Source organism: Aegilops tauschii, chromosome 2 (genome assembly GCF_002575655.3).
Source record: "Aegilops tauschii subsp. strangulata cultivar AL8/78 chromosome 2, Aet v6.0, whole genome shotgun sequence".
Classification (NCBI taxonomy): Eukaryota; Viridiplantae; Streptophyta; class Magnoliopsida; order Poales; family Poaceae; genus Aegilops; species Aegilops tauschii.
In genome coordinates, this window is record NC_053036.3 from 547,335,879 (window position 1) to 547,407,967 (window position 72,089).

General features: G+C 47.8%; 1 long non-coding RNA gene across 1 annotated transcript; it reads right to left on the minus strand.

Annotated features, from left to right (window-relative positions):
* Positions 1-43,388: 43,388 nt before the first annotated feature.
* On the minus strand, positions 43,389-45,218 carry LOC120973700 (uncharacterized). Its single transcript, XR_005769025.3, has 2 exons — positions 43,575-45,218; positions 43,389-43,492 (listed from the first exon to the last, which is right to left on the minus strand). It is a non-coding gene; the product is annotated as an uncharacterized lncRNA (long non-coding RNA).
* Positions 45,219-72,089: the final 26,871 nt, after the last annotated feature.

Sequence of the window (72,089 nt, forward strand, 5' to 3'; positions counted from 1 at the left end):
AAGTTAAACAGGTAGAGCAATCAGTCAATGACTTCACAAAGACAAACTGTAAGTAAGAAGTGTAAGAGATAGAACCAGTGTGTTGCGAAGACAAGGATTTGTTCAACCAGTTCCAGTTGCTGTGACAACTGTACGTCTGGTTAGGGAGGCCGAGATTGAACTCAGAAGACCGTGTCTTCACCTTATTCCCCTTGAGCTAAGGACACACAGTCCCCACCCAATCACTCTGGTAAGTCTTCAAGGTAGACTTCCAAACCTTCACAGACTTCGTTCACCGGCGATCCACAATTACTCTTGGATGCTCAGAACGCGACGCCTAACTGGCTGGAGGATTCACAGTCCTCAAGTGTAACAAGTCTTCAGATCACGCGGACAGGAAGACTTCAGTGATGCCAAACACTCTTTGGGCACTGGGTGTTTTGGGCTTTGTCCTCACAAGGATTTCTCTCTCAAACTCTTTGGAGGTGGGTTGCTCTCAACGACAAAAGCCGTGCACTAACTCTGAGCAGCCACCAATTTATGGTGTAGGGGGTGGGCTATTTATAGCCACTAGGCAACCTGACCTGATTTGTCCGAAATGACCCTGGGTCACTAAGGAACTAACACGTGTCACAACGGTCAGATTTCAAACACACACGACAGCATTACTTGGGCTACAAGTAAGGCTGACTCATCCGACTCTGGATAAGATTTGCTCTTATTGTCTTCGCTCGAAGACATAGGATTTGGTTGAGCATCACTTCAGTCACTCTGACTTTGTTCACTTGGACCCCACTTAACAGTGCGGTGATTCCTATGACTCAACAAAGAAGAAAGAAACAATGAAACCGCTAAGTCTTCGCGCTCCATAGTCTTCACGCAATGTCTTCTCTTATCATAGTCTTCAACGTGAATATCTTCACGTACCACCATTGTCTTCAATGTCTTCATACATTTTTAGGGGTCATCTCCGGTAGGTAAACCGAATCAAGGAGGGACTACTACCTGTGTTATCCTGCAATTCTCACAAACACATTAGTCCCTCAACCACGTTTGTCGTCAATACTCCAAAACCAAACTAGGGGTGGCACTAGATGCACTTACAGCACCCCTGTTTGCACAAATACAAAAAAGTGATTAGTATAAAGCAAACTGTACTATGAATTGACAGTTTCAACAGGCACATACATGGTCCATGTAGAGCACACTTTTAGAAAAATGGAACTCACCAGAAAGAATCCTAGTACAACATTGTACTCGCGCATCACAGCAAAAAAATGGAGATTTGTCAGTCCTTCTGAGCTGAAGTTAGTTTGGTCTTGTGGGGAGTAGTGTAACCATCCTTCAACTGCTCCTTCTGATGAGAACATAGACAGGGCTTCTTCATTCTGGCATAATCGGAACTAGTCACTTCACGTACTCCATATTCTTCTTCAGAGGAAGATGATCCTGTTGTGCAAAGACAAGAGGACTACTAAATGCTAGCATCCCTGTTTGCTCAAAAAAAGGAAAGGAAATATTTAAAACAGCACAGATGAAGCACTTCTCAAGGACAATACCACTTTTTCATGACAGTATCTAAACAGTAGCACAACACCAATAGAGATAACAAAGCTCAATCATATGGATGAAATCAGTGGGTGAGTACCAACATTTGTCAGGAGGCTGATTGTGTAGAGCATACAGATGAAGCACTTCTCCGGAACCATCTGTTGCTATCTACGGGGGTGGGCATGCTTACTATATACTCCTCGATTAGTTTAATGTTTCCAACATCTTCTTGTGCAGTTCCACTAAAATATATGGTATCTTCAAAGAAGATCCCTGTTTGCACAAGTAGAGATAATTACGTATGGCATCAAATCAGTGGCAAAACAATTGCTCGTTCCAGCCATAGCAATAAATTAAGATGCAAAACTATATCATTACTTGTGTCATCACAGTTCAAGTGCTTCATTACAGCACCGGGAGTTGATTTTTGTTTTTCTTCCGCTTGTTCTTCCCCTTCATCACTATGTTCAATAACAGACAAGCTTTGCCTTCAATGTAAGATTTGGCATGTCAATTAGGGAGCACAAGTATAGTACTAAACTTAATTTTCTGATGAAAGTGGCAAAATACAGGCCCGCAATTGTGAAATATCTTTATCTTACCTCAATGGGATATTACGGTGCACATACAGGTCGGAAGTCTTGTCTCCATTTGTGCAGTTCACTAAAATCAAGCAACATTATCGTACAAGTAGCACAACATATGAAAGCACACTACAGAATCATGTGAAAGAAGGCTAGTACTGACCTCTCATGATGCGGAATTCAAACAACTCACAAGAAGAAGATCTGAACCAAATTCACCTTAACGAATAGGAAGTAAGATCTCCTCTTGTGCAGTTCCACTAAGATCAAGCAATCAAGCAACATTGTCGGTGTGACATTTTGGTTGAACTGCACAAAACACTCTTAAACCAAAAGTGTTTTGTGCATTGCAACAAAAGGTCACAATGGCAACGAGGTGAAGTAGATAACCCTGTTTACACAGAGGTGCAAAGGAAACAATTAGTGGTCAATAACGGTGGATGACACAGAAGCCAACAAAAAGAAGCATCTACCTTATCTAAATGGGAAAGAAAGCAAGATAGTAGCATTTCTCAAACGGTGGCATTGATTAATATTAACATAGAGATTATATTAACAATAAAATTCGTTAAACATGTAATTTGCTTTTAACTGTGGCATTGCATCAATTTTCCAGCGGCATTATTAGAGGGTGTTTGTTTACAGGGACATTTTGGTGTAGGGACTAAAAAAACTCCGTGTCAGTCACATCTAAACCAAATAGGAGGGACTTTTAGGGACTAAAAGTGGGCATTTGGGACTAAAGAAAGAAGACCCCGAGGGAGTCTTTTTGGGACTTTTTCCAATAGTTGGCCCTGCCACGCATCGCACCTTGTTTCTATTAGTTCATTACTAGGGGTAACATGCTCTTTTAGCATGTCATTTAATAACCTCTAGTCCATGTTTAGTCCCTGGAACCAAGCAGGTAGGGACTAGGGAGTTTTTAACCAAATAGGGCCTTAGATTAACAACAGCTAATGAGTTGCACGGGACAGTGGACGCACCAGCACCATGTGCATCTACCGATGTACTGTGGTCATGCACAGTCTGTTGCAACAAAGAACAAACAACCAAGGAGCATATTTGTGTTGATCCCAGTTTTGTTATCTTTAGACACCTTTCCCTATGTGAGCGCAGCAAATCTAGTCCTGCTCAAACTCTACAGCCTTGTCCCTTCCTTTCCTTTTTGAACTAGTACTTTCGCCCCTTCCTTTCCTCTTTGAACCACGTCCTAGATTTATGCGATACAACTTTCCCCACTACTTTCCCCCATTCCTTTCCTCTTTGAACCACGTCCTAGATTCATGCTATACAACTTTCCCCCTTCATTTCCTCTTTGAACCACGTCCTAGATTCATGCTATATACAACTTTTCCCACTACTTTCCCCCACTCCTTTCCTCTTTAAACCACGTCCTAGATTCATGGTATACATGCAGCTAGAGCAATGCATGTGGAGTAAGTAAAATATACCTTAAGGTTCTTGGGGCGTGGTTCGGTGGGCGACGGGACGGCGGCGAAGAAGAAGGGGTCGGAGGCCCTCCCGCGCCGCCGCTGGGTGGAAAGTGAACAGCTGCGCTGGTAGTGGATTCCCTCCCTCGCCGACAGCGACAGCGTTAAGCCTCCTTCCCTTCCTGATGGACGGATCCTGCCGGCTCTGAGCAGCAGTGAAGGGAGAGAGAGAGGCCAACGAAGTCTTGTTTAGATCTGGAGAGGGCGAGAGAGTGTGAAGAGAGCAACTACAAGCGCTGAGGCTCCAGCGGGAGAGGGCGAGAGAGTGTGAAGAGAGCAACTACAAGCGCTGAGGCTCCAGCGTGTATATATATACTGGAGAGAGAGTGTGAAGCGTGCAAACCCTAGAAAACATTTTGACCAGTCAAAGAACCCTCCTGGCAAAAATTATGCTCAAGTGTAGTTATCGAACCCGAGACCTCAAGTTTCATGAGCGAACAGGCTAACCAGCTACACAACCCTCCCGTTATGTTCAACGAGAGGAAAATAACCTTTTATACATTCCTGCATTCGTGTGACAGGCATGCCGTGTTTTTTTGTGTGTGTGTGGGAGTCATTAGGATTTCAATCATAATCGTGTCATGTGGCTTTGGTGGTAAGACTATCCACAGTGGTGCAGAAATAATGCAGCCTTAGTCACCTTACCTCTCTCCACGTAGTACGTTGGGTCCCACCAGTCAGAGGGTGAAACAAACAAATTAATAAGAAAAATTAAAAGCGCCAGCGGTGTATCTTACTACCTCACACATCTCGCTACTGCTCGGGAACACTGTCCAATTGATCCCTCTGTTCGCTCACGTACTATTTTAAGTGAATCCTTATTATAACATGCACACAAATTTTGGGCACTTGTATTCGACTTAAGTCAGTGTGCCACCGTATCTCGTATACTTACTACTCCTCCGTCTAGGTGTAATAAGTCACGTTAGAAGGTGCAACGGGACCAAGGTGCGTGCGTGTGCGTGTGTGTGTTTAACAGCATCACTACAGGAATCAACTATTTTGCCGTCTGCCATGGCGGACGGCAAAGGCATGAATGGCAGACGGCAAAGGCCTTTGCCGTCAGCCACGGACGGCAAAAGGCTCCGGCAAAGTAGGCTACGGTAAACAGCTACTTTGTCGTCTGCTTCCTGGCGGCTGACGGCAAAGGCCCTTTGCCGTCTGCAGCGGACGACAAAGAGAGCGGACGGCAATAATTGTGCTCTCAGTCCGTTAAGTGGCTAATAGCAGGCCTTTGCCGTCCGCCGCGGACGGCAAACTTTCTAGTTCCTTTGCCGTCTGCCAGCGGACGGCAAACTTTCTAGTGTCTTTGCCGTCCGCCGTATGATGTCATCTACACGTCACTACATGGCAGGCCTTTGCCGTCCGCCGCTGACGGCAAACTCGTTTACTCTTTGCCGTCTGCCACTGTAGGCAAACTGACCAAATGGGTCAGCTCCCAGGAAGCACAGCTGGCTGCCACGTGGCTTGTTTGCTGTCTGCGGCTGACGGCAAAGAGCCCGTTGCCGTCGGTGGCAGACGGCAAAGAGCCTGCATATTGGCTCTTTTTTCTGTTTTTTATTAAATCCAACAATTTTCATCACAAATATATATGACATATATAGATATATTTCAAAAGGCCATTACAGAGCAAACATATAAGATATCCAACACATAACTTCATCATCCAACCATATATATTACATGCATAGTTCCATCATACATAACAAGTTCAACATAGAGGCATCCAACCATATATATTACAATAGTTTCATCCAACGATACATGCATAGTTCAACGATACAAAAGAAACAGAGAAAGGGATAAGGAGCACTCCATCTATGCAAGCTTTCGTCAAGTGAATGAAATCTGCAAAATGAAAAATAAGAAAGTTAGAACAAGAAGAAGAGTAGAACAAGAAGAAGACTAGAACAAGAAGAGTAGAACAAGAAGAAGACTAGAACAAGAAGAGTATGTCATTTATGAGCTAACTTACATGAAATGGATCATATATGAGCTAACTAAGTTGAAATGGGTCGTTTATGAGCTAGCTAAGGTGAAATGGATCGTTTATGAGCTAAATTAGTTGAAATGGATCGTTTATGAGATAACCTAGGTAAGATGTGTCATTTTGGAGTTAACCTACGTGAAATGGGTCATTTTAAAGCTAACGTGGGTAAAATGGATCATTTAGGAGCTAATCTAGGTAAAATGGGTCATTTTTGAGCTAACTTGGATGAACTGGATCATTTATAAGCTAACCTAGGTAAAATGGGTCATTTTAGAGCTAACTTAGGTAAAATGGATCGTTTATGAGCTAACTAAGCTAATTATGCAATTTTTGACATAAGTAAGCTAAGTACAGATCGTTTTAGAGCTAACTTAGGTAAAATGGATGGTTTTGGAGGTCAGTAAGCTTATTAAGTCATTTTGGAGGAGAAGAAGCTAAGTCTAGGTCATTATGGTAAGCATTGGAGGAAATAAAGCTAAGTCTAGGTCTTTATGCATGTGTTAAGCAAAACACTAGATAAATTTACCAAGATCCAGGAGGTGTAGGAGCGGGGTGGCTCGTGTCGGTAGCTGGAGAAGGATCGTGCGATGCTTGTCTGGAGTTACGCTGCACCAAAGATCATTTCCAATGTCTTGTTAGCATGATGACACTCAAATGTTTAGACTAGCAAGTAATGTCCATTCAAATAAAACTCACCGTGGTCCCAGGAGCAATCACTGGCATCGGCAGAGCGGTCTGACCTGTCTTCTCGCACACAGACTGCACATTTGGTTTTGACGACTCAGCCATACTAGTTAGTAATGAGACAAACACTACATGAATGTTTTGGCTAATCTGCAGAAGAAACTTACCACAAGGAGCTCATACATGGCCCTTGCCTGCATGTCATTCCGTGCCCTCTCCTCCTCCATCATCTTTGTCGTCCTCTCCTCCAACTCCCGCTGCCTCTCCGCCGCCTCCGCCAGAAGTTTCTCCGTTCTATCTCTCTCACTCTGTATAGCAGCCTGCAACACCACTCACATGACCATTTGTAATCATTGATGGAAGCGCACACAATGTAATGGAGAAAGATAACTGAGTACGTATCACTAACCTTGATGGCGAGTTGCACTGGCCGTTCACGAGGCCTTATCTCAGGAGCGGAGCTCGACTGGCGCGCCTTGATCTCCGGGAGAGTGCTAGGACAACGGATAAGTCCATCTCCAATGGCTATGGAGCCATGGGACCTCCCGCCACCAGATATCATCACCAGCTCTAGATCAATGGGACCCTGGATCGGGTTAAAGTCCTCCCCTTTCCTCGCCTTCCCCTCATCTCTATATCTCACGAGCTTGTTGTGGGAGGAGATGTTGGTTAAGTTGTTTGCATCATCGAGGTCAGACTGAGAGAAAGCCTTGACTTTCTTGAAAGAGGCAGTGTGGGCCATGGCATACAGGTCGTACACCTCTGACACCTTATCCACCTTATTGTGGCGTGCCTGAAAGAGAGAAACAATGAAAATTAGTAATTAAAGGGCTCAAGCTAGCATGATGAATGAATTGCATGAATCATGAAGCAAACCACATACCCAGTTGCGCCCGAACTGATATAAGTTGGAGCTGCCTTGATGGTGTGGCACACCTTCCATTTGGGCACGTTTGTCCTTGGCCTCGTTGTGGAGGGCTAGCCATTCTTTTGAGCACCACTCATCGACCAACACCTCCCAACAATCCATCCGATCCGCACACCATCTCGGAGGCGCCTAAGTTAGCAAATAGAAACTTGAGCGCTACGGCTAAGAATTACTAAATGAAGGAACTTAAGTAGAAGGCCTTAAGAATAACCTTCATGTACTGCTCCTTACTCAGGAACTTATCGCGGCACGCCGGCTTGGTCTTCTTGATACCACGCAAGGCGTAGTAGTCTCGAACAGCCTGCACCCGAGCCTCGTGCCGTAAGTTCTGGAGTAGGCGCTTGCAGACGTTCTCGATAACATGTGCCGCGTCCTCCTCGTATCCCTCCTCACACCTGTAGAATGTCTGCAATCAAATGAGACAATATGGATTAGTACAATTAATAACTAGCTAGTTGAAGATTTTTAAATGTGTAAAGGAGAAATTACCCAGAACTTTCTGATCACCATGTCTGCCCTCGTGTCGCACACGACACCGTTGATAATCTCATCCGGCGGGGCCGGGGCAGCCACGTAGTGCTCCCAGCTCAATCCAAGCTCTGGAAGCCGACCCTCACCAGGCAACGTGACAAACCCCGGGAAGTTTTGCCGGCAAAGAACTCCAAGGACGGAGTTGGGCCGGCGTACACTATGATGGTGGTCCCAACCCCTGCAGCATGACAAGGCCAACGCATTAGTTATTTGAAGAAACGTGAATGCACAAGGTACAAAAATATTAAATGCACTTACGTACCTCTCCCCATCAGGGAAAATCAACCACCTCTGCTCGCGGGTCGCCGGCACGGACGGGAGCCGTGTAGCACCACGCTGGTAGACGGTGCCCCCCTCCTCCTCAAGATCAGTCGGCTCACCGCCATCATCAGCATGGCCACTCGGCTCCTCGGGCTGATCCGGCCAGGTACCCCATCCGGACGTGTGCTCCTCCGGGGTCTCGTGGGCCGAACTCTCGTGGGCCGAAGGCCAGTCGACCCGGGGCGGTGGGGCGACGGGGCGGCGGGGGCGACGGGTGGTGGGGCGACGGCGGGCGACGGGCGGTGGGGCGGCGGGGGCGACGGGCGGTGGAGCGGCGGGGGCGACGGGTGGTGGGGAGGCGGGGCCCCGGGGCGGCGGCGAGTGGTGGGGGCGGCGGCGCGCGGCGGCGGCGCCGGCGGGGTGGGAGGAGAGAACGGCGAGGAGAGAACAGAGTAACGGGCGGGGGGGGGGGGGGGTACGGGCCGTTAGGTAGTGCCCTCTTTGCCGTCCGCCTCTCTTTGTCGTCCGCCCTTTTGCCTCTTTGCCGTCTGCTGGCAGACGGCAAAGAGGTGGGCCGTTAAGTTTTTTCCAAACGGGCGGGGGGTGGGGGCCACCTCTCTCTTTGCCGTCAGCCAGCAGACGGCAAAGATTCTTTGCCGTCCGCTGGCTGACGGCAAAGAGCTCGCAGATGGCAAAGAGCTTCTTCGCCGTCTGCCATTTCTTTGCCGTCTGCTTTTGGGTAGCTGATGGCAAAGAGCTTCTTTGCCGTCAGCTAGCAGACGGCAAAGAGTTGGCAGATGGCAAATTAGCTGATTCCAGTAGTGCATGTGTGTGTTAGAGAGTGCGACAGATCGACCTACTCCTACAGAGAGATGGTGTGTAGTGTACGATTTTAGCCGTGAGAGTCGGTGCATCCTCTCGTTTCCGGGCGTGTTAGGTAGGGACATGCGGACAGCTGCCACGCCCGCTCCTGACCAGCCTGACCCACCCAAAGCCCCTCCATCGCCCGCGCGCGCTTCCCGCCCGAAACGGTCAGCGCCGCTCCAAAGAATCGGTGCCGCATTCATGCCCGGGCAGAGCGGACGCGACCTCTCACTGGTGGAAGAGTGATGGTTGCTTCGTCTGTCCAACTTACTGCTGGGTCTATGTGATTTGACGGCTCATTGGTCTTTATTACTGAGGTGGTAGGACTGCTGGATGTCCCACGCTTTCGGTGAAAGGAGGTAGTAGATTACAATTTTCTCCATTCTTACAACGGAGGAGTGCAAGAGCAGTGAAAACACGCAGGCTCAGTGATTACATGGCCCACCTCACACTATCACCGTGCGACACCTAACTCTTTACATAGTACTCCCTCCGTTCCTAAATATTACTAGATGAGTCCCCGCGCGTTGCCGCATAACAGCGGTATATCTCTCTGCGCAAAATTAACGATTTCATAGAACTAAAAAAAATCTATAACTGCATGACAAACGTGGTAGCCAAACTAAATAAACTCCCATCATCATTTAGATCATCCCACGTAAGGAAAAAAGATCAGCCAACTCCTACTGCATAATGGGATTATATATTTTCTTTTTGACATGTTAATGGGACTTAAAAGCTCACTTACATGCATGCTACCGGTGCATGCTTGCATGCAGACATGTTGATGTGATTTAAAACCCACTCACATGCATGTGCCATGGTATTTCTGCATGCTTGCATGTGGCTTAGTGCGGAGCCTCTCAACGTCTAGATCAGACGGCTATTATGACTGATTTACTTCATCTACAGCTACATCAATTTTGATGATGTGGCTCAAGGAGAGGATAGAGAATTCCTAGTAGTGGGGGCTAGCTATTACTAGTAGATAAGTCTTTGTAGAGATTCCACTAGGTGAACTACATACGGAACAAAATGAATGAATCTCCACTTAAAATGCATCTATATACATCCGCATGTGGTTCATGGTGAAATCTCTACAAAGACTTATATTTAGGAACGGAGGAAGTACTAGTACATACTGTAATTTATCAATGAGATAAATTTGTACAATGCAATGAAGCTTCCAGCTCCTGTTACATGTATCTTGCGTCCAAGGTTGCCCGTTGCAACATTTCATCAAATACAAAGGAGACTAACATGCATGCTATTGCATCTCAATGATTGACAGATCATAGCAAATATGTACTCCCTCCATTCCAAAATAAGTGTCTCAACTTTGTGCAAACTTTAGTACAAAGTTGTACTACTACTAAAGTTGACACTTATTTAGGAACAGAGGCAGCTAAAGAAAAAAATGATCCATGCAGTCCCTAGCCCTTGAACCGTGAACCCTGACCAGGCTTCAATTTGCTGGCAACGTTCGAGCTTCCTAATAAATGAAGTTTGCAACCTTTTGACCATCGGATCATTTTGTGCAGTTTCACCAAAATCGAGATGAGCATCCCTGTGGCAAAGAAATTGAAGAAGCGTGATTAGAATAAGATTACTGGGACTAGTTGATGAGACATAAACTCATCACAAATACAGTACGTAGAAGCCAGTAGAGGTATCAGGTATGTGCGGGGCAAAGAAGTAGAGAAATATCCACATGGAGTGATGTGGGCAGCTGGAGCAGTGGTGCAAGCCGGCTGTAAAGGGAGTTGTACCTGAGGGACGTAGCTCAACCTTGAGGAGGGCGGCGGGAGGTGGCAACTGCCCACATCGCGGCAGTGAGCAAGGGACGAAGGCAACCTCACCGGCTTTGTGAGAGAGAACGGCGGGGACCCCTGATCGGGACGTGCCGACAGTGGGTTTTCGCCGTCGGCGACGGCCACCGCATCTACACTAAGCATCCACTCCTTCCCCAAGCGGACGTGATCCGCCGGGATCTAAGAGATGTGGCCACAGTTGTTTTGTGCGAGAGAGTGTGAAGAGAGCAACCCCAGCAAGCAACCGTGTAGGCTGGCCCGTCCTGACTATGTATATAGTGGAGCGGTTTCCTTTTCTCTCCATATGAACCTATCATATTGCGTACGTGCCACTGAAGAAAAAAAACTTTATTTATAAATGACGCGGCACCTACTACTCGTTCTCCTATAACCTTGCGCTTGGCATCTCCAAAATATTAACCTTGCGATTGGCTCTTCGCCTCTTCGGGAAGTCGAGCAATAATGGTAGTGCAGTATATATCGTTCTGGCTATATGAGTCCAAATGAATTGCTGCACGTCCACCACGTGGGCGATTGTCGAGGGGCGAGGGAGAGTGCTACTACATACGGAGCAAAATGAGTGAATGTACACTCTAAAATACGTCTATATACATCAGTGTTTGGAGTATGTACTAGTAGTTCATATTGAAATCTACTAAAGGACATATATATTCCAAACAATATGATATAATCTCTATAACCAAGGTAGTAGGAACGAGGAGTAAACGGAGGGAGTAGTAAATTTTTCTCCTCATCCTGCGAGCCACCGCGCGCATGGGCGAGGGAGCGGGCGTAAGGCGGAGCAAGCTTCACCTCATCCTGCGAGCCACCGCGCCCGTGGGCGGGGGAGACGGCGTACTAAGCAAGCTTCTCCTTGTTCTGCGAGTTGACGAGACACATCAAAAGTACTCCAGTGTATAGAGCCTTGCCTCTAAGGTAGGCCCCACATGGTTTGCCTTTTTTTAATTTAACATAACGCGTCAAGTCGCAATTTGTTTGTTCACCCGTGGTAGACGATCCTCCCTCCACCAAGTGGACAACCAGTACACGTGCCAAATTACCACGTGGGCTGCCTTTTTCGTACAGAAATGAGCTCCACCGTGTACCCGCGCGGGTGTGGTTGGGAAAGAGACGGGAGTACGTGCACCGTGCATGCACCTCTTCTCTTCGTGCACGTCCCCGACCTACGTGGGTGTGTGTGAGAGATACAAACCGCGTTCGTGAGTGTTTTTTGTTTTGTGGTGGGGGGTGGGGGTGGGGTGGGGGGTTGACTTCGTGAATTATTTGTGGGAATATGTGTCGATGACATCTCAAACAAAATTTTGCATGGAATGTGTGTGAAATGGAGGCCTATCCATATCATACATAGAGGGTCGGGCAATCCACGAGAAGAGAAGGAGGAGTCGTAGCTATCGATAGAGTCGAAGAGAGGATCAAGTGGGTGGGTGCGAGATCGATGAAGAGAGCCATCGAAATTGTGTGTGTGTGCAAGTCAAAGATATAGGGCGACTGGCCTACCGGAACGTTAGAGGGCACATGTCAAGTTTTTGTGTGGCAGGGAGACATGACTAGAGCGCTTGATGTATCGATGTGTGTGGGGGGGAGGGGGGTGGGGGGAGGGGTAGGCAGAGGCCTAACTATAGAGGTAGAACGACTCGTATATGTGTTGAGAAGGAGAGACCCAGCTATGTCTTGAGGGAGATCGGTCGACATCCATACATAACTGAAGGACGGGAAATATGATGGGACAGAGAGAGAGAGAGGAGAGAGAGAGAGAGGGAGGGAGAGGGGTAGAGTGCTGGATGGGTGATGGAGTTGCTTCTCGGAGATGTTGGGAGAGGCCTACTAGACAAACTGAGGGTGGAACTGCAATGTTATCAATAAGAGTAGGGATGTGGTTCTGTGTGTGTCTGTGCGTGATAGATCTGTCGAGACGCATCCATGGATGATGAAGGGGAACCATGTGTTTGGTAAGCAAACCTAACTAGATTGGTAGATCAATTGTTGTTTGTCGGAGGAAGGGAGAGACACAACTAATGAGGTAGATCGATCGTCGTGTGGGTAAAAACGAGTTATAAGGACCTAGCTGGCTATATGTATAGCGAGAGATCGATCGGTGTACGTCCATTTGTTAGAGGCAAATAAGGCCCAGCGAGACGGATAGACAGAGAGAATGGAGCTAGGAGGTGGTGCGAGAGGCCCAACTACTACCTAGATAGGGGGAGGAGTGTACAGTTGTGAGATCGATGAAAAGAGGGGCGAGAGTTTACACGTGTGTCTGACCGTATGAGAGACACGAGGCAAGGACACATAAAGGAGGAGATTGAAGCTGTGTGTGTATGCTGTAGGTAGGCATCGCTAGAGAGGTTTATCGATCGGTGTGTGTCGGAAAGGAGTTGTGGAGACTCTGGGAGAACGACCTAAGAATAAAAATGAATGTGCCCGGTGGATAGAATGCCGAGGGAGGGGGAGGGCGAGGAGGGCGTGTGCATGCATGAGAGAAAGTTAGTGGTAGCTACAAAGGTTAGAGGATTGTGTGGGTTTAAGAGACTAACAAAGATCATAATTTGATATGAAAGCGGATTCATATATTTGAATAGGAGATCATAGTGTTTTAAACATTGCATGCATGAATATAGCGGTGATACACGTGCTGTGCACATGTTATACCATAATGTGATAATGCATGGCGTTTGCAACTCACAGCTAAATGCCGAACAATCTAAACCATACTATACATCAAACAATCTCACATTTTATTTGAATTTGTGATAATGTGCGGCGTTTGCAGCTTACAACTAAATATCGAGCAATCTAAACAATACTATATATCGAACATTCTCACATTTTATTTGAATTTGTGGTAAAATGTGTGGTGTTTGCAACTCACATCTAAATACTTGTAGGCGTAGGGGGCGGGGCACCATACATAATGTGATAAACACATTATACATATGAGACATGGTTTAGATTATGAAGATCTAGCGAGAGCTAGAAATGTAATGTGATTTGAAATCAAAATAAAGTGGATTCAAAAAATCTAGTTCGAGTTCATATAGTACACATAGTTCATATGTAACTCGAGACTAATCATGTGGTGTGCTGTGAAGATAATACACAAACGATGGTTTAACTTGACAATAATGATGATTGTAGATCTTATTAAAACAGAGAAATGAATTCAAATGCTTTGACTTCACAACAATCATTACTGTAGATCTTATTCAAATTTAGTTCATATTGAAGTGGTAGTATATACGTTTGGAATGCACTAAAACGTTCATTTGAGTAGTAGGTTGCATGCATTATACACGTAGCGAAATATTTTAATTGAAGATAACATGAATTCAAAGTTTTGAATGACATTTGTAGTGCGCATTGATTTGGTACAATACACGTTAGGCTTGTCCGGAAATTTCAACCCGCGCCTTGTTAGCCCGAAATATGTAAGATATATATTTGTCTCGTTGTGCTCCGACTACTCCCTCCATCTAAACCCGCGCCTTGCTATTCCGAAATTACAACGCGCGTGAAAACTCCCACCTCCTGTGAAATCCCGACACGCGAAATGCCCGTGGGACCCCTGAACCGAAAGAACCGCCTCAAATCGATGGGGGGTACTTTCGTAACTTACCCCACATTTCGGACAAGCGCGTCTCTAAGCCTTGGTTCCCCACTGCCATCCCATCCGCCCACACATTCGTACACCGAGGCCGCGAAAACCCGCGACGAAACCCCACACCCTGCTCCGTCCGCCACCCAGCCGGAGCCTCTTCCCCGACGTCGTCCACAGCAACACCTCGACGTCCCTCATCCATCGTACCGGATGAGGATCCGTCGTCGATCTCATCGTCCCGCCGGTTCAGCCACCCCGTCCTCCACCTCCAAGGAGCTGCCCCGACGTTCCCCTCATCTTTCGCGCCACCTCCATTCCCACACCGCCGTCTTCACCTGCACCACTGGAAGAGCATCATCATCACCGTTTCCTCGGATGAAGCTGCGGCCTAATCGGCGCCACCAAAGAGGTTGTACACTAATCGCCGCATTTTCTTCTTGATTCGATCTCACGGTGCTGCCGGTGCTCAGTCCCGAGCCGACACGGCGCGGCTCCATCCACGGTGGCGTCGCCGGCCACTCCCTCCACGACGTCGCTCCCTCGGCGGCGACGTCCACATCAGTAGGAGCTACTGCTGCTTTAGCTCTCGCTCGCGCTGCTGCTCTGCTCTTGCTCTCAGTCCCCTGCCTGGTCTGCTCTTGCTATTGCTCTTGCTCGCGCTGCTGCTCTCGCTCTTGCTCTTGCTTGCGATGCTGCTCCGATTTGGCTACACTTCAGTCGACTGAATCGACTTTTGGGACAGTCGATTTTCAAGGGGTGGGCTCGCCGGGGTGAAGGAAGAACCAGCCGCAGCGGGGAGGGGGGCTCGCCGGAGATGTACCCCACTATCTATCTTATGGTTCAGGATGGGGGCGGTGGTCGCCGACGGTGGCGGGGCGTTGGCGGGGCGATGGTCACCGATGGTGGCGGGGCGTTGGCGGGGCGGTGGCGTGGGGATCACCAGAGAAAAAGCTCGGCACGGGGGGGGGCCTAGAGGGATGGCCGGGGCGACGGAGGACCGGCGGTGGGGAGTGTTTTCGGGGCGGGCGGGGCGGCGCACCGCCGGCCGCGGGCGGCGGGGGCCTGCTGTTTGGCCGGTGGTGCCTGGCGGCTCAGGGGGGTGGAGGTTGAAGATGAACCGCAGGCCCTTGATTTCGTATCCAACAGCTGCAAAATCGACTGACCAGAGATGAAAAAGTCAGTCGACCGACATGTAGCCTCACCTTGGTAGTGCGTTCAGTTTCGACAGCAAAATTCAGTTTCGACAGCAAAATTCAGTTTCGACAGTTAGGTTCAGTTTCGACAGTTAAGTTCAGTTTCGACAGTTAAGTTCAGAGATTAGCGGCTGATGTATTTTACATCTAGCACTTTGTGGTTATGTATTTTACGTCATGTATTGGAGATGCTATTAGAATTCCACTCAGGTTAACATTGTTCGTTGTCTCTCTTGTCCTGCTTCAGCCTCGGCGTCGTACAACTCACCGGAGCTGCTCCAACGATGAAACCCTCCATCACAGCGGAGCAGTACCTCGGGCTCCATCTCCAGACGCCTAAGATCTTCTTCCCCTCGTCCGATAGCAAAGTCAGCCGGAGCATCCTCACCGGCCAACCCAATCACGCTGAGATCGACATGGCTTCGCCAAAGAGGTTGTACACTTGTTGCATCTCTTTCTTACTCTACATGTTATATATATTGTCCACTGAGCACACGGATTTGTTCCTTTAGTGTCTCCTTGAAAGAAAAAACATACGAATTTTAATTTTCACTTGTCCTCCTTTTCAAATTCCTATTCATGAAGCACAAGAATAAGAGATAGTAGCATAATAGCATTATAACCGTACAATTTCTTGTGGTTTGACTTAATCTCACCATGCTTCTTGGCATCCTGTGATCTTCCAATTGTTGTGAATCAAACACCCAGATTGGCAGAAATCCTGTGTTTTTAAATTCTCTGTTTTGCACATGCATTCCTATCCTATTCCTGTCTATTTCCTATCCCTGCATTGTTGGAATCCTCCAATTCAAACGAGCCCTTACATAATTACTTCTCTTACAGATAGTTGTCAAAGAAAACCTTGCGTGGTTTGTCCCGCTCCTGCTGCGCCGTCGTCCACCCCAGCTCAGCTGCTCCAACGACAGAAGGGTCTAGCATAGCAAGGATCCGGCCTCCAGACTGTCTTTCGCCGCCTCAAATCTTCTTCCCCGCCGCTAGCAGCCATGAAAACTGCATTACCGTCATCAACCGAGCAGATGACCTCGAGGACTACACGGGTCCGCAAGAGAGGTCGCACTCTTTCGTGTCTGCTTACGTTATGCATCGCTTAATATTACATGCTACTTTATCGTCCTGTTCACCGATTAGACTCTGAGTCAGCTCCAAACTAATGGTCAAACTTGAGTTTTTAAATGGTTGTGGGGTACATATCGGGGCCGCTATCAATAGTATCTATCTACTATCTGGTTAATCTCCGGTGTCTACTATGAGTTTCATGTTGGGTGGGAAACAAACAGTAAAGAAGCCATTATCTGTATTTTTTAACTGAAGCCATTATCTGCCTGCTATTATTGGTTTTGGGTCTATCCACAGGTTGCTACCATCACTCTGGATTTCTGCATGCACTCCTTACATAATCTCACTATGTTTTATTCCTATGCATGACAGTTATTGTAAACAATGGAACTGAACATGTAGAGCAAAAGAGACGAGCCTTGCGTGGCAATAAAATTTCATGCAGACGTCGCTCCATGGTAGGCACAAAGGCAGCCCCCTTCCACGCATTTTGGATTGTAATCGAGAGGAAGATATCTGTTCTGAGGGGGATTCAGAAGGAGAAGATAACTCCTATTTACCCCCTGAGGTCTTCGCTCTAACTTGGCATGCTGATGTTGGTTATATCATGCATATGGTGTCTTGCATTGCTTACTTTATACATCAAATATGTCATCTGCTTAGTTTAGACATCCTTTGTGCGAATGCCATCTGTTTAGTTTATTCATTGTTTATGTGAATTATGCAACGCCATCTTGTTTAGCCAGGCATCATATATGTGAATTTTGCAATGCCATCCTGCTTAGCCAGTCATCTTATATGTAAATTATATCAGTCCATCCTTTTTTCCGTTACATATTACATTTGTCAACAATGTTAGTACATTCAACTGCTCTTCGTGTGCATCAGCCATTTGACACGGTGATGGCAAATTCTGGAGTGAAAACAAGGTCTTTAGAGCAGACTATGCTGTCTGACGAAGCGCATATCTCGCTGGTTACGGATAGCTCCTCAGAGGAGGATTCAGAGACAGATGACCAGTCCTATTCCCCCCCCCCGAGGTGTATGCTCTAACTTGGCAGGGTTATGTTGCTCATATCGTGCATATGGTGTCTCGCATTGCTATGTCATTTGATTAGTTTAGACATGCTTTGTGTGAATGCCACCTGTTAAGTGTCTAATTACCATATATGTGAATTATGCATTGCCATCTTGTTGCAAGACATTATATATGTGAATTATACAATGCTATCTTGTTGCAAAGGCATTATATATGTGAATTATGCAATTGCATGCTGTTTAGCCAATCATCGTGTATGTGAATTATATCATGCTATCATTTTTTTGTATTACGTGTTCCATTTGTCGACAACGTTTGTATATTCAACTACTCTTCCTGTGCATCAGTCATTTGAAGCGGTGATGGAAGTATCTGGAGTGAAAACAAGGTATTCAGAGCAGACAATGCTACCTGCTGAAGCAGACATCTTGCTGGTTACAGAGAGCTCCTCAGAGGAGGATTCGGAGACTGATGACCAGTCCTATTTCCCCCTGAGGTCTATGCTCAAACTTGGCAGGGTTATATTACCCATGTCATGCATGTTGTCTTGCATTGCTTAGTTTTTACATCATATATGGATTGCCATCTGCTTACTTGCTTACTATATAAATCATATATTTGAATTATATCATGCCATCATGTTTACATAGTACATACACATCATCTATCTGAATTATGGCATGGCAACCCATTTAATAAAGACATCATATAGTTATATCATCTCATCTTGTTTAGTGTTTACAGTCATCATATTTAGAATTATGGCATTCTATCCATGAATGTATGTGAATTATGGCATGCCAACCTATTTAATAAACACATTATATAGTTATGTCATGTCATCCTGTTTACATAGTCTCATATTTTGAACTATTTCTTTCCATCTTTTTTAGTTAGCCATCATAATGTGAAATTGTGTCACGCTATCCTGTTTAGTTAGCCATCATATATGTGAAATTGTGTCATGCTATCCTGTTTGGTTAGACAACATAAATATGAATTATTTCATGCCCTCTTTTATTCCCCACTATCCATTGCACCTGTCTATCATACAATGTCTATACTTTCAATTACTTTTCTTGTTTATCAGCCATTTGAATTGGAGAGCGTGATGGCAATATCTAAGGGAGTAACAACACGGTCTTCAGAAAAGATAGTGCTACCAGTTGATGCAGATAGAACCACGGTTGTACTTGCCCAAGGACCAGATCCACCACACATAACCCAGACTCTCGCAGATTGTACCCCTACCCAGTTGGACAGAGAACCAGCTACACCCCTTCTAACCCCAACCCCGGCAGATAGTAACCCAGTTCCAGTTGACACAGCACCTTCTCCACCACAGAGCACCCAAACACGAGCAGTTAGTAAGGGAACTGCAGTGCCCAAAGCACGAGGACAACCACTCCGAATCCCAACTCAACGCTTAAAGGAGAAGAAGATTTGTTCTCAGGTCAGGTTCTGTAGCTTTGGTTCATACTCCTTTGCTCTTGCATTACTGTATTTACTCATACCAACTATTTTCAAATTTGAAGGATGGAATTGAAACTCCAATGGCGCAACAGGTATGTTTTAAACCTGTTTCTTTAACGGGTTTGCTGTTGTAACCTGCTCTATGTTGATTTCAGTTTCAATTGAATAAACAGTTATGTTCTCATGTCATGCACATTACAAGTGTTGTTATTGCTCTATAGTTACCCACACTTTTATTCTGTCTATTCTGCTTTGTCTTGAACAAATATTATTTGAATTGTGTCTCTATCTTGATTTGGCAACAAAAACTAGAATGATATAGACCGTAAAGTGACCATGGTACATAGATATATGTTTGTTTCATGCTGTTATCCTGTCCACTTTACTACTGAACTCATTTACCAAAATGAGTTCCATATACAACATGGTAAACATGTGATGTGTCTGCTTGTTTCTCTTTTAGAATGCGGACAAAATATTGGAGAACAGTACCGCGTTATCCAATGGTAAAGGAAGTAATGCAGATAAGGTTCAAGATAGTGAGACATCCCTGTTGGTCTCCAAGAAAGCTGATAAAAACTATCTTGACGACAGTGAGGGAACCCAAAAGTCCTGTCTTGATGTAGTGTTCGAGTTACTGGCCACTACTCCTGGCACAAGCTCTTCGAACTCGCTGCCTGAATCAGTTCGTCTTCTTGAGTCTCAACTTCAATTTGAAAGACATCGATCCGATGTGCTGCGACAGGAAGCTGAAGAACTGAGGAAGTCCCTGCAGAATTCAGATGCATATTTTCTGGTGCAACAGCAAGCGCTGGAGGATTTAAGCGGCAAACAAGAGAAAGTTAATAAGCTTCCTAAGCATCTTGCCAGCATTATGGGTACCCAGGATATTGTTTCCTGAGATCTTCTGAAGTGGTTTCAGTTCTGGATTTGTTTTGCTGCGGCGTTTATTTGCGCTGGTCGCCAACTTTGACAACCAGTGTATATGATATGCTGCTTTGCTCCCTATATTTGCACTGGTGGCGAACTTTGATGCCCAGTGGATGTAATATGTCTAATAGCCGTGATAGCCTAGCATAAGTTGCTTGCTTGTTTATTTCCTTGTTGTCTTGTTTATTTGTTTGCTTGTAGTCAGTGCAGTTCTTTTTCCGCGGTTTGCTAGTGGCTGCAATAAACTATTTTTTAAAACTAGGCCACAATAACCATGGGCTAATATTTACTGTAGTGACACTGGGCCTCCTACGGGCCGTAGAAACAGTGGGCCTTCTACGGGCCATAGAAACAGTAGGCCTTCTACGGGCCGTAGAAACAATGGGCCTTCTACGGGCCGTAGAAACAATGGGCCTTCTACGGGCCTATCATTAATGGGCCTTATACAGGCCGTATGACCATAACGGGCCATTGTTAATAGGCCGTATTTTATGACGCTATGAAAACGGCCCAACGTATTAACGGACCACAAACGGGCCGATGTAACCATAGGCTGAATTTGGCCCACAAGCAAAAAATGACAGTAACGGGTCGTAAGTAAACGAATGCTGGAAATGAGCCCAAGAATAAATGGGCTCTGAGAAGGCCGAAAGATAACATTTGCTGGAAACGGCCCAACTGAATAACGGGCCCTTAATGGGTATAAAGTGATATACTGTTCATTACGGGCCAGTTTCACCACGGGCCGTTAATGGGTGTAAAGTGATACACTGTTCATTGCGGGCCAGTTTCACCACGGGGCGTTAATAGGCCAAGAGTTACATAGGGCCTCATATGGGCCGAAAGACGTCATGGGCCATACATGGGCCAGAAGTGAAAACAGGCTGGAATCATATTGGATGGCCCAGATGACGCTACTGGGCCTAATTCGGATAGGGCGTAACGGGCCTTGGGTTAGCGGGCTGTAAATGGGCTATATGCGAACAGGCCGTTAACAGGCTTTCCATGGGCCGGCCCGCCACCTTTTGACCAAGTCAAACGGGCCGGCCTTTTCATAGGAATGGGCCTCTGTTGGGCCGTGCCACATGTCGACGTATCATAGGCGCCTTCTGTCCAATGAGTGGATGACATCTGTCCCAACGATGAGCCAACACGTGTTTCCTCCAGCCAATGATGATTTTACACGTGGAAAATCCCCATTGGTCGGGGCTGTTAACGGGTTATCGGATCCAAAACCCGACCCGATAGCTTAACGGCGTTCCGTTACGGTGGATGCCACGTGTCGGTCACCCTTGACGAAAGCACTTCTGTGACGTGCGATTTATCGTCATGGAAGTGGACACTTCCGTGATGATAATTTTGGTAATGTCATGGAACACTTCTACGACAGCACAGGTATAACTATCTTGATTCTGTCATAAATTTGTCATGGATGTACATGCATCACAAAAAACGCGACCTACTGTGACAAACACGTATCATCACGGAAGTGTATTTTTTTGTAGTGCACGTTTATGAGCCGTCCTCGGGATTCTGTGAACCGACGGGGCGTCAACCCATGTATATAAGGGGACGACCCGGCGGCGGTTCAAGGACAACAAACAAACAACTCGAGATTCAGGCAAAGCGTATTCGCTCCCTGGTCATCGAAACCCCATAAATTCCATCACAACTAGACGCAGGCTTTTACCTTCATCGTAAGGGGCCGAACTAGTATAAAACTCTCTTGCGTCCTTTGTCTGCTTTAACCCCTTTAAGCTAACCCGTAGCGATGGTTCCATGACTAGGTCCTTTCACTAGGACATCTGCCATGACAAAACCACGACAGTTGGCGCCCACCGTGGGGCTATCGCACGATAGTTTCAAGTTCTTGGAGGGCAACTTCGAAGGACTCAAAGGTTACGCTGTGGGCCGGATGACCAAGAGTCGTCGCGGCAAGCTCTACATCGACGATGCAGGCTGGGGCCCCGAGGCCGGCTCAATCGAGTACGGGTACTAGGTCCCCTTTGGCGGTATACACGTTTTCATTGGCAAGATCGGCAAACCGGGCCCTGAGCCGGACATGCGCACCGACCTCGTCGAAACGGCTCAGCGTGCGAGATCTGCCCGGGTCAAGCCTGTCATGAAGCGTGCCTTCGTGGGAGTCATCCATGGAAGGGAATCTGAGGATAGATCGGAATCTGGTGGTGAGACCATCGTTTTATTCCGGTGACGAGTCATCAACCGGAGAGACTGAGTCGTTATATCAGTTGCAAGATGGCCGGATTAGGGGATGTTCCGATGGCGACAGTATTCCGGACCCCTCTGATCTGCCAAACCGGGTTGCAATCTTCATGGCCGGCACGCAGTCGGCGCTCCACTCTTTGACTGCAGCGGCGATGATTTCCGGATCGGCAGCGCAACAGCGGCCGGGGTAGGAGGCCCTGTTCGACCGCCAGCTCAGGTTCTATCTGATTTGTTTGACGCATTGGCAACGCTGATGGCGGAGGTTAACCCGGCGGATCAGGATGCGCACAATGCGAAAATTGCGAAGGTGAAAGATCATATCACACAGGCCAAGGCCGATTTGGCAGCTGAGGATACCAGGATGGCCACGGAGCGGGCCGCTTTGGAGGCACAGGCTTACCGGCTCATGCTGGATCAGAGTGCGTCGAACGAGGTCCTAAAGAGGAGGCACCGATCCCGCCTGCCGCCGGTTTATGACGCTAGAAACCTTTTTAACACCCCAGGAGCAGGGACCAGTAATCCGCCGGTGGTAAACCGGGCGGAGGCACCTGGGGCAGGGGCGCCGGTTCAGCCACGTTTTGTGGATCCGCCTCGTCAGACCAACATTGTAGTGCCACATGTCCCAACGCCACCGGGTCATTACTCTAACCCGATGGACAACATTGTTGCTGCCGCTTCACGGCTGGCGGCCATCCCGATCGAAGGCGATTCTCCAGCGGTAGTCGAGACGCGTCGGGTTAAGGAGCTTCTTCAGACGGCCTTGGTTCAACAGGAGGCTTATTCATATAGTCGCGATCGGATTCATTCCACTCCCCGTCCAAGCCGGAGTTACAGCAGGCGTATGGATGAACCGGCAGTATCAAGCAACGCGCGGAACCGTGATCCGCCCCGTGGCAATAACCCGGTGGGTGATGCCCAGGAGGTGGTGGACCGGGCTCGGGCACGTAGAGAGGCCGAGTTAGCAGCACAGCACGAAGCCCGTCAGCTTACCCCGGTTTGTCCAACTACATCGGTAGAGCCAGGAGTTACCTCTAGTTCTTTGGGAGTGTCGTGTCTCGTTCTAGCGTTGCGCAACGTGCGTTTGCCCAAGGATTTTAAAGGCCCGCGTAAGGTGCCAAATTACACTGCCGATTTATCCCCTGAGACATGGGTCGAAAGCTATGAGATGGCCTTGGAGATGCTGGATGTGGATGATACGGCATGTGCGAAGTACTTCACCATGATGCTTGAAGGGACGACCCGCACTTGGCTAAAGATCTTACCAGCTAATTCTATCAGGTCATGGGCCGAGTTGAGAGCCCGGTTTATCCAGAATTTCAAGGATACATGCAAGCAGCCCATGTCAATTGTCGACTTAGCTGCCTGTGTCCAGGAGGAAGGAGAGTCAACAACCCATTGGGTGTGCCGGGTTTCAGAAATTTTGCATTCATCGGACCGCATCAACGCTGATACCGCAGTTTTAACATTGGAAGGCAATTGCTGGTTTGAACCCCTGAAGTTGAAGTTGGGACGGCTCAAACGTCATTGTAATGACATGGGAACCCTCATGGCTGCTCTGGTGAAGTATGCCGATTCTGATAGTACCAAGGATCCCGAGTCTGATGATGATAAGACATGGAAGGGAAAAAGAAGTGGCAACACCAAGGGGCAGCACCACAACCCGGAGGGTCATGGAAACGGCGGCAAATGTAAAGCGGATCATAGTTTGGACTTTGTGGCTAATACCAGCACGCAGGACAAGGGCCAACGGCGTAAGGGTAAACCGCCCCAGCGCGGTGGAGCACCAAGTCCTAACCCGGATCGCCTGTCATATCTGTTAAACCAGCCTTGCCCAAAACATGGGACGAAGGAGATTCGGTCCACACACCTCTGGAAGGACTGCTACATCATGCAGGAGTTCAAAAATTCTAATTCTTTCCGGTATGATCACAGACCGGGCGGCGGTTCGGGCCCCGGATCTCATGGGCCGGGTTATGGTGGAGGCAGCTCCGGTTCAGGCTTTCATGGTAACCAGAGCGGGCATGGCAATCAAGGCAATCAGGGCAATCAAGGTGGTTACAACAATGAGGGAAACCAACAACAGCAGCAGCAGTCGGGTTACCAGAGCCACCCAAAGCAGTTGAATAGCGGACAGTATCATGTCTTTACCACTAGCCTGGACAAGCGCGATCAGAAGCTTCATAAAAGGGCAGTGAATACTGTTCAACCAGTGGTGCCCGGTTATTTGCGCTGGTCCGAGCAGCCGATTGTGTGGAGCAGGGAAGATCATCCACCCCGGGTTGACAATCCGGGTCATCTGGCACTGGTGGTGGCACCTTAGGTGGGAGGTTATAATTTCACTAAGGTACTCATGGATGGAGGAAGTAGTATCAATATTCTTTATTATGAAACTTTCCGTCGCATGGGGTTAACAGATAAAAATCTTAAACCATCCAATACGGTGTTCCATGGTGTGGTGCCTGGTAAATCGGCATATCCTGTTGGTAAGATAGCTCTGGAGGTGGCTTTTGGAGATGAGCATGATTCGAGATCAGAAACTTTGACATTTGAAGTGGTGAAAATCAAAAGTCTGTATCATGCCCTGTTTGGACGGCCGGCTTATGCTAGGATTATGGCACGGCCTTGCTATGTCTATCTACAACTCAAGATGTAGGGTCACAAGGGAACTATAACCGTCCATGGGAGCTGCAAGATTGCTTTGGAGTGTGAAGAAGGTGATGCGGCTTATGCTGAGTCGGTTTGTGCAACAGAAGAATTGAAGTTTTACAAGGACAATGTTGATCCGGCGGATATGACTTCGTTGAAGAAACCCACTACAGAGCATGATCCGGCCCTGAAATTTAAATCGGCTGATGAGACTAAGCTTGTTGACTTCGTGCCTGGCGATTCGTCCAAGCAGTTTAGCATCAGCGCTAACTTGGATCCGAAATAGGAAAGCGCGCTCATCGAGTTCATCCGTGAGAATCGGGACATCTTTGCGTGGAAGCCTTCTGACATGCCAGGTGTACAGAGAGAACTCGCTGAGCACACTCTCAATGTTGATCCCAAGTATAAACCGGTCAAGCAGTTTCTCCGCCGGTTCAATGAGGAAAGACGCAAAGCTATTGGGGAAGAAGTAGCCAGGCTCTTGGCGGCTGGGTTTATCGTCGAAGTATTCCATCCCGAGTGGTTGTCTAATCCGGTGCTGGTCCTTAAGAAGAACGGCACTTGGCGTATGTGTGTGGACTACACAGATCTCAACAAAGCTTGTCCAGCAGATCCTTTTGCCCTCCCCCGTATTGATCAAATTATTGATGCTACGGCGGGTTGCGAGCGTTTAAGATTTTTGGATGCATATTCTGGTTACCATCAGATCAAGATGGCAGTTAAGGACCAGGAGAAAACTGCCTTCATAACTCCCATTGGAGCCTTCTGCTATGTGTCCATGCCTTTTCGGCTCAAGAGTGCCCAGGCGACTTATCAACGGTGTGTGCAGAATTGTCTTCATAAACAAATCGGCCATAATGTTCACGCCTATGTGGATGATATTGTGGTGAAATCAAGGAAGGAGACATTGATTGATGACTTGAAGGAAACATTCGATAACCTGCGGGTTTACAAAATGATGCTTAATCCGGCCAAGTGCGTTTTTGGTGTATCGGCAGGCAAGTTCTTGGGCTTTTTGGTGTCTAACAGGGGCATTGAAGCTAATCCGGAAAATATCAAGGCTATCACCTCCTTGGCCAAACGGAAGTGTATCAATGATGTTCAACGCTTGGCAGGCCGGATTGCCGCGTTGAGCCGTTTTATCAGCCGCCTTGGCGAGAAGGCCATTCCTTTGTATCAAATGCTAAAGAAAATAGATGACTTCGTCTGGAGTGACGCTTCAAATGAAGCATTTGAGGACTTAAAGTGGCAGCTGGCTAACCCGCCGGTTCTTGCTGCCCCGGTTGACAAGGAGCCATTGTTGCTATATGTGGCAGCTAACGCTCGGGCAGTTAGTGTGGCTATTGTGGTGGAGCGCAAGGAGGTAGGAAAGGAATATCCGGTTCAACGTCCGGTTTATTATATCAGTGAGGTACTTATTGAGTCCAAGCAGAGGTACCCACACTAGTAGAAGTTGGTATATGGAGTTTTGATGGCAAGCCAGAAGCTTAAGCAATATTTCCAAGGCCATCCCATCACGATGGTCAGCTCTGCTCCTTTGGGAGATATAATCCAGAACAGGGAAGCAACTGGCCGGATTGCCAAGTGGGCTATCGAGCTCGGGCCTCATGGGTTGAAATACATACCCCGAACGGCGATCAAATCTCAGGCACTTGTGGATTTCATCAATGATTGGACGGAACTACAAGCACCAGAAGAGAAGCCGGATCACACTTATTGGACTCTTCATTTTGATGGGTCCAGGCAATTGGAGGGTTCGGGGGCTGGAGTCATATTAACTTCCCCACGAGGTGATAAGTTTTGTTATGTTCTCCATTTAATGTTTCCTTGCACTAACAATGCAGCTGAATATGAGGCCTTACTCCATGGTCTTCGGATGGCTAAGGAGATGAACCTAAGCCGAGTTAAGTGCTTCGGTGAGTCGTACCTGGTAGCTCAACAAGTGTCTGGCACTTGGGATTCCAAGGACCCACTCATGGCAGCATATCGTCGTGAGGTGGATATTGTTGCAGGTCACTTTAAAGGTTATCAGGTGGATCATGTGGACCGGCGGAAGAATGAAGCGGCGGACGCTTTAAGCCGCCTGGGTTCCCAACGTAAACCGGTTCCGCCTAATGTCTTCTTGGATGTTCTGCATAATCCGTCCGTCAAACTCCTTGGTGAAGCGGATTTAGCTATTCCTGGTCCGGAAGCTCAGTTGGTGGCGGCTCTTCATGTTATCCCGGATTGGACGGTTCCATATCTGGCATTTATGAACCGGGGCGAGTTACCAGAGGATGAAACTTTGGCCAGGCAGGTAATCCGGCGGTCCAAGTCCATGACTATTATCAATGGAGAGTTGCATCTGTAACACCCCAAAAAATTTGACCTTGTTTTATTGATTAAAATTTTGGCAGGAAATTAAATTTTTATTTTTCTGGATTTCTCCTTTGATTTCAGAACCCCTCTTCTCTTTAATATTGTGGGTTTTTACATCAAGTGGAAACTTTCCAAAAGTATTATTGGACTTGTATGCCCTCTTTATAAAAACAATTCTTTATCACTGGATTTATTTGCATAATTGTTTTTCATGAGCTTTATTCTTTTAGAATGATCTTTCATAAATTTGGAGCCCCTTTTTGCACTGCAACCTTTTGATAAATGCATTTAAAATTTTCACCAAAATTTGGGGATGTCATGTGAGGTTTCCACATCACTTTTATGCAAAAATATCCTTTGGTCATTTGAGATTTTGAGCTCTACATCAAATTTTCAAATCTGGTCCAGTAGGTATTTTTGCACTACAACCTATTTAAATATTCTTCTAAAAATTCTTCCAAGTGTTTGGAGATGTCAGTAGATGCATATAATTCAGCCTTATGCTAAAACCCAGCAGTGTTCTATGAAAGATTTGAGTGTATCATCTTCATTTTCATTCTGGTCCAGTTTGGTGATTTGTACTGCAACCCTATTTTATTTTGCTCTAGTGCCCTTGAGCTTTTTCCTACTTATAGTTCTCCCTACCAAACCCTTAAGTCCAGGAGATTGGACCCATTGGAGTATTTTTGGTGCATGCAATGATAGCCTTTAGTTTCTGCCCAAAACTGGTTTTCTCAAAAACTTGCACTAACAAATTTCTGTTTTTGCCAAACTAAACTTACCACCTTCTTTAGCTCCTAAAGAGACTAGGATCTGGAGAGTTTGGCCACCCCAAGAGTTGCCTAGATGCCCATGGCATTCTGTCGAACACCCTGTGTGAAGGAACAGTTTTGGCATGTTTTCTAGTTTGCATTGTGGACTTGAGCCCCTGACCCATCCAGCTTGTCCACTAACCTCCTAGCTGCCCCTAACCCTGGCCTGTTAACTACCAGCATCGCCCAAGCTCTCTAGCACGCGCTGGAAATTCGTCAAACACCTGGTGTGCGTGCTCTAGGCGCGGCCAGAGCGCGCGTTTTGCACGTGCGTGCGCACGGGTCGCCGCATCGCACCCCTGGCCCTTGCTCGCCTACAGAGCCGCGCCCTGCACTAGCCCACTCACCAGAAACCTCCAAGCTCCTCTGGCGCCCTACATCACCGCCGTCAGAGCTCCCTTGGCGGCACGCCGACATCGGCAGCGGGCTCTGCCGTGGACGGCGCCGCCCAAGCCACCCGCGCGCGCCAGCTGCCCCCTGGGAACAGCCCGAGCCTATCCACAAGCCGTCGGCACGCGCTCGTCGCCGCCACGTAGTCCTGCAGCTACAGAACAGCGGTCGCCGGCGATCTTATCCACCACCGCGGGAGCCAGCCTCGAGCGCCTATATAAGGAGACCCCGAGCTCGACCACGCACTCAGGCAATCTCATTCTAACCCCCTAGTACTCCTGCAGCCAGCAATCGACGGGGAGGGGCCTTCTTCCTCGCCTCCGGCCAGTTCGGTCGCCGCCGCAATCCAGTACAATACGTCACAGCCGGGCCCTTCCCCGTCCATCCAACGCCGCCAACCGTCTCCCCATAGTCTTGCGGAGCTGCCCAGCACCTCAGCCTCGACCAAGGACCACCATAGCCCGAAACCCACTTTGCTCCCGAACCACCGTCCGCCGCGGAGCTTGCCGCCGGTGACTTCCTCCATCCCCACTTGCCTAGCGCCCACCAGGAGGACCGCCCCAGTCTGGCGGGTCCATCTCTGCCCTCAGGTGCCCTCGAAGAGCTGCCGGTCGTCGACGGCGATCGCTGGAGGCCCGCCACCGTTCGGGCAGAGAGAAAGGAGGGAGAGGGAGACCAGTCAAACCTGACCAGTGGGCCGCCTGGACCCACTGTCAGTGACCCGCTCACCCGCCCGCTCTGGTTAAGCGATAGCGCACGTCTCCTCTGCTTCAAAAGCGTATTTTCCCCGAAGCGTTTTCCTTTTTTCTGATTTTATTAAATCAGAACTTTGACTAATCTTTGACTGGCTATATCTTTTAAAATAAAACTCCAAATGAGTTGATTCTTTTTCCTACCTCTCTCAAATTTCATCTAGTTTATTTTAAGATTTATTTCAAAAATATTTGGGACAACTTTTTGTACTGTTTTTGAAATATGTGTTATTTGAATATTTCTCAAAATAGGATTTTTGGAGAAAAGGCAACCTTCAAATAGTGCACCCCCACATGCATACACTTGAAGGCAAGCATTCTGAACTCTGGCATAATATTTTTGTGTGGTGTTTTGATACGGTTACAACATCACCTTGACTTGGAGCATACGCTATTTTATGTGACGATAAAATCATACGCATGAGTGCATAATGGAATTTTCTTTGCTGTTATAAATGGATATGCTGGTGATAGTGATCATCCTCGTAAGCTTCTCATGCATACCGGAAGGAAGCCGGGAAAATCGCGGTCTTGGGTAGACACGAGCTTGTCCCTAGTTCCTCGTTGAGACGAGTATGTCCGGTATGGCATGGTGAGGCTTGATGAGTGGTAAGCTTTCCTGTTGATGGAAATATTTTTGTTATGCTAATAATGCAGAGAATACTTGAATCTCCTGAGTCGGCCGTAGATCGAGTCTTGTTCCAGTAACCCCCATACTTGATTCGTACTACCACTTGGCCCTGCCGTAGGTAGGGTACGGTTCAGTAAGTTGTCAACCCCTTTCTAGCACACACCGTACAGAGAGGCCGTGATGAGGGTCCCATGGCCATGGATTAAAACCAGTCATCCGGTCAGGGGGCATGGGTGTTTCGGTTGTAGCCGAAGGGGTAGCTCCCCTAGTTTGCGCGCGAGGTTGTAGCCTCCCCACTTAGAGTTTCGCTTGACAGGTGTCGTGGGTGATTCCAGACACCGGTAAGTTAAGCTGGTGTGTGCAGGTCAGGCGTGTTTTCAATTAAAAGACCGTAGACGGAATTAGTCCCGATGGACTAAATAAATCCGTTACCCGTGGGTAAAGAGTACACCCTCTGCAGAGATTATACATCTATTCGAATAGCCGTGTCCATGGTTAAGGACTACAGTCTGGGATGGGTCAAGTGTCGGTCTTAGTGTCGGTCTTCGGAGGAAAATCTGCTAAGCCAGAACATTGATTATGAACTGTGACACATATGGATTATGATCATTATTATTGTGGACTAACCATTTATTTTATTTGAATTATTGAGTATCCCTGGGACGGTTCTACCTCCTGGATATTCACTGTGATTATCCATTAATAAGCCCTTTATGTGGTGTCACATAGACGCCCGACTGTGGAATATTTGTTATTTCTTTTATTTATAAGCCCTTTATGTGGTGTCGCATAGACGCCCGACTCATGGTTTAAATTTGTGGATGATTATACAAAACTTTTATGCCGGATTGAATTTTGCTTCTAGAAATCTTTTAGATTCGGCCGCGGGAGGCACGTTTATGGAAATTACATTAGGAGATGCTACAAAACTTCTCGATAATATTATGGTTAATTATTCTCAATGGCACACTGAAAGATCTACTAATAAAAAAGTGCATGCGATAGAAGAAATTAATGTTTTGAGTGGAAAGATGGATGAACTTATGAAATTATTTGCTACTAAGAGTGTTTCTTGTGATCCTAATGATATGCCTTTGTCTACTTTGATTGAGAATAATAATGAATCTATGGATGTGAATTTTGTTGGTAGGAATAATTTTGGTAACAACGCATATAGAGGGAATTTTAATCCTAGGCCTTATCCTAGTAATCCTTCTAACAATTATGGAAATTCCTACAACAACTCTTATGGAAATTTTAATAAGATGCCCTCTGAATTTGAGACTAGTGTTAAAGAGTTTATGAATTCACAAAAGAATTTTAATGCTTTGCTTGAAGAGAAATTACTTAAAGTTGATGAATTAGCTAGGAACGTTGATAGAATTTCTCTTGATGTTGATTCTTTAAAGCTTAGATCTATTCCTCCTAAGCATGATATCAATGAGTCTCTCAAAGCCATGAGAATCTCCATTGATGAGTGCAAAGAAAGAACCGCTAGGATGCGTGCTATGAAAGATGCCTTTATTAAAGCGTGTTCTTCCAATTCCCATGAAAATCAAGATGAAGATCTAAAAGTTATTGATGTGTCTCCCGTTAAATCCTTGTTTTTCAATATGAATCTTGATAATGATGAGATTGAACATGAGTTACCTTTGCCTAGAAGGCGTTTTAAAAATTCAGAGTTTATAGATCTTGATGCTAAAATTGGTAAAAGTGAGATTGAAGAAACTGAAACTCTAGATAATAAATTTACTATTGCGGATTTCAAGGAATTTGATTATGATAATTGTTCTTTAGAAAGTTGTATTTCCTTGTTGCAATCCGTTGTTAATTCTCCTCATGCTTATAGTCAACATAAAGCTTTTACCAAACATATCGTTGATGCCTTGATGCAATCTTATGATGAAAAACTTAATTTGGAAGTTTCTATACCTAGAAAACTTTATGATGAGTTGGAACCTACTATAAAGATTAGAATCAAAGATTTTGAGTTCTTTTCTTTGTGTGATTTGGGTGCTAGTGTTTCCACAATTCCGAAAACTTTATATGATATTCTAGATTTCCATGATCTTGATGATTGCTCTTTAAATTTGCACCTTGCGGATTCCACCATTAAAAAACCAATAGGAAGGATCAATGATGTTCTCATTGTTGCAAATAGAAATTTGGTGCCCGTAGATTTTATCGTTCTTGACATAGATTGCAATCTTTCATGTCCTATTATTCTTGGTAGACCTTTCCTTAGAACGATTGATGCAATTATTGATATGAAGGAAGGGAATATTAGATTCCAATTTCCATTAAAGAAAGGCATGGAACACTTCCCAAGAAAGAAAGTCAAATTACCTTATGAATCTATTATGAGAGCTACCTATGGATTGCCTACCAAAGATGGCAATACCTAGATCTATTCTTGCTTTTATGCCTAGCTAGGGGCGTTAAACGATAGCGCTTGTTGGGAGGCAACCCAATTTTCTTTATGTTTTTTGTTTTTGTTTCTGTTTAGTAATAAATTTATCATCTACCTTCTGTTTAGATGTGTTTTTATCTTTTAATTAGTGTTTGTGCCAAGTTAAACCTATAGGATCTTCTTGGATGATAGTTATTTGATCTTGCTGTAATTTCCAGAAACTTTATGTTCACGAAAACAATTGTTAAAAATTACCAGAACGTGATAAATTAGTGATTCCAATTGCTGCTGATCAATAAACAAATTTCCTAGGTCTTCCTATTTTGGCTGAATTTTTGGAGTTCCAGAAGTTTGCGTTAGTTAGAGCTTACTACAGACTGTTCTGTTTTTGACAGATTATGTTTTGCGTGTGTTGTTTGCTTATTTTGATGAATCTATGGCTAGTAAAGTAGTTTATAAACCATAGAGAAGTTGGAATACAGTAGGTTTAACACCAATATAAATAAAGAATGAGTTCATTACATGTGACGCTCGGATAATTAGGCTACAGTAATCCCACGTTAATGACGCCACGTCACCACGATTACTGTTGATAATCTTGCGTTAGTTCGAAACAGGTTCGAATTCAAGTTCAAAATAAAGGCAAACAACAAAAAAATTCAAATATCAAAACAAAAATGTTCAAGTTGAAGCAAATAAATCCTGATGAACATTGGTGAGGAAACCACCTTATTAAAAAGTATTTAAGGTCATCAAAATAATTAAAACAACGGCAAAACTTTTAAATGAGTACCTTTTTCAATTAATAAAATATTAAACTATTTTATTTAGTTGTCCAAAATTAGGTGGCAGTGGTTTATTTAACATACTAAATTTAGGTGCTAATTATATGTTTTAATAGAGTTAAAATAAAATGAAAATTAAAAGAAACAGAAAAGAAAGAAAAACAAAAGATAGAAAAAATAGCAGAAGAAGCAAACCCCCGCCACTGGGCTCCGGCCCAGCAGGCCACCGGCCCAACTGGGCCACCACCCGCCAGGCCGGCCCAGCCGCACCCACTTCCTCCTCCTTATCCACCCCGAACCCCCCACCGAACACCCCACTTCCCCCCCCCCCCCCCCCGAAAATATCTCCCCCCCTCTCCCCCGATTGGATCGGGATAGAGAGGAGACTGACGACGCCGCCGCCCGGACCGCCCGACGCCGCCTCGCCCTCGCTGGCCTGCCTCCTCCTCCCCGCCGGCCTGCTTCTCCTCGTCGCCGTCGTCCCCGTCGACCACCCCGAGCCCCACTGCCCATTCCCTACGGCCGCCGTGAGCACCTCCCGCACCTCCCTCCCACTTTCTCCTCTGCCCCGCGCTCGCGCTCGCGGCGCCCCGCCCGCGCGGCCCGCGCTGATGGTTGCCTCGCGCCCGTGGCTACGCGCGAGCTCGCGCGCCCACAGTCCCTCACGTAGCCGCCGCTCGTGTCGTTCGCCCGCTCCTGCCGCGCCGCTGCCGCCCGCGTCTGCCCGCCTCCTCTGCCGCTGCGCTGCTCGCCCGCAGTTCCGCCGCACCCGCGTCACGCCCCTGGCCTCCCCTTCCTGCCGCTGCTGCACGGCTGCCGCTGTAGCCTTGCGCCGCCGACGCCCTACCGCGCCGCGCCGCCCTACGCCCGCTGCCGCTCTCGTCGCCGCCCGCAGCCCCCCTGCGCCCGTGCGCCCTTCACTCCTGCCGGTCGCGCCATCCGCTCGCCTGGCCGCCGCGCGGCCTGCTAGCCCTGGCCGCCGGCGCACCGCCGGGCCGCGCCTGCTTCTGCCCGGCCGCGCCGGCCCCATCCGCCGCTGCTCCCACGGCTCACCGGAGCCCGCCTCCCCTAGTGGCCTCGCGCACGCGCCCGTGCGCCCGCATCCAGCGCCGCCCCGTTAACCACCGCCCGTGCCCGTTAAGGCCCACAGGGCCTATGACACATGGGCCCCGCCCAGAGAACGTTTTAATAAAAAAATGATTTAAGAAAAATTAATTAATAAAAATAAATAAATCAATAATAAAGATAATTAATTAACTTAATTAATCCTGTTAATATTAACTAATTAAGATTAATTAACCTAATTAATTACTGTTAATTAGCTAACAGCCCTTGACAGGTGGGACCCTCCTGTCAGGTTGACCAGGTCAACGGTCAACGTTGACTGCTGACGTCATACTGACGTCATGCTGATGCATTAATTAAATTTCGAATTAAATTAATTTATTAAATTATAAAAATGATTTAAATCTTTAATTTTTAATTTAAAATAAACCGTAGCTCGGATGGAAAAACTTTGTACATGAAAGTTGCTCAGAACGACGAGACGAATCCGGATACGCAGCCCGTTCGTCCGCCACACATCCCTAACATATCGAACTCACAACTTTCCCCCTCCGTTTCATCTGTCCGAAAATGCGAAACATCGGGAATACTTTCCCGGATGTTTCCCCCCTTCGTCGGTATCACCTCCTACCACGTTAGGGCATACCTAGCACCGTGTTTTGCCTCCTTATGTTTTGTGATGCTTTGTTTGCTTCGTATTTACTGTTTCTTCCCCTCTCCTTCTCCGGTAGACTACGAGACCGACGCTGCTGCTGCCAAGTTCGACTACGGAGTTGACGACCCCTCCTTCTTGCCAAAGCAACCAGGCAAGCCCCCCCTTGATCACCAGATATCGCCTATTCTTCTCTCTACTGCTTGCATTAGAGTAGTGTAGCATGTTACTGCTTTTGTTAATCCTATTCTGCTGCATAGTCTGTCATTGTTGCTTCAGTTGTTACCCTTACCTGCCATCCTACTGCTTAGTATAGGATGCTAGTGTTCCATCAGTGGCCCTACACTCTTGTCCGTCTGCCATGCTATACTACTGGGCCGTGATCACTTCGGGAGGTGATCACGGGTATATACTATATACTTTATATACATGACACATGTGGTGACTAAAGTCGGGCCGGCTCGTTGAGTACCCGCAAGTGATTCTGATGAGGGGGCTGAAAGGACAGGTGGCTCCATCCCGGTAGAGGTGGGCCTGGGTTCCTGACGGCCCCTGACTGTTACTTTGTGGCGGAGCGACAGGGCAGGTTGAGACCACCTAGGAGAGAGGTGGGCCTGGCCCTGGTCGGCGTTCGTGGATACTTAACACGCTTAACGAGATCTTGGTATTTGATCTGAGTCTGGCCATTTGGTCTATACGCACTAACCAACTACGCGGGAACAGTTATGGGCACTCGACGTCGTGGTATCAGCCGAAGCTCTTCTTGACGTCAGCGACTGAGTGGCGCGCGCCGCATTGGACCGTAAGCTCGCACTTGTATTAAGGGGGCTAGGTCTGCTTCCGGCCGCGTACGCAACGTGCAGGTGTGCAATGGGCGATGGGCCCAGACCCCTGCGCGCATAGCGTTTAGACCGGCGTGCTGACCTCTCTGTTGAGCCTAGGTGAGGCTGCGACGTGTTGATCTTCCGAGGCCGGGCATGACCCAGAAAAGTGTGTCCGGCCAAATTGGATCGAGCGTGTTGGGTTATGTGGTGCACCCCTGCAGGGAAGTTTATCTATTCGAATAGCCGTGTCCCTCGGTAAAAGGACGACCCGGAGTTGTACCTTGACCTTATGACAACTAGAACTGGATACTTAATAAAACACACCCTTCCAAGTGCCAGATACAACCCAGTGATCGCTCTCTAACAGGGCGACGAGGAGGGGATCGCCGGGTAGGATTATGCTATGCGATGCTACTTGGTGAACTTACCATTTACTCTCTTCTACATGCTGCAAGATGGAGGTGGCCAGAAGCGTAGTCTTCGACAGGACTAGCTATCCCCCCCTTATTCTGGCATTCCGTAGTTCAGTCCACCGATATGGTCCTTTACACATATACCCATGCATATGTAGTGTACATCCTTGCTTGCGAGTACTTTGGATGAGTACTCACGGTTGCTTTTCTCCCTCTTTTCCCCTTTCTATACCTGGTTGTCGCAACCAGATGCTGGAGTCCAGGAGCTAGAGATCCCGAGGATGATTCTACATGGAGTTCGGCTTCGAGGAGTAGTTAGGAGGTCCCAGGCAGGAGGCCTGGCCTCTTCGATCGTTGCTACTTTTGTGCTAGCCTTCTTAAGGCAAACTTGTTTAACTTATGTCTGTACTCAGATATTGTTGCTTCCGCTGACTCGTCTATGATCGAGCACTTGTATTCGAGCCCTCGAGGCTCCTGGCTTGTATTATGATGCTTGTATGACTTATTTATGTTTTAGAGTTGTGTTGTGATATCTTCCCGTGAGTCCCTGATCTTGATCGTACACATTTGCGTGCATGATTAGTGTACGGTCAAATCGGGGGCGTCACATTACAGTACCTTGAAGTGGTCTTTTGTTTTCTTTCGCTAACGGAGCTCACGAGATTTCTGTTGAGTTTTGTGTTGTGAAGTTTTCAAGTTTTGGGTGAAATTCTTTTGATGGATTATGGAACAAGGAGTGGCAAGAGCCTAAGCTTGGGGATGCCCATGGCACCCCCAAGATAATCCAAGGACACCAAAAAGTCAAAGCTTGGGGATGCCCCGGAAGGCATCCCCTCTTTCGTCCACTTCCATCGGTAACTTTACTTGGAGCTATATTTTTATTCACCACATGATATGTGTTTTGCTTGGAGCGTCTTGTATTATTTGAGTCTTTGCTTTTTAGTTTACCACAATCATCCTTGCTGGACACACCTATTGAGAGATCCATACATGAATTATAATTTGTTAGAATACTCTATGTGCTTCACTTATATCTTTTGAGCTTTATAGTTTTGCTCTAGTGCTTCACTTATATCTTTTAGAGCACTGCGGTAGATTTGTTTTAAAGAAACCTTTGATCTCTCATGCTTCACTTAGATTATTTTGAGAGTCTTAAATAGCATGGTAATTTGCTAATAATAATAATATGCTTGGTATCCAAGATTTGTAAAACTATCATAGGAAGTGATTTGGATGTTATGATCAATTTGGTGCTTGATAATTGTTTTGAGATATAAAGGTAGTAATATTAGAGTCGTGCTAGTGAGTAATTATGAAATTGAGAAATACTTGTGTTGAAGTTGGCAAGTCCCGTAGCATGCACGTATGGTAAAAGTTGTGTGACAAATTTGTTGCATGAGGTGCTCTTTTGATTGTCTTCCTTATGAGTGGCAGTCGGGGACGAGCGATGGTCTTTTCCTACCAATCTATCCCTCTTGGGGCATGCGTAGTAGTACTTTTCTTCGAGGGCTAAGTAAACTTTTGCAATAAGTATATGATTTCTTTATGACTAATGTGAGTCCATGGATATACGCACACTCACCCTTCCACCATTGCTAGCCTCTCTAATACCGCGCACTTTTAGCCGGTATCATGCACCCATTATTTACCTTCCTCAAAACAGCCACCATACCTACCTATTATGGCATTTCCATAGCCATCCCGAGATATATTGCCATGCAACTTTCCACCGTTCCGTTTATTATGACACGCTTCATCATTGTCATATTGCTCTTTGCATGATCATGTAGTTGACATCGTATTTGTGGCAAGGCCAGCTTCATAATTTTCATACATGTCGCTCTTGATTCATTGCATATCCCGATACACCGCCGGAGGCATACACATAGAGTCATATTTTGTTCTAAGTATTGAGTTGTAATTGTTGAGTTGTAAGTAAATAAAAGTGTGATGATCATCATTATTAGAGCATTGTCCCAGTGAGGAAAGGATGATGGAGACTATGATTCCCCCACAAGTCAGGATGAGACTCCGGACGAAAAAAAAAGAAAAGAGGCCATAAAAAAAAGAGAAAAGGCCCAAACAAAAAAAATATAAATGAGAGAAAAAGAGAGAAGGGACAATGTTACTATCCTTTTGCCACACTTGTGCTTCAAAGTAGCACCATGGTCTTCATAATAGAGAGTCTCTCATTTTGTTACTTTCATATACTAGTGGGAATTTTTCATTATAGAACTTGGCTTGTATATTCCAATGATGGGCTTCCTCAAAAATGCCCTAGGTCTTCGTGAGCAAGCAAGTTGGATGCACACCCACTAGTTTCTTTTGTTGAGCTTTCATATACTTATAGCTCTAGTGCATCCGTTGCATGGCAATCCCTACTCACTCACATTGATATCTATTAATGGGCATCTCCATAGCCCGTTGATACGCCTAGTTGATGTGAGACTATCTTCTCCCTTTTTGTCCTCACAACCACCACTATATACCACCATAGTGCTATGTCCATGGCTTACACTCATGTATTGCGTAAGAGTTGAAAAGCTGAAGCGCGTTAAAAAGTATGAACCAATTGCTCGGCTCGTCATCGGGGTTGTGCATGATGGGAGTATTTTGTGTAATGAAAATGAAGCATGGCCTAACTATATGATTTTGTAGGGATAAGCTTTCTTTGGCTATGTTATTTTGATAGGACATGATTATTTGTTAGTATGCTTCGAAGTATTATTATTTTTTATGTTTTATAAGCCTTTATCTTGAAACATTTGGATCTGAACATTCATGCCACAATTAAGAAAAGTTACATTGAAATTATGCTAAGTAGCACTCCGCATCAAAAATTCTTTTTTTATCATTTACCTACTCGAGGACGAGCAGGAATTAAGCTTGGGGATGCTTGATACGTCTCCAACGTATCTATAATTTTTGATTGCTCCATGCTATATTATTTACTGTTTTGGACTATATTGGGCTTTATTTTCTACTTTTATATTATTTTTGGGACTAACCTATTAACCGGAGGCCCAGCCCAGAAATGCTGTTTTTTTGCCTATTTCAGTGTTTCGAAGAAACGGAATATCAAACGGAGTCCAAACGGAATAAAACCTTCGGGAACGTGATTTTCTCACCGAACGTGATCCAGGAGACTTGGACCCTCGTCCAAGGAACAAAAGAGGCGGTCACGAGGGTGCGGGGCGCGCCCTTCCCCCCCAGGCGCGCCCCTGCCTCGTGGGCCCCCTGTTGCTCCACCGACGTACTCCTTCCTCCTATATATACCTACGTACCCCCGATAGATCAGATACGGAGCCAAAAACCTAATTCCACCGCTGCAACTTTCTGTATCCGCGAGATCCCATCTTGGGGCCTGTTCCGGAGCTCCGCCGGAAGGGGATTCCACCACGGAGGGCTTCTACATCATCACCATAGCCCCTCCGATGAAGTGTGAGTAGTATACTTCAGACCTTCGAGTCCATAGCCCCTTCTTCTCTCTTTTTGGATCTCAATACAATGTTCTCCCCCTCTCTCGTGGAGATCTATTCGATGTAATCTTTTTTTTGCGGTGTGTTTGTTGAGACCGATGAATTGTGGGTTTATGATCAAGATTATCTATGAGCAATATTTGAATCTTCTCTGAATTCTTTTATGTATGATTGAGTTATCTTTGCAAGTCTCTTCAAATTATCCGTTTGGTTTGGCCAACTAGATTGATAGTTCTTGCAATGGGAGAAGTGCTTGGCTTTGGGTTCAATCTTGCGGTGTCCTTACCTAGTGACAGAAGGGGTTGCAAGGCACGTATTGTATTGTTGCCATCGAGGATAACAAGATGGGGTATTTATCATATTGCATGAATTTATTCCTCTACATCATGTCATCTTGCTTAAGGCGTTACTCTGTTTTTATTAATTTAATACTCTAGATGCATGCTGGATAGCGGTCGATGAGTGGAGTAATAGTAGTAGATGCAGGCAGGAGTCGGTCTACTTGTCTCAGACGTGATGCCTATATACATGATCATACCTAGATATTCTCATAACTATGCTCAATTCTGTCAATTGCTCAACAGTAATTCGTTCACCCGCCGTAAAGTACTTATGCTCTTGAGAGAAGCCAATAGTGAAACCTATGGCCCCCGGGTCTATTTTCATCATATTAATCTTCCTACGCTTTTATTATTGCTTTGCTCTTTACTTTGCCTTTATTTTAACTTTGCATCTTTATACCAAAAATACCAAAAATATTATCTGTCATCTCTATCAGATCTCACTCTCGTAAGTGACCGTGAAGGGATTGACAACCCCTATTCGCGTTGGTTGCGAGGAGTTATTTGTTTTGTGTAGGTACGAGGGACTTGCGCGTGGCCTCCTACTGGATTGATACCTTGGTTCTCAAAAACTGAGGGAAATACTTACGCTACTCTGCTGCATCATCCCTTCCTCTTCAGGGAAAACCAACGCAAGCTCAAGACGTAGCACGCTATTATCTCTGTAGTTTACTGTTACTACTTGAAAGCTCCATAACATCCATGCGTACATGCACTTCCAGAGATTTATGGTTGGCATTAAAGTTGACCTTCAATTTGAACTTGCATGTCAATACGTCATCTTAATTTTTGAGTAGAAATTCTCACTGCACCGTTTGAACTCCACTTCAAGAATGGAACAATCACTATTTAAATCCCTGCTTGATGAGAAACTGTCAAATAATTGTTAATCTAAAATTGTAGACAAGATACTGAGCCAATCATTTTGTAGCTTTGATTATTTAGCTCGTTTAGATTGATATTCCAGAACATCTTTTGCAACATCATTGCCAATCTTGATAGACAACAACGAAGTTAAGTAAGCACATAGTATTCTTTCCATTTACTTTGTCTACCATAGTATTTTTAGATGAAATTCATTTATCATTGTTATTAAGGAGTATTGTTCACTTGTCGAGTGTGTGATCACCCAAGGAATGTTTAGTGCTTTATCCATTGTTCACTTGACTGCATGATCTATTACTCCCACTGATCCATATTAGTTGTGCTGAAATGGATGTATCTAGACGTATATCAATGCTAGATACATCTGTTTGAGCGACAAGTAATATGGATTGGAGGGAGTATCAACTTTATACAATGCTCTAAGATCAATCGGCTGAATAAGTTCCATTTCATCATTTTCGGTTTATGTATCTGTTTATTCATGTTGATGATCTGCACAAAGAAAAGAGCATGGCAACCTCCATCTTGATTGTATGATCTCGTTCATTCTTATTTTTCAGACTGTAGGTATATATTTGAGCCAATTTGGTACACTAATAAGAAAGTTAAAACCTGAGACATGATAAGACTGTATTGTTTATGTCTTAATGGACTTTAATTTTATGTTTTCATGACTTTTGTTCCTGTCCAAATATTACATGGTCGCATAATTCTTCCCTAACTTGCAGATGCTATCCAAGCCACATAATCCTTCCCTGACATGCAGATGTTATCTAAGCATTTGTGTTCTAACAGAGATAAATAACTTTCTTTTCATTAAATCAATAAGAGCAGCACAAAGTTCAGGTCCCTGTCTCGATGGCAGACGGAATGAGGGGAAGGAGAACTGATGCTGTGGTCATATATTTTGATGTAACACATGGCAAGTAGTGTATGCCCATTGAAATATGTCGCCGATATGTATACAAGTGTCAACAAAAACATCATTTAACCGTTATGACAGATGTTTCTATGATTGTTAGCTGACAGAGCATTTGTTGTGATGGTGTTGGAAGCGTAGTGTATGGCAAAGGTAGATCCCGTTGTAGTGCAGAGCAGAGTTAGCACCATTCAAGTCCATTATTGAATGTGTGGATATTACCAAATGATGTCTGTCTCATTTTCATATTAAAGTGTGGCTTCTATTGCAAAAAAAGCTTGCGGCAAAGCCGAGGAGATGGATTGCAAGGGGGGAGAGAAGATGTTTTCGTAGATTAAATTTTGTAAGAAAAGTAGTGTGTATATACTCTCTCTGTGATTTAACTTTGACCACCAAACTTAATTGATGATATATGTTATGTGTCATAAAATTATACCATTGGAGTTTTTTGTAATACGAATTTGATGATAAATTTTTTGACATGTAAGCGACAATTTGTTGATCAAAGTGCTTGAGTACATTTAAATTTTGAAATGTGTGACGCCTGTGCGGTAGGTAAATTGTGACACAGAGAGTAGTATTTATTTGTCCGAGTTGGGTGGAGAAGAGACCTCATTAGTGTATCCTAGAGTGCATGGCGAAATTGAAGGCAAGTCAATTGTCGGCTTTGTCATCATTGTAGAGTAGAAGGCATGAGTTCCCTATATTTGGTCATGCTAAATACTAGCATACCCGCGCGGCGGCACGCCGCGCCCCATCGATACGTTGTGTTTATACATGTTATCTTGGTCTTTGTTGTATACAATGAATTTCACTTTGAAGTTAAATAACTATGTGGCTAAGGTTGTAGGCACAATAAAGGAAGTCATGCTTAGAAGCAACCAAAAATTAGACATTTATATTCATCATGTGTGGTACATTTTAGGGAACATGAAGCACATACTGATACATTTCTAATAAGATTAAACACAGTACATTCACACTCCTGGTATACAATATTCTGGTGGAGTTCCCTGCATAATTGGTTCGAAGTGGCAAAGGGCCTTTGTAAATTGTTGTTGAGACATCATGTGAATTTTTTTATGACTACTTTAAATTAAGTGCAGGTATTCCAAGGCAGCTTGGGCAACATCGCCTTGCTGGTGCATTTCGATGATCTTTTTTAGTGCAGACTGAGCAACATCAAGCCAAATTAGACAGCAAAAATAGTACTGCCAACATGCACCTCCTCTTGAGTAAAATTGACTAAGCTGAATGCTATGTCCTACCGATGGCAGTGCTAACATAAGCAAATGCTTTCATGAAGCAAATAACCAGTCTGTGGCATTTTAATAAGCTTGGTCAGTACTGCATGAAGGCTGAAAACTAATATTTTACAATTGTTCCCTCCATTCAAACATAAACATTACTACCAATGACTGAAAATAAAATAGATGGCGGTGTCTCCTTTTCCCCATCCCCTCTCCACTGAGAGGTCAGCCATGATCATAGCTGATTCAAAGTGATGATATACATTTCCCATATGAACATGTTACGCGGAGAAGAAACTGCAGAAATTTCTCAAAAATGAAGGTGAATCCACATATGCTCTGTATTTATGCAGTGGTTTAGTGGTATGACTCTGCTTGAGAATGTGCATGCTGACGCAAACTATTATTTATGCATGCATCACGCCCAAATAGATCTCAGTTTGCTAGCCTAACTAATCCATTCATGTTGCAAAAAGAAAAAAAAAGGAAGAAAGAAAGTTCAAGAAGATGGATATGTTCACAGCTGGATATAACAGGTTCAGCTTAAAATAAATAAAAAATGGTAAAACCCAAGTAGATAAAATAATCCACTGTTCTGCCTGTTGACATTGGTAACTTGCCATAATATGGAATCATTTCAGAGTGCCACTCACCTACATCAAGTATAGTTTATAGCAAGCATGCAAGTATTGGCAGTGTTAGTTACAGAAAAGGATTGGGAGCAACACTATGCACCTTCAGTTTGAGAGCTTGTTCAAAAACCGTCGAAGGGAAGCTCTATTTCAGTACGGCCTCTTGGCCACTGCTCTTGGCCGTAACGTGGTCACCTATGCATGTATTGTTGAGAGGCATGTCCAGCAACATTGCTATGTCATCTGAAATAGAACAATTTACAAAATTATGTAGCAAGGGAGATACCTAATTACCTTTTCCCGATAACACAATCTTAATCAAGGTCAAAGAAAGAGAGAACATCCAATGATTAATCTTGATTGCAATTCATGTCTAGATTTACTCCGTTGACATTAGACTTTAGAAATGCAATTGTTAACCAAAGACTGACATTATAGCTTTATCAAGTTACTCATGATGGACACATACAGAGTCAGGCTATAGCGATTAATCAGGCGTGTAACTGAACGGAATTATAGCAAAACGAATTCGCCGCGGTGGAATCTTGTAGCGAAATTGTTCTCCGGCCTCTCCTTCGTCATGCTGCTCAACGTCTCTGCCAACAAACACATAGGAGAAATACCGCAGCACAGGTAGATCAATACGCTGCCGGGGAGCCAGTACGCCAACGACACTGACCTATGCTACGTATCGGTGCTGCCATGCAGCAAGCCAGGCGGCTGATCGCGGGCACGGCTAGGCGGCGTGCTTTCCCGCGCCCGAGATGGTTGCGTACAGGCGAGCGCTACATGACGCGACTCCGGCGTCATGGAAACGACCAAGAGCCCTGGGGTGGCGAGGTGGCGCATGAGCATGGGCACATATATAGTACCTCTGGCTTCTGGTCGCCTCACGACACGAACGACGAGGCCTGCAGTGTCACAGTTCCCTCCGTCCGCACTCAGGATCCACCCATCATCGAAGCGGGGGGCCATGGGGGGCGGCCGCAGCCAGCATGAAGGGGCCACAGGAGTCAAGGGCCATGGTGCTGACGCTGTTTTGTTACCGAAGCGTGAGGCGGAGGACGACATCCGACGGCCGTGCTGCAGGTCTTCGAAGCGTCCGCGGCGAAGATGACGCGCCACAACCTCTCGTCCGCACCGCCATGTCCCTGCACCCCTTCTGCTTCTACCGGCAGAAACCGAAGGCCTGGAGGTCATCAGGTTGTGTTCATGTGCTGCAAGCCTTCCGAAGATTGTCGACGCCGGTGGTGTCCGGCAACAACGGCCCGATGGAACTCACGTGCCCACACACCATTGTCGTGTTCATGACCGCCGCCATAGTCTGCAATTCTGCATACACCTCCCTCCAGGCACCTTCTTGTGGGCGGCACCGCCGCCGACGGCACGGACGTCGCCAGGGTTGCCGACCATGATCTTCCGGAGATCGTCGACCACCGTGAAGACCATGTCGGAGGTAGCGGCGATGGAGGCCGCCGTGTCCGCTAGGCACACTCCAGCGGCGATCAGGGCCTCTGCCCTAGCCGGCGTGCGCACATATGCCACCACCGCGTACCCGACGGCCTCGCTAGCTGAGACTCCATGACACCTCTGATCGGTGGAGCAGGGACTGAAAGGGCCAAACAAGACGGAAGACGGGGTAGAGGAGAGAGGGTCAAGGTGAAGACGGCTAACACGTGGTCGATCACAGCAGCCGCGAGCTTCAAGCGCAGACTGGTTGGATGGGCTACCGCTACTCCACGGCGGACTGAGGAATGGCGATGCTGGGGGTTAACGGCAGGGCAGATTTTATAGGTTCATATAGCGGTGAAGCGGTGGTTCAGTCGTGCACGTATTTGCTACGATCCTTCGAGAGAGATGTGGATAGATGGGGAGAAAAGTGCTAAATTTTTTACAGCATCCTACAACGTGGCAGGGCCAGGGAAAAAAGCTGCACCTGCCCACACTAATCCGCGATGGCCGAGACAATTCTGGACATGCAAATGCAACAACACGCAGGCACTGCATACACAAACTGCCAAAAATGCTAGTCAGCAAGATCCATTTGATCTATGTAGGCAAATCAGATACATGCACTCAAGCACAAACTCACAATACAACAAAAAGAATGTCTCAATCCCATGTAAAATCATTGGGCACACCCAAGATCCTACCCAGCCAGATCCCCCACTAAATAAGGTGTCGCCTCCCCATTGGCCCAATTTTTACTGATAGGAAAAAGTCAAGAAAACAAGGAAAAGAAAACCTAGCCAGGTTTAGTATATGTATAATGTCCACCTCAAACTTGAATGCAGTCATGGATTTTGTCTTAACAGTAGTCATGATTTTGTCTTAACAGTAGTATAGAGTGATATTTGTTGCAAAGAAATCATAAGCCGCAAGCGACATGTTGTGAATTAAAATGATTGTTTTATCAATGCATTAAATTTGTTGTTCCATGGCAACACACGGGCATTCAGATGTATCTAGATGGCAATGTTTATTTCTGTTTGGTATTCCAACGAGCATAGACTGGTAAATTTATATATTTTATTATCATAACATATAAAATACAGGTATTTATTTTTGTTATCACTATATTCAAGATAAAATTAATTTAGGAAATGGAAGGGATGTGTCCGGCTATTTTACTTTTTGTTTTATGCTCTGGTGGGTGTACGGTTTGTACGGTGTGTACTCTCCATTACATATTTTAAGATCTTTGATGAGAAGTATTTGTGCTAATTACATATATTGCTTATGCAGAATGGGTATAAGTCACGGAAGAGGTTTTTATTATACTTTCTTAGATATTATGCGAACGAAGCTAAAAACAATATTTCTGATATTGCACGAGGATTTCTTAAGCACATCAAGTAGATCTTAATTTCTAAAGATTTTTAGTGGGATAATAAGTCTACATGTATACATCTTCCAATTGTCTTTTTGTTAATAATTTACATTGCAAGTAAAGTGTACTTCAATTATTACCCGATTATGTTTGTGTTATCTTTTCTTTAATATATAAAATTTAACATGCATTATGTTTATATAACTTTAGCAAAATATTTCAAAAGCCCGTGGCAACGCACGGGCATTGTACTAGTCTTGATAATGATGGGACTGGAGATGAGTCAACTTTAGTTAGAAGGGGTCCCAAAAATTCGGAGTTTTTAGATCTTGATGCAAAAATTAGTAAAAGTGGGATTGAAGAGGTCAAAACTTTAGATATCAATGAACCCACTATTTTGGATTTCAAGGAATTTAATTATGATAATTGCTCTTTGATAGATTGTATTTCCTTGTTGCAATCCATGCTAAATTCTCGTCATGCTTATAGTCAAAATAAAGCTTTTACCAAACATATCGTTGATGCTTTGATGCAATCTTATGAAGAAAAACTTGAGTTGGAAGTTTCTATCCCTAGAAAACTTTATGTTGAGTGGGAACCTACTATTAAAATTAGAATTAAAGATCATGAATGCTATGCTTTATGTGATTTGGGTGCTAGTGTTTCCACGATTCCAAAAACTTTGTGTGATTTGCTAGGTTTCCGTGAATTTGATGATTATTCTCTAAACTTGCATCTTGCGGATTCCACTATTAAGAAACCTATGGGAAGAATTAATGATGTTCTTATTGTTGCAAATAGGAATTATGTGCCCGTAGATTTCATCGTTCTTGATATAGATTGCAATCCTTCATGTCCTATTATTCTTGGTAGACCTTTCCTTAGAACGATTGGTGCAATTACTGATATGAAGGGAATATTAGATTCCAATTTCCGTTAAGGAAAGGCATGGAACACTTTCCTAAAACAAAATAAAATTACCTTATGAATCTATTATGAGAGCTACTTATGGATTGAATGCCAAAGATGATAATACTTAGATCTATCCTTGTTTCTATCCCTAGCTAGGGGCGTTAAACGATAGCGCTTGTTGGGAGGCAACCCAATTTTATTTTATTTTTTTGCTTTTTGCTCCTGTTTAGGAATAAATTTTTGATCTAGCCTCTGGTTAGATTTGTTTTTGTGTTTTAATTAGTGTTTCTGCCAAGTAGAACCAATAGGATCTTCCTGGGTGATAGTTATTTGATCTTGCTGAAAAAGTCAGAAACTTTCTGCTCACGAATATAATTGTTTAAACTCACCAGAGCGTGATAAATTACCGATTCTTTTTGCAGTGGATCAGTACGCAAATTGTCCAGGTTGTCCTAGTTTTTCAGGATTTTGGGAGTTCCAGAAGTTTTAGAAAAAATCTGATTACTACAGACTGTTCTGTTTTTGACAGATTTTGTTTTTCGTGTGTTGTTTGCTTATTTTGATGAATCTATTGTTGGGAATCGTAGCATAATTTAAAAAATTTCTACGCTCACCAAGATGCATCTATGGAGTCTACTAGCAACGAGGGGAAAGGAGTGCATCTACATACCCTTGTAGATCGCGAGCGGAAGCGTTCCAATGAACGTGGATGACGGAGTCGTACTCGCCGTGATCCAAATCACCGATGACCGAGTGCCGAACGGACGGCACCTCCGCGTTCAACACACGTACGGTGCAGCGACGTCTCCTCCTTCTTGATCCAGCAAGGGGGAAGGAGAGGTTGATGGAGATCCAGCAGCACGACGGCGTGGTGGTGGATGTAGCGGGTCTCGGCAGGGCTTTGCCAAGCTTCTACGAGAGAGAGAGAGGTGTTGCAGGGGAGGAGGGAGGCGCCCAAGGCTGTTGTGTGCTGCCCTCCCTCCCCCCCTTTATATAGGCCCCCTGGGGGGGCATCGGCCCCAAGAGATGGGATCTCAAGGGGGGGCGGCGGCCACAAGGGGGGAAGGGGTTGCCTTGCCCACCAAGGCAAGGGGGAACTCCCCCCCCCCCTAGGGTTCCCAACCCTAGGCGCATGGGGGGGAGGCCCAAGGGTGGCGCCCCAGCCCACTAAGGGCTGGTTCCCTTCCACTTTCAGCCCACGGGGCCCTCCGGGATAGGTGGCCCCACCCGGTGGACCCCCGGGACCCTTCCGGTGGTCCCGGTACAATACCGGTAACCCCCGAAACTTTCCCGGTGGCCGAAACTGGACTTCCTATATATAACTCTTCACCTCCGGACCATTCCGGAACCTCTCGTGACGTTCGGGATCTCATCCGGGACTCCGAACAACTTTCGGGTTTCCGCATACATATATCTCTACAACCCTAGCGTCACCGGACCTTAAGTGTGTAGACCCTACGGGTTCGGGAGACATGCAGACATGACCGAGACGCCTCTCCGGTCAATAACCAACAGCGGGATCTGGATACCCATGTTGGCTCCCACATGTTCCACGATGATCTCATCGGATGAACCACGGTGTCGAAGATTCAATCAATCCGGTATACAATTCCCTTTGTCAATCGGTATGTTACTTGCCCGAGATTCGATCGTCGGTATCCCAATACCTTGTTCAATCTCGTTACTGGCAAGTCTCTTTACTCGTACCGCAATGCATGATCCCGTTACTAACGCCTTAGTCACATTGAGCTCATTATGATGATGCATTACCGAGTGGGCCCAGAGATACCTCTCCGTCACACGGAGTGACAAATCCCAGTCTCGATCCGTGCCAACCCAACAGACACTTTCGGAGATACCCGTAGTGCACCTTTATAGTCACCCAGTTACGTTGTGACGTTTAGCACACCCAAAGCACTCTTACGGTATCCGGGAGTTGCACGATCTCATGGTCTAAGGAAAAGATACTTGACATTGGAAAAGCTCTAGCAAACGAAACTGCACGATCTTTTATGCTATGCTTAGGATTGGGTCTTGTCCATCACATAATCCTAATGATGTGATCCCGTTATCAATGACATCCAATGTCCATAGTCAGGAAACCATGACTATCTGTTGATCAACGAGCTAGTCAACTAGAGGCTTACTAGGGACACGTTGTGGTCTATGTATTCACACATGTATTACGATTTCCGGACAATACAATTATAGCATGAATAATAGACGATTATCATGAACAAAGAAATATAATAATAACCTTTTATTATTGCCTCTAGGGCATATTTCCAACAGTCTCCCACTTGCACTAGAGTCAATAATCTAGTTACATTGTGATGAATCGAACACCCATTGCGTCCTGGTGTTGATCATGTTTTGCCCTAGGGAGAGGTTTAGTCAACGGATCTGCTACATTCTGGTCCGTATGTACTTTACAAATATCTATGTCTCCATTTTGAACACTTTCACGAATGGAGTTGAAGCGTCGCTTGATATGCCTGGTCTTCCTGTGAAACCTGGGCTCCTTCGCAAGGGCAATAGCTCCAGTGTTGTCACAGAAGAGAGTCATCGGGCCCGACGCATTGGGAATCACCCCTAGGTCGGTAATGAACTCCTTCATCCAGACTGCTTCCTGTGCTGCCTCCGAGGCTGCCATGTACTCCGCTTCACATGTAGATCCCGCCACGACGCTTTGCTTGCAACTGCACCAGCTTACTGCTCCTCCATTCAATATATACATGTATCCGGTCTGTGACTTCGAGTCATCCAGATCTGTGTCGAAGCTAGCGTCGACGTAACCCTTTACGACGAGCTCTTCGTCACCTCCATAAACGAGAAACATATCCTTAGTCCTCTTCAGGTACTTCAGGATATTCTTGACCGCTGTCCAGTGTTCCTTGCCGGGATTACTTTGGTACCTTCCTACCAAACTTACGGCAAGGTTTACATTAGGTCTGGTACACAGCATGGCATACATAATAGACCCTATGGCCGAGGCATAGGGGATGACACTCATCTCTTCTATATCTTCTGCCGTGGTCGGGCATTGAGCCGTGCTCAACTGCACACCTTGCAATACAGCAAGAACCCCTTCTTGGACTGATCCATATTGAACTTCTTCAATATCTTGTCAAGGTATGTACTCTGTGAAAGACCAATGAGGCGTCTTGATCTATCTCTATAGATCTTGATGCCTAATATATAAGCAGCTTCTCCAAGGTCCTTCATTGAAAAACACTTATTCAAATAGGCCTTTATACTCTCCAAGAATTCTATATCATTTCCCATCAACAATATGTCATCCACATATAATATGAGAAATGCTACAGAGCTCCCACTCACTTTCTTGTAAACACAGGCTTCTCCATAAGTCTCTGTAAACCCAAATGCTTTGATCATCTCATCAAAGCGAATGTTCCAACTCCGAGATGCTTGCACCAGCCCATAGATTGAGCGCTGGAGCTTGCACACTTTGTTAGCATTCTTAGGATCGACAAAACCTTCCGGCTGCATCATATACAACTCTTCCTTAAGGAAGCCATTAAGGAATGCCATTTTGACGTCCATCTGCCATATCTCATAATCATAGTATGCGGCAATTGCTAACATGATTCGGACGGACTTCAGCTTCGCTACGGGTGAGAAAGTCTCATCGTAGTCAACCCCTTGAACTTGTCGATAACCCTTAGCGACAAGTCAAGCTTTGTAGATGGTCACATTACCATCTGCGTCCGTCTTCTTCTTAAAGATCCATTTGTTTTCTATGGCTCGCCGATCAACGGGCAAGTCAGTCAAAGTCCATACTTCGTTTTCATACATGGATCCTATCTCGGATTTCATGGCTTCTAGCCATTTGTCGGAATCCGGGCCTGCCATCGCTTCTTCATAGTTCGAAGGTTCACCGTTGTCTAACAACATGATTTCCAGGACAGGGTTGCTGTACCACTCTGGTGCGGAACGTGTCCTTTTGGACCTACGAAGTTCAGTAACTTGATCTGAAGTTTCATGATCATTATCATTAACTTCCTCCCCAGTCGGTGTAGGCACCACAGGAACATTTTCCCGCGCTGCGCTACTTTCCAGTTCGGAAGGGGTGACTATCACCTCATCAAGTTCCACTTTCCTCCCACTCAATTCTTTCGAGAGAAACTCCTTCTCTAGAAAGGACCCGTTCTTGGCAATGAAGATCTTGCCTTCGGATCTGAGGTAGAAGGTATACCCAATAGTTTCCTTAGGGTATCCTATGAAGCCACATTTTTCCGATTTGGGTTCGAGCTTTTCAGGTTGAAGTTTCTTGACATAAGCATCGCATCCCCAAACTTTTAGAAACGACAGCTTAGGTTTCTTCCCAAACCATAATTCATACGGTGTCATCTCAACGGATTTAGACGGTGCCCTATTTAAAGTGAATGCGGCAGTCTCTAAAGCATAACCCCAAAATGAGAGTGGTAAATCGGTAAGAGACATCATAGATCGCACCATATCCAATAGAGTGCGATTACGACGTTCGGACACACCATTTCTCTGAGGTGTTCCAGGCGGCGTGAGTTGTGAAACTATTCCACATTTCCTTAAGTGTGTACCAAATTCGTGACTTAAATATTCTCCACCACGATCTGATCGTAAGAATTTTATTTTCCTGTCACGTTGATTCTCGACTTCACTCTAAAATTCCTTGAACTTTTCAAAGGTTTCAGACTTGTGTTTCATTAGGTAGACATACCCATATCTACTTAAATCATCAGTGAGAGTGAGAACATAACGATGTCCTCCGCGAGCCTCAACACTCATTGGACCGCACACATCGGTATGTATGATTTCCAATAAGTTGGTTGCTCGCTCCATTGTTCCGGAGAACGGAGTCTTGGTCATCTTACCCATGAGGCATGGTTCGCACGTGTCAAATGATTCGTAATCAAGAGACTCCAAAAGTCCATCTGCATGGAGCTTCTTCATGCGCTTGACACCAATGTGACCAAGGCGGCAGTGCCACAAGTATGTGGGACTATCGTTATCAACTTTACATCTTTTGGTATTCACACTATGAACATGTGTAACATCACGTTCGAGATTCATCAAAAATAAACCATTGACCAGCGGGGCATGACCATAAAACATATCTCTCAAATAAATAGAACAACCATTATTCTCAGATTTAAATGAGTAGCCATCTCGAATTAAACGAGATCCAGATACAATGTTCATGCTCAAAGCTGGCACTAAATAACAATTATTGAGGTTTAAAACTAATCCCGTGGGTAGATGCAGAGGTAGCATGCCAACGGCGATCACATCGACCTTGGATCCATTCCTGACGCGCATCGTCACCTCGTCCTTTGCCAGTCTCCGTTTATTCCGTAGTTCCTGCTTTGAGTTACAAATATGAGCAACCGCACCGGTATCAAATACCCAGGAGCTACTACGAGTACTGGTAAGGTACACATCAATTACTTGTATATCACATATACCTTGGGTGTTGCCGGCCTTCTTCTTGTCCGCTAAATATTTGGGGCAGTTCCGCTTCCAGTGACCACTTCCCTTGCAATAAAAGCACTCAGTCTCGGGCTTGGGTCCATTCTTTGACTTCTTCCCAGTAACTGGTTTACCGGGCGTGGCAACTCCCTTGCCGTCCTTCTTGAAGTTCTTCTTACCCTTGCCCTTCTTGAACTTAGTGGTTTTATTCACCATCAACACTTGATGTTCTTTTCTGATTTCCCCTTCCGCTGATTTCAGCATTGAATATACTTCAGGAATGGTCTTTTCCATCCCCTGCATATTGTAGTTCATCACAAAGCTCTTGTAGCTTGGTGGAAGCGACTGGAGGATTTTGTCAATGACCGCGTCATCCGGGAGATTAACTCCCAACTGAGTCAAGCGGTTGTGCAACCCAGACATTCTGAGTATGTGCTCACTAACAAAACTATTCTCCTCCATTTTACAGCTGAAGAACTTGTCGGAGACATCATATCTCTCGACCCGGGCATGAGCTTGAAAAACTAATTTCAGCTCCTCGAACATCTCATATGCTCCATGTTTCTCAAAACGCTTTTGGAGACCCGGTTCTAGGCTGTAAAGCATGCCGCACTGAACGAGGGAGTAATCATCAGCACGTGATTGCCAAGCGTTCATAACGTCTTGGTTCTCAGGGATTGGTGCTTCACCTAGCGGTGCTTCTAAGACATAATCTTTCTTGGCTACTATGAGGATGAGCCTCAGGTTCCGGATCCAGTCCGTATAGTTGCTGCCATCATCTTTCAGCTTGGTTTTCTCTAGGAACGCGTTGAAATTGAGGACAACGTTGGCCATTAGATCTACAAGACATAGTGTAAAGATTTTAGACTAAGTTCATGATAATTAAGTTCATCTAATCAAATTATTTAATGAACTCCCACTCAGATAGACATCCCTCTCGTCATCTAAGTGAAACATGATCCGAGTTTAACTAGGCCGTGTCCGATCATCACGTGAGACGGACTAGTCAAGATCGGTGAACATCTCCATGTTGATCGTATCTTCTATACGACTCATGCTCGACCTTTCGGTCCTCCGTGTTCCGAGGCCATGTTTGTACATGCTAGGCTCGTCAAGTCAACCTAAGTGTATTGCGTGTGTTCCGAGGCCATGTCTGTACATGCTAGGCTCGTCAACACCCGTTGTATTCGAACGTTAGAATCTATCACACCCGATCATCACGTGGTGCTTCGAAACAACGAACCTTCGCAACGGTGCACAGTTAGGGTGAACACTTTCTTAAAATCATTATAAGGGATGATCTTACTTACTACCGTCGTTCTAAGCAAATAAGATGCAAAAACATGATAAACATCACATGCAATCAAATAGTGACATGATATGGCCAATATCATCATGCTCCTTTGATCTCCATCTTCGGAGCACCATGATCATCTTCGTCACCGGCATGACACCATGATCTCCATCATCATGATCTCCATCATTGTGTCTTCATGAAGTCGTCACGCCAACGATTACTTCTCCTTGTATGGCTAACGCGTTTAACAAAAAAGTAAAGTAAATTACATGGCGTTATTCAATGACACGCAGGTCATGCAAAATAATAAAGACAACTCCTATGGCTCCTGCCGGTTGTCATACTCATCGACATGCAAGTCGTGATTCCTATTACAAGAATATGATCAATCTCATACATCACATATATCATTCATCACATCTTCTGGCCATATCACATCATATAGCACTTGCTGCAAAAACAAGTTAGACGTCCTCTAATTGTTGTTGCAAGTTTTACGTGGTTTGTAGGTTTCTAGCAAGAACGTTTTCTTACCTACGTATGACCACAACGTGATTTGCCAATTTCTATTTACCCTTCATAAGGACCCTTTTCATCGAATCCGTTCCGACTAAAGTAGGAGAGACAGACACCCGCTAGCCACCTTATGCATCTAGTGCATGTCAGTCGGTGGAACCTGTCTCACGTAAGCGTACGTGTAAGGTCGGTCCGGGCCGCTTCATCCTACAATGCCGCCGAAACAAGAAACGACTAGTAGCGGCAAGAAGAATTGGCAAACTCAACGCCCACAACTGCTTTGTGTTCTACTCGTGCATAGTAACTACGCATAGGCCTGGCTCTGATACCACTGTTGGGAATCGTAGCATAATTTAAAATTTTTCTACGCTCACCAAGATGCATCTATGGAGTCTACTAGCAACGAGGGGAAAGGAGTGCATCTACATACCCTTGTAGATCGCGAGTGGAAGCGTTCCAATGAATGTGGATGACGGAGTCGTACTCGCCGTGATCCAAATCACCGATGACCGAGAGCCGAACGGACGGCACCTCCGCGTTCAACACACGTACGGTGCAGCGACGTCTCCTCCTTCTTGATCCAGCAAGGGAGAAGGAGAGTTTGATGGAGATCCAGCAGCACGACGGCGTGGTGGTGGATGTAGCGGGTCTCGGCAGGGCTTTGCCAAGCTTCTGCGAGAGAGAGAGAGGTGTTGCAGGGGAGGAGGGAGGCGCCCAAGGCTGTTGTGTGCTGCCCTCCCTCCCCCCCTTTATATAGGCCCCCTGGGGGGGGCGGCCCCAAGAGATGGGATCTCAAGGGGGGCGGCGGCCACAAGGGGGGAAGGGGTTGCCTTGCCCCCCAAGGCAAGGGGGAACTCCCCCCCCCTAGGGTTCCCAACCCTAGGCGCATGGGGGGGAGGCCCAAGGGAGGCGCCCCAGCCCACTAAGGGCTGGTTCCCTTCCACTTTCAGCCCACGGGGCCTTCCGGGATAGGTGGCCCCACCCGGTGGACCCCCGGGACCCTTCTGGTGGTCCCGGTACAATACCGGTAACCCCCGAAACTTTCCCGGTGGCCGAAACTGGACTTCCTATATATAACTCTTCACCTCCGGACCATTCCGGAACCTCTCGTGACGTTCGGGATCTCATCCGGGACTCCGAACACCTTTCGGGTTTCCGCATACATATATCTCTACAACCCTAGCGTCACCGGACCTTAAGTGTGTAGACCCTACGGGTTCGGGAGACATGCAGACATGACCGAGACGCCTCTCCGGTCAATAACCAATAGCGGGATCTGGATACCCATGTTGGCTCCCACATGTTCCACGATGATCTCATCGGATGAACCACGGTGTCAAGGATTCAATCAATCCGGTATACAATTCCCTTTGTCAATCGGTATGTTACTTGCCCGAGATTCGATCGTCGGTATCCCAATACCTTGTTCAATCTCGTTACCGGCAAGTCTCTTTACTCGTACCGCAATGCATGATCCCGTGACTAACGCCTTAGTCACATTGAGCTCATTATGATGATGCATTATCGAGTGGGCCCAGAGATACCTCTCCGTCACACGGAGTGACAAATCCCAGTCTCGATCCGTGCCAACCCAACAGACACTTTCGGAGATACCCGTAGTGCACCTTTATAGTCACCCAGTTATGTTGTGACGTTTGGCACACCCAAAGCACTCTTACGGTATCTGGGAGTTGCACGATCTCATGGTCTAAGGAAAAGATACTTGACATTGGAAAAGCTCTAGCAAACGAAACTACACGATCTTTTATGCTATGCTTAGGATTGGGTCTTGTTCATCACATCATTCTCCTAATGATGTGATCCCGTTATCAATGACATCCAATGTCCATAGTCAGGAAACCATGACTATCTGTTGATCAACGAGCTAGTCAAATAGAGGCTTACTAGGGACACGTTGTGGTCTATGTATTCACACATGTATTACGATTTCCGGACAATACAATTATAGCATGAATAATAGACGATTATCATGAACAAAGAAATATAATAATAACCTTTTATTATTGCCTCTAGGGCATATTTCCAACATCTATGGCTAGTAAAAGAGTTTATAAACCATAGAGAAGTTGGAATACAGTGGGTTTAACACCAATATAAATAAAGAATGAGTTCAATACAGTACCTTGAAGTGGTATTTTGTTTTATTTCGCTAACGGAGCTCACGAGATTTTCTGTTAAGTTTTGTGTTGTGAAGTTTTCAAGTTTTGGGTAAAGATTTGATGGATTATGGAACAAGCATTGGCAAGAGCCTAAGCTTGGAGATGCCCAAGGCACCCCAAGGTAAAATCCAAGGACAACCAAAAGCCTAAGCTTGGGGATGCCCCGGAAGGCATCCCCTCTTTCGTCTTCATCCATCGGTAACTTTACTTGATGTTATATTTTTATTCACCACATGATATGTGTTTTGCTTGGAGCGTCTTGTATAATTTGAGTCTTTGCTTTTTAGTTTACCACAATCATCCTCGCTGAATACACTTTTGAGAGAGACACACATGATTCGGAATTTATTAGAATATTCTATGTGCTTCACTTATATCTTTTGAGCTATATAGTTTTTGCTCTAGTGCTTCACGTATATATTTTAGAGCACGGCGGTGGTTTGTTTTATAGAAATTATTGATCTCTCATGCTTCACTTATATTATTTTGAGAGTTCTACAAAACAGCATGGTAATTTGCTTTAATTGTGAAATTAGTCCTAATATGATAGGCATCCAAGATTAGTAAAAACTTTCTTATAAGTGCGTTGAATACTAAGAGAAGTTTGACGCTTGATAATTGTTTTGAGATATGAAGATGGTGATATTAGAATCATGCTAGTTGAGTGGTTATGAATTTGAGAAATACTTGTGTTAAAGTTTGTGATTCCCGTAGCATGCACGTATGGTGAACCGTTATGTGATGAAGTCGGAGCATGATTTATTTATTGATTGTCTTCCTTATGAATGGCGGTCGGGGACGAGCGATGGTCTTTTCCTACCAATCTATCCCCTAGGAGCATGCGCGTAATACTTTGTTTTGATAACTAATAGATTTTTGCAACAAGTATATGAGTTCTTTATGACTAATGTTGAGTCCATGGATTATACACACTCTCATCCTTCCACCATTGCTAGCCTCTCTAATACCGCACACTTTTCGCCAGTATCATACACCCACCATATACCTTCCTCAAAACAGCCACCATATCTACCTATCATGCCATTTCCATAGCCATTCCGAGATATATTGCCATGCAACTTATCACCGTTCCGTTTACTATGACACGCTCCATCATTGTCATATTGCTTTGCATGATCATGTAGTTGACATTGTATTTGTGGCAAAGCCACCATTCATTATCTTCATACATGCCACTCTTGATTCATATCCCGGTACACCGCCGGAGGCATTCATATAGAGTCATATTTTGTTCTAAGTATTGAGTTGTAATACTTGAGTTGTAAGTAAATAAAAGTGTGATGATCATCATTATTAGAGCATTATCCCAAGTGAGGAAAGGATGATGGAGACTATGATTCCCTCACAAGTCGTGATGAGACTCTGGACTAAAAAAAAGAGGCCATAAAAAAGGCCCAACAAAAAAAAGAGTGAGAAAAGAGATAAGGGACAATGCTACTATCCTTTTTCCACACTTGTGCTTCAAAGTAGCACCATGATCTTCATGATAGAGAGTCTCCGATGATATCACTTTCATATACTAGTGGGAATTTTTCATTATAGAACTTGGCTTGTATATTCCAATGATGGGCTTCCTCAAATTGCCCTAGGTCTTCATGAGCAAGCAAGTTGGATGCACACCCACTTAGTTTCCATTGTTGAGATTTCATACACTTATAGCTCTAGTGCATCCGTTGCATGGCAATCCCTACTCACTCACATTGATATCTATTAATGGACATCTCCATAGCCTGTTGATACGCCTAGTTGATGTGAGACTATCTTCTCCTTTTTGTCTTCTCCACAACCACCACTCTATTCCCCTATAGTGCTATATCCATGGCTCACGCTCATGTATTGCGTGAAGATTGAAAAAGTTCGAGAACACCAAAAGTATGAAACAATTGCTTGGCTTGTCATCGGGGTTGTGCATGATTTAAATATTTTGTGTGGTGAAGATAGAGCATAGCCAGACTATGATTTTGTAGGGATAACTTTCTTTGGCCATGTTATTTTGAGAAGACATGATTGCTTTGTTAGTATGCTTGAAGTATTGTTACTTTTATGTCAATATTAAACTTTTATCTTGAATCTTTCGGATCTGAATATTCATACCACAAATAAGAGAATTACATTGAAAATTATGCTAAGTAGCATTCCACATCAAAAATTCTGTTTTTATCATTTACCTACTCGAGGATGAGCAGGAATTAAGCTTGGGGATGCTTGATACGTCTCCAACGTATCTATAATTTTTGATTGTTCCATGCTATTATATATTCTGTTTTGGATGTTAAATGGGCTTTATTATACACTTTTATATTATTTTTGGGACTAACCTATTAGCTGGAGGCCCAGCCCAAATTGCTATTTTTTTGCCTATTTCAGTGTTTCGAAGGAAAGGAATATCAAACGGAGTCCAAACGGAATGAAACCTTCGCGAACGTGATTTTCGGAATAAACGTGATGCAGAGGACTTGGAGTGGACGTCAAGAAACAAACAAGGAAGCCATGAGGCAGGGAGGCGTTCCTGCCCCCTAGGCGCGCCCCCACCCTTGTGGGCCCCTCGTAGCTCTCATGACCGACCTCTTTCGCCTATATATACTCATATACCCTGGAAACATCAGATACGGATCCAAAACCCTATTTCCACCGCTGCAACCTTCTGTACCCATGAGATCCCATCTTGGGGCCTTTTTCGGCGCTCCGCTGGAGGGGGCATTGATCACGGAGGGCTTCTACATCAACACCATAGCCTCTCCGATGATGTGTGAGTAGTTTACCTCAGACCTTCGAGTCCATAGTTATTAGCTAGATGGCTTCTTCTCTCTCTTTGGATCTCAATACAAAGTTCTCCGCGATCTTCTTGGAGATCTATTCGATGTAACTCTTCTTTTTGCGGTGTGTTTGTCGAGATCCGATGAATTGTGGGTTTATGATCAAGATTATCTATGAACAATATTTGAATCTCCTCTGAATTCTTTTATGTATGATTGGTTATCTTTGCAAGTCTCTTTGAATTATCAGTTTGGTTTGGCCTACTAGGTTGATCTTTCTTGCAATGGGAGAAGTGCTTAGCTTTGGGTTCAATCTTGCGGTGCTCGATCCCAGTGACAGCAGGGGAAACGACACGTATTGTATTTTTGCCATCGAGGATAAAAAGATGGGGTTTATATCATATTGCATGAGTTTATCCCTCTACATCATGTCATCTTGCTTAAAGCGTTACTCCGTTCTTATGAACTTAATACTCTAGATGCATGCTGGATAGCGGTCGATGTGTGGAGTAATAGTAGTAGATGCAGGCAGGAGTCGGTCTACTTGTCATGGACGTGATGCCTATATACATGATCATACCTAGATATTCTCATAACTATGCTCAATTTCTCGACAGTAATTCGTTTACCCACCGTAATACTTATGCTCTTGAGAGAAGCCACTAGTGAAACCTATGGCCCCGGGGTCTATTCTCCGTCATATTAATCTCCCGTCAACAAGCTATTTCTATCTTTGTTTATTTTGCTTTCTTTACTTTTAGTCTTTATCGTAAAAATACCAAAAATATTATCTTATCATCTCTATCAGATCTCACTTTTGCAAGTGGTCGTGAAGGGATTGACAACCCCTTTATCGCGTTGGTTACAAGGTTCTTATTTGTTTGTGTAGGTGCGTGGGACTTGAGCGTGGTCTCCTACTGGATTGATACCTTGGTTCTCAAAAACTAAGGGAAATACTTACGCTACTTTACTGCATCACCCTTTCCTCTTCGAGGGAAAACCAACGCAGTGCTCAAGAGATAGCAGGTGGTAGTTAAGGGTTGTAAGAAAACATTGTTCTTAATCTGTTGTAATTGTCAAACATGTCATACATGTGTACCGCACGCACCACCTAGTGTCGGAGTAATTGGCCACGGGTAGCCTCATCGGCCCCCCATGGCATTTCAAGACAACGAGACCGGCTGCGCCCCTCAAAAAACTAAAGACCAAAGCGCTGCCTTCTTGCAGTCGACTGGTCCAAGCGGTCGGCTGCCAGAAGACGGCAAGGCTCAGCAGGCGGCCATGAGGTGGGCCGGCTCCTAGCAGGATACCTCCAAAGAGGCCGGCTCCTAGCAGGCGGCCCCAAGCGTCCTCAGAGTCTGCGCCCACATAGATACGATGAGACAGGGTGTGGCTACAGCGCGCCCTGCCACCCCCAAATCCAGGGCCAAGCATGGGCACAGTGCCCCGTACCGGACAAGATCTCCCGTCCAGCGCGGCACTGTTGCCACTCCCCCCACGACGTCACCTATGGCAGAGAAGGCCATGCCTCCAGTACAGGCTGTTGGAACGGCCCACAGGCAGTGAGCCTTACCGGTCAGTGAGAAGCCAGAAGGCGGCGAGCACGGACCAGTCGTCATGAGGGGAGGCCGACTCCCATCAGGCGGCCCTCCCCCTCCCTCAAATTCCGTGCGCCATTAATCAGAAGAGATGGGGAATGGCTACAGTGATCGCCCGCCAGGCGGCGGTACTGTAGCCACGCCTCCCTCGACAAAGCATGCATCATTAACCGCATAGCTACAGTGCTGAGCAGCCGGCAAGACCCGCAAGCGGCGAGCGCGGCCTATCGGCCAAGTACGAGACAGTCGGTGGGACCCACCAGGCGGCGGGCCCCATCAGCCAGCGGGGAAGCCGACAACCAGAGACACTGACAGCCGGGTCCTACACCCGGCCAGATTACCTTTGTACCCCTGGGGGGTAGGTCTATATAAACCCCACAGGGCACCCATGCCAAGGGTTCAGACTCTAGTTCATCCACACACCCATATAGAGAGAGGAAGCTAGGGCTAGACTTGTTATTCTTCCCCCTCTAGAGAAACAACTCAAGGAGCAAGCTTGTAGCCACCATTGTTGCTTAAGTGATCGTGCGGAGACCCCGCAGAGCAGGACTAGGGGTGTTATCTCCTAGGAGAGCCCCGAACCTGGGTAAGATTCGTCGGCGTGCATGTCTTCGCCTCATCCCGTTTCCTGGCACCGACGATGTATTATTAGCCCCCTCCATGATAAGCCATCTTTGGCATATGTCGCACGACACCCCCGAGATTTGGTGCCCACCATGGGGCTAAGTGCACCGTCGTCCGGAGATCTGTTCTGGACGAGAACCCTCTTCCTCCCCAGCGAGCGTAGCCAGCCTGGCACGCCTGACGGTGTTCGCGCGGACGTGCTGCAAGGCGCTGAGCTCGCCTGTGCTGCGAGCTGCCTCGCTGACCTCGTCGGTGAGGTTCGCCTCTCCGACGACCCCGTGCCCGTCGCGGGAGCAGCCAACTCGGAGAGCTGCCTCCTCGACCTCCTCGGCAAGCTCGACATCGCCAACGAGCTCGCCTCTCACCTGGAGTCGATCGGCTCCACCGACCCGATGCTTGTCGACTCCGACACGGCGTTGCTCGATGCCTTCCCCACAAACGTGGTGGTCATCAACAACCCTCTCCCTCGCGCCGACAGCAGTGGCAGCACCGTCACGGAGGTGCTCGTCATCAGCCATGACGGAGCCTTTGGTGGGGGTGCCCAAGACCCCCTCCAGGCGGCCTTACGAGACCTATCTGCGCCCATCCCAGAGGACACCGACGCCGAGACGCTAGAGGCCCACCGCGTCTCGCTCGTCGAAAGCGCCAAGAAGTTGGCCACCATGAGACGCCTCTCAGAGGCCTACCAACGCGAGATCGACCGCGCTGTTAGCGGCACGCCGGCTGCCGGCGGACCCAGCCGCATTGGCATGGTCCAGCAGCGCGGCGCTGCCATCGCCAGCATGTTCGGGGCAGACCGCCCTGTCTATGCCACGCCCAAGGAAAACATACGAGCTGCCCAGGCAGCAGCAAACGAGCTGGACCACCTCGAGGGCGACGAGCATCGCTACATGACCGAGCGCGTCCAGCAGCTCATTGAAGCGGCTGCCGTGCAACAAGAAGCCGGCTGCCGCGCCGAAGAACCCGAACAGCGGGTTGAGAACCGCCCCCTTGCCGAGAGCACGGCGCGACCTCCCGGACACCGGCTGGTGGCGTCCGCGATGAATGTGACATGGAGCTGGCTGCAAGCCGCAGCCGGACACGCGTCACCATCGAGCGCGACCAAGACGGTCGCCCTCATGCGGTGAAACGGCGGGATGACTGTCCACCTCCTCCCCCATCTCGGAGGGAGAGGCGTGCTTCCCCGTCGCCTGTTGACCACCCAACTCTCGGCGACCGACTGGGCCGCCGGGAAGGAATTGGAGAGAATGATGCCCGCCATCGGATCGACCGTCTAAACCGATCCCTGGCGCTAGAAGAAGAAGACGCGCTGGGCCCGCCTTGTTTCGCCCCCCGCATCCGTGACGAGCCCTTTCCCAGAGGGTTCACGCTCCCACGAGATACGCCCAAGTACAACGGCTCTGTGAAGCCGGAGGACTGGTTGGTCGACTACTCCACAGCCGTCAGCACAGCGAACGGCAACAAGCGTGTTGCCGTGAAGTACGTTCCGCTCATGCTCCAGGGCACGGCCCGGACATTGCTGAACAACCTGAAGCCCCGCAGCATCTACAACTGGGTGGATTTCACTGAGGTCTTTGTCCGCAACTTCACCAGCACCTACAACCGGCCTCCCAAGCCACGCCAGCTCTCGCTGTGCGTTCAAGGCCCCAACAAGTCCACCCGCGACTACCTGACGCGGTGGGCTGAACTGCGCAACTCCTGCGAAGGGGTGCATGAGGTCCAAGCTATCGAGTACTTCACTGCCGGGTGCCGAGAGAGCACCTTACTCAAGCATCGGCTCCTCTGTGATGAGCCGGCCACACTTGAGGAACTACTGATCATAGCAGACAAGTACGCCACTGCCGACTCCTCCATGGGGTCGGAACTTCGAGTGGATGCTTATGGGAAGGCGCTCCCTCCGGCTCCTCGGACGTCGGCTGGAGACAGCAGTCGGCGCCAGCAGCCAAACGACAACAAGCACAAAGCTCCTCAGCCGGCTTCCACCAGCCGGCAGGTGGCGATAGTCGAAGATCAGCAACCTGAAGGGCAGCCACCCCTCAAGCATCAGAAAGGAGGCAAGCCGGCCTTGGTTGCCCGCTTTCTCCTTTGAGCAGACCCTCGACGCCCCCCTGCAAATTCCACAGTGGCGCGAAGCCGTCCAACCACACAACCCGGAAGTGTCACTGGCTTGTTCGTATCGCCAAGGGAGAAGGACCGCCACCTCCGCCTGCTGGCCCGCCGGCTCCGCCTCCTCAGCAGCCGCCACCCCGTCCAGCAGTCAGCCAAGTCCAAGATGATTACCCCGAAGAGCATGGTGCTTATGTTGTCTTCACCAGCGTGGCCAGCGATAGAAACAGTCGGCGTCAGCAGCACCGTGAAGTGAATGCGATTGCCTCAACTGCTCTCGAGTTCATGCATCGGTCTGAGAAGCCCATCAGCTGGAGCCATGCTGACCACCCGGAAGTGATGCCTTCTCCAGGATCCTATGCCCTGGTGTTGGATGCGACCCTTGCAATGGAGAGGCGAGCTGCTCGTTTCTCTCAGATGCTAATAGATGGCGGTAGCAGCATTAACATCCTTTACCGCGACACCATGGAGAAGTTGAAGATCAAAGAGAAGCAGCTGCTGCCCAGTCGGACTGCGTTTCATGGCATTGTGCCCGGCTTGTCCTGCTCACCAATCGGCAAGATCAAGATAGACGTCCTCTTCGGAGACAAGGATCATTTCCGCCGAGAAGCCATTTGGTTTGAGGTGGTTGACCTGGAGATCCCGTACCACGTGCTCCTAGGCCGACCTGCTCTAGCCAAGCTCATGGCGGTGCCTCATTATGCCTACCTCAAGATGAAGATGCCAGGAACCAAGGGCATTATCACGATCAGTGGAGACTATGAGAAGTCATCCGCCTGTGATGCAGCCAGCAGCCGGCTGGCCGAGTCCCTTGTGATTGCTGCCGAGAAGAAGCTCCTAGAACGGGTGGTGGCCATGGCCGGCAAGCAGCCCGACATGTCCCCAGAACCCAAAGAGTTAGAGACCCAGGGCTCCTTCAAGCCGGACAAAGAAACAAAGAAGATTCCCTTGGACCCTGAGCACCCGGAGAGGCATGCTGTCATAGGTACCAACCTTGACAGCAAATAGGAAAGCGAGCTCGTCGATTTCCTCCATGAGAATCGGGACATCTTTGCATGGTCTCCCAAAGACATGTCGGGTGTCCCGATGGATTTCGCCGAGCACAAGCTACATGTTAGAGCAGACGCCAAACCAGTCAGACAGCCCCTCCGCCGACTGTAGGAGGAGAAGAGAATAATTGTTGGAGAAGAGATCGCCCGCCAGTTGGCAGCCGGCTTCATCATGGAAGTTTTCTTCCTAGAATGGCTCGCCAACCTAGTCCTTGTACTGAAGAAGAACAACAAGTGGCGCATGTGCATTGATTATACAAGTCTCAACAAAGCCTGCCCAAAGGATCCGTTTGCCTTGCCACGGATTGATCAAGTGATAGACTCCATAGCCGGATGCGAGCTGTTGAGTTTCTTGGATGCCTACTCAGGTTACCACCAGATCAAGTTGAACCCGGCAGACCGCCTTCATCACACCGTTCGGAGCCTTCTGCTACCTGACCATGACATTCGGCCTGAGAAATGCCGGTGCCACATTTCAGCGTTGCATGCAGAAGTGCCTCCTCAAGCAGCTCGGCAGAAATGCCCATGTCTATGTAGACGATATTGTGGTGAAGATGGAGAAGCGCGGTACCCTATTAGAAGACCTCAAGGAAACTTTTGAAAATCTGTGTCAGTTTCAGATCAAGCTCAACCCAGAGAAGTGCGTGTTCGGAGTACCAGCCGGCCAGCTCCTTGGCTTCCTAGTCTCAGAGCGCGGCATAGAGTGCAACCCCGTGAAGATCAAGGCCATCGAGAGGATGGAGAAACCCACCCGACTGAGAGACATCCAGAAGTTCACCGGCTGTTTGGCATCCATTAGCCGCTTCATCAGTCGACTGGGAGAGAAGGCTCTTCCCCTATACCAGCTCATGAAGAAGACCACTCATTTTGAGTGGAATGACCAGGCGGACGAAGCTTTTCTCCAGTTAAAGAAGATGTTGACCACGCCGCCTGTCTTGGCGGCTCCGACTGCTAAAGAGCCCATGTACCTCTACATCGCCGCCACCAGTCGGGTGGTTAGCATAGTCATGGTGGTAGAGCGCCCGAAAGACGGCAGAGCACTGCCAGTCCAGAGGCCTGTGTACTATTTGAGTGAGGTGCTATCAACCTCAAAGCAGAACTACCCCCACTACCAGAAGATGTGCTACGGCATGCACTTTGCCGCCAAGAAGCTGAAGCCATACTTTCAAGAGCACCCAATCACGGTTGTCTGCACTGCCCCACTTGCCGAGATCATTGGCAATAGAGATGCATCTGGCCAAGTGACCAAATGGGCCATCGAGTTGGCCCCCTACAGCATTTTCTACCAGCTGCCCACCGCCATCAAGTCCCAAGCACTGGCCGACTTCCTTGTCGGCTGCGCCGAGACCCAGTACCTGTTGCCAGCTACGGACTCTACGCATTGGCGAATGCACTTTGATGGCTTGAAGATGCGCACCGCTTTGGGAGCCGGCGTTATCCTCACCTCTCCCAAAGGCGACAAGCTCAGATACACATTGCAAATCCACTTTGCTGCCTCCAACAATGTAGCCAAATATGAAGCACTGATACACGGCCTCCGGTTGGCCAAAGAGATCGGCATCCACCGGATCCTGTGCTACGACGACTCCGACTTGGTGGTCCAGCAGTCGTCTGGCGACTGGGATGCCAAGGATGCAAACATGGCGAGCTACCGCTTCCTCGTCCAACAACTCAGCGGATACTTTGAAGGGTGCGAGTTCCTCCACGTGCCACAAACGACAACGAGCAGGCAGACGCCTTGGCATGGATCGGTTCCACCCGTCAAGCAATACCAGCCGGCATTTCACTTTAGTGCCTCCGCAAGCCGTCAATCAAGCCTTCCCCAGAATCTGAGTCCATCTTCGTGCCAGCTCCTCCTGAAAGTTGGATCCGACTCGGGGGCTGCAGCAGCCGGCCCGGGGACTTCAGCAGGCGGCGCGGGGACTTCGGCAGTCGCACCCGGCCCGGGGGCTGCAGCAGTCGGCCAGGGGACTTCACCAAGCGGCTCGGGGACTGCGGCAGTCGCACCCAACTCGGGGACTTCACAACCCACCCCGGGGGCTGCAGCAGTCAGCCCGGGGACTTCAGCGACACAGCAAGTGGCAATTGATTCCAACCCACCGCCTCCCAGCCCAACCACCCTTGTACAATTGGTCGTACTGGCAGTAGAAGAAATTCAAGCACCATCATGGGCAGAGCCCGTCCTCAAGTTTCTAGTGAATAGAGAGCTGCCGGCCGATGAGATCTCGGCCCGGCAAGTGCAGCGCCGAGCAGGAGCCTACACGATAGTAAACCGAGAGCCCGTCAGACGCAGTGTGACTGGAGTCTTCCAGCACTGTGTAGAGCCAGAGAAGGGCCAAGCAATCCTCAAAGACATCCACCAAGGCGAGTGCGGCCACCACGCATCTTCCAGATCTCTCGTCGCCAAAGCTTTCCACCATGGTTTCTTCTGGCCGACTGCTTTGGAGGACGCCAAGGAGTTAGTCAAGCATTGCAAAGGGTGTCAAAAATTCAGCTCCCAGCAGCATCTACCGGCCTCTGCACTCAAGACCATTCCCCTGGCCTGGCCCTTTGCCATATGGGGGTTGGACATGGTGGGACCATTCAAGACAGCACGCGGTGGCATGACCCATATGGTCATCGCTGTGGACAAGTTCACCAAGTGGATTGAAGCAAAGCCAATCAAGAAGTTGAATGGTCTGACTGCTGTGACCTTCATTACGGACATCACCACCCGGTACGGAGTACCACACAGCATCATCACCGACAATGGCACAAATTTTGCCAAAGGAGCTTTGGACCGTTTCTGCGCGACGCAGGGCATCCGACTGGACTTAGCGTTCGTTGCCCACTCGCAGTCAAACGGCCAAGTCGAGAGAGCAAACGGCCTCACCCTCTCAGGCATCAAGCCCCGACTGGTCGAGCCACTGGAGCGGTCGGCTGGCTACTGGATCGACGAGTTGCCGGCCGTCCTTTGGAGCCTCCGCACCACTCTGAAAAAGTCAACCGGCTTCACTCCATTCTTCCTCGTGTATGGTGCCGAGGCCGTCATCCCAACTGACATTGAGTTTGACTCACCTCGCGTCACCATGTACACGGAGGCGGAGGCGAAAGAGGCGCGAGAAGACGATGTCGATCTGCTGGAAGAGGGCAGGATGTTGGCACTGTCGGAGTAATGGGCCACGGGTAGGCTAACCCGAAGCCCAGAACCTTTCAAGACATCGGGGCTGACTGCGCCCCTCAAGGCGCCAAGATGAAGAGCCGCCTTCTGGAAGCCGGCTGGAGGAATAGCCAGCTGCCCATAAACGGCCGAGTCTGGGAGGCGAGGCCAAGACAAGCCGACTCCTATCTGGCGGCTTCTAGAGAAGCCGGCCCCGAGGAGTCAGCCCGCGGCACCAAAGAAGCCTGTGCCCTCATCAAGGGGGACGGGACAGGGAATGGCTACAGTATAGCCCATCCCTCCCCTTTTCCAGGTAGGCGTGGCCACACTGCACCGTACCGGCGGAGATCTCCGCCCGGCACGGCACTGTTGCCACGCCATCCCTGACATCATCACAAGCAGGCGGAGTCCAGCTCCCATGACGGCCTGTCGGTAGGGCCCAAGGACGACGGGCCCCACTAGTCAGCGAGAGTCCGAAAGACGGCAAGAGCCCTACCAGTCGGACCCGATGGAGGTCGGCCCTTAACAGTCGGCCCGCCCCTTCCTCGAGACCCACGCGCCATTAACCAGACGAGACACGGAGTGGCTACAGTAATCACCCGCCAGGCGGTGGAGCTGTAGCCACGACCCACTAACCAAGCCTGCATCATTAGAGACACAGCTACAGTGATCAGCAGCCGACAAGACCCGAGAGCGGCGGGGGCGGCCTGTCGGCCCCGTACCCAACTAGTCGGCGGGCCCCACCAGGCGGCGGGCCCCAGCAGTCGGCGGAGAAGCCGGCGGCCGAAGAGACTGACGGCTGGGCCCTACGCCCAGCCTGGTTACCATTGTACCCCTGGGGGGTAGGCTTATATAAACCCCCCAGGGCACCCATGCAAAGGGTTCCCAACCTGTTAGAACTAGACCAGCCCCTAGAGGAAGGAGAGAGCTAGCCTTACCTTCTCCTACCTCTAGCATACAGCTCAAGGAGCACCCTTGTACTCACTTGTGCCTTAGTGATCATGCGGAGACCCCGCAGAGCAGGACTAGGGGTGTTATCTCCTAGGAGAGCCCCGAACCTGGGTAAAGTACGCCGGCGTTCGTGTTTACGCCTCATCCCGCTTCCGGGCACCGGCGATGTTCTACTCGCTCCCACCATGATAAGCAATCCATTGGCATATGTCGCACCCAACCCCCGACATTTGGCGCCCACCATGGGGCGAGGTGCACCGTTGTCCGGAGACCTGTTCTGGATGGGAACCCTTTTCCTCCCTGGCAAGCACAGCCAGCCCGGCACGCCAGACGGAGTCTGCGCCGATGCGCTGCATGGCACAGAGGTCGCCTGCGCGGCAAGTTGCCTCGCTGATCTCATTGGCGAGGTCCACCTCTCCGACGAGCCCGCGTCCGACGCGGGCATAGACGGCCCTGAGAGCCACCTCGCGGGCCTCCTCGATCAACTCCACGTCACCAGCGAGCCAGCTGTGGACCTGGAGTCTATAGGCTCCACCGACCCGATGTTGGTCGACTCCGACACTGCGTCGCTTGACGCATTCCCCACCAACGTGGTAGTCTACGACGAGCCGCTCCCTCGCGCGGAGAGCGGCGGAAGCACCGTCACGGAGGTGCTTGTCATCGGTCACGGCGAGCTCTCCGGTGGAGGTGCTCGCGACCCGCTCGACGCGGCACCGCAAGACCTGACGGCGCCCATCCCAGAAGACGCCGACGCTGAGCTGCTGGAAGCACGCCGCCTCCAGCTCGTCGAGGGCGCCAAGAGGCTTGCCGGCATGAGACGCCTGTCGGAAGCCTATCAGCGCGAGATGGACCGCGCTGTGGGTGGCACGCCGGCACCAGATGGGCCCAGCCGCCTTGGCACAGTCCAGCAGCGCGGCGTGGCCATCGCCAACCTGTTCAGGGCAGATCGCCCGTCTACGCCACGCCTGCGGAAAACATCCGAGCTGCCCAGGCGGCAGCAAAAGAGCTGGACAAATTCGAGGGCTAAGAACATCGCCAGATGGCGGAGCACGTCCAGCGGCTGCCGAGCAGCACGAGGCTGGCTGCCGCACCGAGGCGCCGCACCGGCAAAACGACGAGCTGCCTCCCCGCCGAGATCAAGGCGCGACCTCTCGGACGCCGACTGGTGGCGTCCGCGGAAGAAGAGACAAGGAGCCGGCTGCCAGCCGTAGTCGGACTCGCGTCACCATAGAGCGCGACCAAGACGGCCGCCCGACAGCAGTGGAACGACGGGATGACTGTCCGCCTCCTCCCCCTCGCAGGGAAAGGCGTGTCTCCCCGCCGCCTGTTGATCACCCGATGCTCGGCGACCGCCTCGGCCGCCGAGAGGGAGTTGGCGAGAACGATGCCCGCCACCGGATCGACCGTCTCCATCGATCCCTGGCGTTAGAAGAAGAAGATGAGTTGGGTCCGCCATGTTTCGGCCCCCGCATTCGAGACGAGCCCTTCCCCAAAGGGTTCACGCTCCCAAGAGACACGCCCAAATACACCGGCTTCGTGAAGCCGGAGGACTGGCTAGTCAACTACTCCACGGCCGTCAGCATAGCAAATGGCAACAAGCGCGTTACTGTGAAGTACGTTCCGCTCATGCTCCAGGGCACAGCCCGGACATGGCTGAACAGTCTGAAGCCCCGCAGCATCAACAGCTGGGTTGACTTCACCGAAGCCTTCATCCGCAACTTCACCAGCACGTACAAGCGGCCGCCCAAACCTCGCCAGCTCTCCCTGTGCGTACAAGGCCCCAACAAGTCAACTCGCGACTACCTCACGCACTGGGCCGAGCTCTGCAACTCTTGCGAAGGCGTGCACGAGGTGCAGGCCATCGAGTACTTCATCGCCGGGTGCCGAGAGGGCACCCTCCTCAAGCATCGACTCCTCTGCGACGAACCGGCGACCCTCGACGAGCTGCTGATCATAGCAGACAAATACGCCACGCCCGACTCCTCCATGAAGGCAGAGATCCAAGTTGATGCGTCTGGCAAAGTGGCCCCTCAGGCTCCTCAAACCACGGCTGGCGACACCAGTCGGCGTCAACAGCAGAATGACCACAAGCGCAAGGCCACGCAGCCCGCTTCTACCAGCCGGCAGGTGGCGACAGTCGAAGACCAGCAGCCGGAAGGGCAGCCTCCGTCCAAACGCCAGAAGGCCAGCTTTCTCATATGAGCAGACTCTGGATGCACCCTGCAAATTCCATAGTGGTGCGAAGCCGTCCAACCACACCACTCGGAAGTGCCATTGGCTCACCAGGATCACCAAGGGAGACGGCCTCTTGCCTCCCCCGCCTGCTGGGCAGCCGCCTCCTCCTCTACCCCAGCAGCTGGTGGTCAGACCAGTCGGAGCCATACAAGACGAGTATCCAGAAGAGCACGGAGCTTATGTCATGTTCACCAGCGTGGCCGATGACCGACGCAGCAGACGGCTGCAGCAACAAGAAGTAAATGCGGTAGCATCAGAGATCCCAGAGTTCATGCATTGGCCCGAGAAGCCCATCAGCTGGAGCAGAGCCGACCACCCAGAAGTGATGCCCAACCTCGGCTCCTATGCCCTGGTTTTGGATGCCACCTTTGCCACAGATAGGCGAGTTGCTCGCTTCTCCTGAGTTCTGATAGATGGTGGCAGCAGCATCAACATCCTGTACAAAGATACCATGGAGAAGTTAGGAATCAAACAAAGGCAGCTTCAGTCCAGCCGGACTGTATTCCATGGCATAGTTCCTGGCCTTTCCTACTCACCAATCGGCAAGATCCAGATAGACGTCCTCTTTGGAGACAAGGATCACTTCCGCCGAGAGCCAGTCTGGATTGAGGTGGTGGACCTTGAGAGCCCATACCATGCACTACTTGGCCGGCCTGCTCTGGCCAAGTTCATGGCGGTTCCCCACTATGCCTACCTCAAGATGAAGATGCCGAGTTCCAAGGGAATTCTGACCATAGCCGGCGACTACAAGAAGTCGTCCGCCTGCGCGGCTGAGAGCAGTCGGTTGGCCGAGTCCCTCGTGATCGCAGCTGAGAAGCAGCTCCTTGACCGGGTTGTGGCGATGGCAGGCAAGCGGCCAGAGATGTCGCCCGATCCCAAGGAGGCGGAAGCTGAGGGCTCGTTCAAGCTGGCCAAAGAAACAAAGAAGATACCCT